General features: G+C 47.1%; 2 long non-coding RNA genes across 2 annotated transcripts; both read left to right on the forward strand.

The window, feature by feature from the left end:
- The first annotated feature begins 31343 nt into the window (after nucleotides 1-31343).
- LOC120997225 lies at nucleotides 31344-31770 on the forward strand. Its single transcript, XR_005778127.1, has 3 exons — nucleotides 31344-31429; nucleotides 31523-31591; nucleotides 31678-31770. It is a non-coding gene; the product is annotated as an uncharacterized LOC120997225 (long non-coding RNA).
- A 4889-nt stretch (nucleotides 31771-36659) lies between these two features.
- Nucleotides 36660-50269, forward strand: LOC120997224. Its single transcript, XR_005778126.1, has 3 exons — nucleotides 36660-36745; nucleotides 49548-49585; nucleotides 50204-50269. It is a non-coding gene; the product is annotated as an uncharacterized LOC120997224 (long non-coding RNA).
- Nucleotides 50270-72089: the final 21820 nt, after the last annotated feature.

Raw genomic sequence — 72089 nt, forward strand, 5'->3', positions numbered from 1 at the left:
CACAACGGTCAGGAGTAGTTCTTGACCATTCCTCTTTACAGAACTGTTTCAGTTCAGCAATATTCTTGGGATGTCTGGTGAGAATCGCTTTCTTGAGGTCATGCCACAGCATCTCAATCGGGTTGAGGTCCGGACTCTGACTGGGCCACTCCAGAAGGCGTATTTTCTTCTGTTTAAGCCATTCTGTTGTTGATTTACTTCTAAGCTTTCGGTCGTTGTCCCGTTGCAACATCCATCTTCTGTTGAGCTTCAGCTGGTGGACAGATGGCCTTAAGTTTTCCTGTAAAATGTCTTGATAAACTTGGGAATTCATTTTTCCTTCGATGATAGCAATCCGTCCAGGCCCTGACGCAGCAAAGCAGCCCCAAATCATGATGCTCCCACCACCATACTTCACAGTTGGGATGAGGTTTTGATGTTGGTGTGCTGTGCCTCTTTTTCTCCACACATAGTGTTGTGTGTTTCTTCCAAACAACTCAACTTTGGTTTCATCTGTCCACAGAATATTTTGCCAGTACTGCTGTGGAACATCCAGGTGCTCTTGTGCAAACTGTAAATTTGCAGCAATGTTTTTTTTGGACAGCAGTGGCTTCCTCTGTGGTATCCTCCCATGAAATCCATTCTTGTTTAGTGTTTTACGTATCGTAGATTCGCTTACAAGGATGTTAGCATATGCCAAAGACTTTTGTAAGTCTTTAGCTGACACTCTAGGATTCTTCTTCACCTCATTGAGCAGTCTGCGCTGTGCTCTTGCAGTCATCTTTACAGGACGGCCACTCCTAGGGAGAGTAGCAGCAGTGCTGAACTTTCTCCATTTATAGACAATTTGTCTTACCGTGGACTGATGAACAGTGAGGCTTTTGGAGATACTTTTATAACCCTTTCCAGCTTTATGCAAGTCAACTATTCTTAATTGCAGGTCTTCTGGGAGCTCTTTTGTGCGAGGCATCATTCACTTCAGGCAATGCTTCTTGTGAATAGCAAACCCAGAACTGGTGTGTGTTTTTATAGGGCAGGGCATCTGTAACCAACACCTCCAATCTCATCTCATTGATTAGACTCCAGTTGGATAACTAAGTATACTTAGGAGCTAAGTATTATCCTTTTTTTTGCATCTTTCTATTTTTATTTATTCCCTACGTTTATTATTACTTAATATTACCTCCTGATGAGCTGCTGTATGCAGCTGAAACGCATTGAGGTGTTTTTTGTTTATACAATATTATATCTGATTGTGATTCTTTTTTTTCTGGACTTATTGATTTCCGATCCAGCTTTTCAAGTAGGGCGTCACTAGGGCCACAGGTAGGCTTAGGTACAGGGGCAGGGTGTCTCCACCATCAGGAGACATCCCTGTGCTATAGGATACTAGATCCATAGGGTTATCTAGGGAAAGTATTTTTCCCATGGATTTACCTACCTACCCTTTACTTCCTAGTGAATTATAAATTTATTACCCATTCTATCTATAATAGGAGGTTTTCTTGTCATATCTAGGACATCACTTGAGCAAAACTGTGTTTTTTGTTCTTACCCATATAATAATTAAGGTATTGTTTTTATTCAAGCACGTTAATTTCGCTTTTTCTTCCTGATTAAATTTTGTACGTGTAGCCTATCTTCTATTACTTTTCTAAGGTTTTTTCACTACCATCGTATCTCAGAGACACTAAAGATACTGTCGTCAGATTGCAAGAGATTCAAGTAAATTCACAAACCTTCATAGCAAGTCTTGACGTGGAGGCTTTATACACTAGTATCCAACATCATTTGGGAATACAGGCAGTTCAATACTACCTGAACACTAAAGGGATACAATATCACGAGCACAACTGTGGAGTTATTACACTTCTAAAGTTTTTGTTTGAGCACAATTATTTTATGTTCAATGGCAAATATTATTTACAGACCACTGGCACCGCTATAGGCCGATTTGTGCCCCAAGTTTTGCTAATTTGTTTTTAGGGTGGTGGGAAGATCGTATAGTTTTCACAGACACCTTGGATAAGTACACACAGCACATTTTATTTTGGGGTCGTTACATCGACGACATGTTAATTTTTTGGGATGACACTGAAGCACAATTTCATGAATTTGTTTGTCAATTAAATGACAACCAAATTGGAATGAAATTTACAGCAGAAATACACAAGAGCACCCTCAATTTCTTGGACCTCAAATTGACATTGCTATCTGACGGCAGTATCCAAACAGAAATATACCGGAAACCAACGTCAACTAACAATCTGCTACACTGGAAAAGCTTCCATCCTGACCCCCTTAAAAAGGGAATCCCTGTGGGGCAATACCTAAGAGCTAGGCGGAATTGCTCCACAGAGGAGGCGTTCCAAAAAGAATGCAGTATACTCCATTCACGATTCTACGATAGAGGGTATTCTAAAAAATGCTTACATAGAGCATATAACAAAGCAAGAAAGGTAGGAAGACTTGATCTGCTGGCAGGCAGAACCCAAAAAGGAGGTGAAAAAACTATATGTTTCATAGGAACCTACGATACGGAACATAGTGTCATACAACAAATTCTGAGACGACACTGGCACATCTTGCCAGCTGATACTGACCTGCAGAAAGTGATACTGAGCTATCCAGCGATAACTTATAGAAGAGGACGTAATTTAAGAGAAATGTTAGTCCACAGTCACTATCAACCTTATAAAATAGCTAATAAAACCACCTGGCTGAACCATAAAGGATCATATACCTGTGGGGACTGTATATGCTGTGGCCGGATGAAGGTCACAAAAACATTTGCGAATCCAGCGGATGGGAAAAATTACGAAATAAGAAACTACATTAATTGTAAAACGAAAGGAGTTGTGTACGTTATCAAATGTGAATGTCCCAAACTGTACGTAAGAAAGACCACCCAGGAGCTAAGAAGAAGGATTTCAAGACACCTGAGCAGCATCAACACGGGAGAGGATACCAGCCTAGCCAGACACATGAGAGAAAAGCATAGAGGAAAAAGTACAGATTTCAAATTTTGGGGACTGATGAAAGTAAAATCGGCCCAAGGCCGCTGCACATACTGATTGCGGTCCAAAATAAGATAGGAGTCAACGAACAACTGTAAGACTCTATACCCAGGAGTGATACATGTATTATGAAGCCCTAGTATGGACCCTGAGAAGCTTACAGAGGGGAGAAAAAAGAACGGAACCGAGAGACATAAGCATGCCACCAGGGATGAATCTAAATATAAGATTAAAGCCATATGTAATACTAGCAAGTAATAGCTAGAAATTTGGGACCACAGTCAGTAAGTTATATGCATGGCCAGATATATCCATCACGCGGGTAGCGCACAGTGAGCACTACTTCCATATATGTACCGAATTTGTAGGAAAAAGTTCTGGAGATGCTATTAGAGCAAGGCAATTAGCCTGTCGAACCTATGTTCAGATGCCGATGACCTACTAAAATAACTAAGTACCGTGACATGCGAAACTGTAGGCCTTGACCACAGGGCAGACTATGTCTGATGACATGCGCCCTGGCGCCAACAACTCACATAGGCAGAAAAGTTCGGATACATGCGCAGAACCCGATGATGGAAGCGCCTGTGGTTAAGTGCGGATGGTAATTACACCCACAAGCTAACCTCGAAGTAATGACATCACAAACAAAGGTCTTATAATCCAGCCGGGAGGAGACACGCTCACACTCTGCCCTAACCCCTGAAGACACCGGTACTCGGCGAAACATGTCGGGGGGCAGCGTGAAGCTCTAGTTTTAATATAGCACATCTTTGCAGCCAACAATATAGGGACAATCGAAACACAGTGCCCACACTATACTGGCAGCGTGCAGCCAGAAAGGCAATAGTGTTTCACCCTGGATTAGCAATCCTAGTTAGGAGACTCCTAATAGGAAAATCAGACATACGTTAATGGCTGCGATGTACTGGAAATTTTACTCCACTGCAACTCGTGCTTTGCATTTAGATGCCTGGTCATGCAGGTGGTGCTCAGGTTTAGAACATTTATGCTTTGCTTCAGGCTCTGATTGCACAGCCTGCAAACCACTCGTTGTTTGTCATCGGCACATTGTCTGAAGAACATCCACACCAGGGAACTCCTTGGAGCTGGCTTTGGTGTGCTCAGTCCCTGGGTGAGGTAGGCAGTAGCAGGCGTACTGGCTAGGGGACGGCCACTCTGCTTTTGCACACTGCTCCCTCTTTTGCTGTGCGGCTGGTGCTGTGTGACCACCACCTCTTCCTTCGAACTGCACACGTCACTTGCATGACCATGATTCCATGTGGGATCTAGGATCTCATCATCCTCCACATCATCTTCCACCCACTCTTCACCTCTGCCCTCCTTGCCGGTCTGCACACTGCAGAAAGCCACAGCAGTTGGCACCTGTGTTTCGTCATCATCAGAGATGTGCTGCAGTGGTCCACCCATGTCCACATCCTGAAACATAAGTGGTTGGGCATCAGTGTACTCAATCTCTTCCACTTCTGGAGCAGGGCTATGTGGACGGCCCTCGGAAACCCTGCCAGCAGAGTCATGAAAAATGCATAAGAGACTGCTGCACGACTTGGGGCTCAGACTGCTTGCCTGATTTGCAAGGGGGTGAGGTGAAAGACAAATGCCCATGGGCTGCAGGTGCCATTTCTGCACTTTTAGCAGGGGACCGGGTGGGAGACAATGTGAAGGAACTGGAGGCACTGTCAGCCACCCAATCTACTACCGCTTCTACTTAGTCTGGCCTCACGATTCCTACATTGGTATTCGGGCCTACAAAATAACGCTGAACAATCTGTCACCTACGTGCACCTGAGGAAGGTGTTTCATTTGGGCGTGTAGCTGGCACATATCGACCATGTCCTCTCTCTGCAACAGGAGCTCCACCAACCCCAGCAGCACCACGACCAGGGCCACGTCCCTTATTTGATGCTCTCCTCATTCTTTGAGGTCACTCACTGAACTAACAGACAGATTAACTATATTATTTTCCCTACGTATGCAGTGCAGGTGTACTTCACGCAATAAATGAGAAGGAGAAAAATCCGGAGGTATTGGAAACCACTTGTTTCGGCGCTGTCAAGCACAAAGTTGTAGGCAAAACTTGTCTTTTTACACAAGGTTTATTTTGGTTTGTGAGTGGTACCCAGTATAATCTAACTGAAGGTCATGATAGTGTTAGTGCAGGGAATGGATCTATAGGTCGACACGCACTTGCATGCCCGGCCGACTTGCATCCATATGTTTACAGATAACGTGCATCCCCACTTCTTTAATAATTATGGTGGTATTAGTAGAGGGTATGTCTCTACCCTCTGGTGTTAGTAGAGGGTATGTATCTATAGTTGCACATGCATCCATTCATGTGCATCCATGTGTGCAGATATGTGCATTCCCACATCCTCAATAGTCATGGTGGAATTAGTAGGGGGTATATGTCTATAGTTGGACCCCTGTCCGCATGCATGGCTGACATGCATTCAACCATCCATGTCAGTCTATGTATGCAGGTACGTGCATTCATATATCCTCGTCTTCAGAGTATAAAGGGGATAGGTGGGACTCATTTCCCAGTGGGTGACATTCTGTATCATATATACAGTCAGGTCCATAAATTTTGGGACATTGACACAATTCTAACATTTTTGGCTCTATACACCACCACAATCGATTTGAAATGAAACGAACAAGATGTCCTTTAACTGCAGACCGTCAGCTTTAATTTGAGGGTATTACATCCAAATCAGGTGAATGGTGTAGGAATTACAACAGTTTGCATATGTGCCTCCCAGTTGTTAAGGGACCAAAAATAATGGGACATAATACTAATCATAAATCAAACTTTCACTTTTCAATACTTGGTTGCAAATCCTTTGCAGTCAATTACAGCCTGAAGTCTGGAACGCACAGACATCACAAGACGCTGGGTTTTATCCCTGGTGATGCTCTGCCAGGCCTCTACTGCAACTGTCTTCAGTTCCTGCTTGTTCTTGGGGCATTTTTCCTTCAGTTTTTTCTTCAGAAAGTGAAATGCATGCTCAATCGGATTCAGGTCAGGTGATTGACTTGGCCATTGCATAACATTTAACTTCTTTCCCTTAAAAAACTCTTTGGTTGCTTTTGCAGTATGCTTTGGGTCATTGTCCATCTGCACTGTGAAGCACCGTCCAATGACTTCTGAAGCATTTGGCTGAATATGAGCAGATAATATTGCCCGAAACACTTCAGAATTCATCCTGCTGCTTTTGCCAGCAGTCACATCATCAATAAATACAAGAGAACCAGTTCCATTGGCAGCCATACATGCCCACGCCATGACAATACCACCACCATGCTTCACTGATGAGGTGGTATGCTTAGGATCATGAGCAGTTCCTTTCCTTCTCCATACTCTTCTCTTCCCATCACTCTGGCACAAGTTGATCTTGGTCTCATCTGTCCATAGGATGTTTTTCCAGAACTGTGAAGGCTTTTTTAGATGTCGTTTGGCAAACTCTAATCTGGCCTTCCTGTTTTTGAGGCTCACCAATGGTTTCCATCTTGTGTTGAACCCTTTGTATTCACTCTGGTGAAGTCTTCTCTTGATTGTTGACTTTGACACACATACACCTACCTCCTGGAGAGGGTTCTTGATCTGGCCAACTGTTGTGAAGGGTGTTTTCTTCACCAGGGAAAGAATTCTTCGGTCATCCACCACAGTTGTTTTCTGTGGTCTTCCGTGTCTTTTGGTGTTGCTGAGCTCACCGGTGCGTTCCTTCTTTTTAAGAATGCTACAAACAGTTGTTTTGGCCACGGCTAATGTTTTTGCTATCTCTCTGATGGGTTTGTTTTGTTTTTTCAGCCTAATGATGGCTTGCTTCACTGATAATGACAGCTCTTTGGATCTCATCTTGAGAGTTGACAGCAACAGATTCCAAATGCCAATAGCACACTTGAAATGAACTCTGGACCTTTTATTTGCTCATTGTAATTGGGATAATGAGGGAATAACGCACACCTGGCCATGGAATAGCTAAGAAGCCAATTGTCCCATTACTTTTTGTCCCTTAACAATTGGGAGGCACATATGCAAACTGTTGTAATTCCTACACCGTTCACCTGATTTAGATGTAAATACCCTCAAATTAAAGCTAACAATCTGCAGTTAAAGCACATCTTATTCGTTTCATTTCAAATCCAATTTCATTTCAAAAACATTCAAAAATGTTAGAATTGTGTCAATGTCCCAATATTTATGGACCTGACTGTATGTAGATATTTTATATTGGCGATTATATAATTGTTTCATTCATCTCGTTTAAACCATGGAGCGTTAGAGTGTCGAGTGGATAAATCCAGAAGACTTCTCGTTTCTGTAGGTGATAAAGGTTTTCAGGTATATGCTCTAATTGGAGTAATCTTAAAGGGGTGTTTTTATTTCTCTATTGTAGTAGCGCAATGTCTAGAGAGGCTATGTTTCTGATAGTGGCGTTGAATATTGTACCTGTGCTGGTTCATGCGACAATGTAATGCTTGAGTGGTACGCCCCACGTATTGTAGGCCGCAGCCGCATTCTATCAGGTATATAACATACACAGATTGGCAAGACATGTGTTGTTTTATCTGAAAGGTCATGCCATTGTGTTTCGAAGTAACAGAGGTTTGTTCATGGGTAATAATTTTGCAGCATAGGTATCTGTTTGACTGGCATCTGAAACTTCCCAGTTTCTTCAGGGTGGTAGTATTGGACCTGTTTTCCTTAGGGCTGTTTCACACGAGCGAGTCCATTGCCGGAATCACACTCTGTGTGTGAGTGCGATCCTCCGCTCTGGACTTGCAGGAGCGCACGGCATTATCATGATTTATAATGCTATGTGTCTCTGCATGGCCTTTTTTCCCACAGAATCATAGTGACATAAAGTGGTCAGTATGATTTAGTAAAAATAAGATCAAGCAGAGGCACATAGTATTATAAATCATGATAATGCCATGCGCTCTTGTAAGTTCAGAGCGGAGGATCACACTCACACACGGAGCGTGATTCCCGGAATGGACTCACTCGTGTTAAACAGCCCTTAGTGTTGTGCTGATTTGGTTTATTAGGGGCTAGGATGCTCCTAATGGCTGGGGCTCATCTATATCTGATTTTTGGGGTGTTTGAGAGGTATTTTGCCAGGTGAAGATCCTGCAACAGTATATGCCATTGTTTTGCCAGTGTTTCTCTAATGTATTTATTTGAGGTGCTATACTGTGTGATGTAATTTACATAGTCTGGTCTCTCTTGTTTTTGTGTTGTTTTCATTAGATATTCCTCCTGTGATGATAGCAGACTCTTTTTTTATAGCATTTTTTATAATGCCGTGGGGTAGCTTTTATCTACTAGTCTTTTTTTGATCACCTGGCTTTGCTGTATGAAGTCACTTTTGTTGGTGCAATTTCATCTTATGCGTTTGCATTAGCTGTAGAGTATGTTCTGTAGCCATCTTTTATGGTGGAAGCTGGAATAATGGATATAGTATTTGTGTCAACAGGCTTGAAATAGATTTTTGTGGAAATGGTATTATTCTGGCTAGAGACAATGATGTCTAAAAATTCTATTTCTGTTCTACTGAAGTTGGGGCTAAACGTGATGTCCCAATCGGTGCAATTTAGGGACTGGCTGAAGGATTTGACGGATATTTTGTCTCCGTCCCATATGATGAATATATCATTGATATTAGAGTTGAGCGGACACCTGGAAGTTCGGGTTCGACGGGTTCGGCCAAACGTTGCAAAAAAGTTCGAGTTCGGGACCCGAACGAACTTGACCTGAACTTGTCCCCGAACTTCATTGAAGTCAATGGGGACCCGAACTTTGGAGCACGAAAATGGCTCTAAAAAAGTAATGGAAAGGGCTAGAGGGCTGCAAAAGGCAGCAAAATGTAGTTAAGAGCATGGCAAGTGCTCTGTAAACAAATGTGGATAGAGAAATGACTTAAAATAACATAAAATACGTAAAAGTAAAAAATTATAATTTTGATCTAGAAGGAGGAGGTCCATATGGAGTAGGAGGTTGAGGAGGCGGTGGATGTGGCGGTGTAGGTGGAAGCGGCGGTGGAGGAGGAGGAGGTAACCAACACTGGTTTTTGGTTTTGTTTTTTATTTTATTTTTTTGTTTGTTTAAATTTGGGTAGACGCCAAAACATTGGGAAATATAAAAAAAAAAACAAAGGGAAAGTGCGCTGGAGTACAACAATGGCTGGGTGGGGCCGGTATACATGTCTATTCTGCACAAGGTACGGACAAGTCCTGTGGGATCCCTGCCTGGTTCATTTTAATGAACGTGAGCTTGTCCACATTGGCTGTGGACAGGCGGCTGCGCTTGTCTGTGATAACCCCCTCCTGCCGTGCTAAACAAATGTTCAGACAATACACTGGCTGCAGGGCAGGCCAGCACCTCCAAGATGTAAAGGGCAAGCTCAGGCCATGTGCCCAATTTGGAGACCCAGACGTTGAAGGGAGCAGACCCATCAGTCAGTACGTGTAGGCGTGTGCACACAGATATTCCATATCAGCTGGCGTGCTGACAAAACTTTTCCACATTTCGGCCATGCTAACCCTGCCTTCTGAGGTGCTGGCGTTCCCCCAGCTGCGTTGGCGACCTCTTCCTCCTCCTCAGCCTTCGCCTTGTGCTTCCTTTGAGCCCCCGCTGTCAGGTTGGAATGCCATCAGCAGCGCATCTACCAGCATCTTCCGATCAGTAACAGACGATTTTTATAAATTTAGGTCCCTGTCACCTATGCAGAGCAGGGGTTTATTCACAGCAAAACTGGGTTCATGTCACCCACCAATGGAACAGACGATTTTACAAAATTTAGGTCCTTGTCACGTATGCAGAGCAGGGGTTTGTATACGGCAAAAATGGTAAAATGTCACCCGAGTATGTAACAGACGATCTTTTTAAATTTAGGTCCCTCTCACCTATGCAGAGCAGGGGTTTATTCACGGCAAAAATGGTAAAATGTCACCCAAGAATGTAATAGACGCTTTTGCACCCTGCTCCCTCTTTTGCTGTTCTGGTGCCTCCAGGTTTGCGACCACTGCCTCTTCCTCCAAATTTCACTCGAATGACCTTGATTCCATGTGGGGTCTAGTACCTCATCATCCTCCACATCATCTTATACCCACTTTTTACCAGACTGCAGAAAGCCCCAGCAGTTGGCACCTGTGTTTCGTCCTCATCAGAGATGTGCTGCGGTGGTCTTCCATTGTCCTCATCCTGAAACATAAGTGGTTGGGCATCAGTGCACTCCATCTCTTCCTTTTCTGGGTCAGGGCTATGTGGATGGCCCATGGAAACCCTGCCAGCAGAGTCATCAAAAAGCAGAAGAGACTGCTCCATGACTTGGGGCTCAGACTGCTTGCCTGATTTTCAAGGGGGTGAGTTAAAAGACAGATGGCCATGGGCTGTAGGTTCCAACTCTGAGCTTTCAGCAGGGGACTGGGAGGGAGAAAATGTGAACGAACTGGAGGCCACCCAATCTACTATCGTCTGTACTTGTTCTAGCCTCACTATTCGTAGAGCCGCATTCGGGCCTACCAAATAATGCTGAAGGTTCTGTCGCCCACTTGCACCTGAGGAAGGTCTTTTACTTGGGTGTGTAGCTTGCACAGATCGACCACGTCCTCTACTTGCAACAGGAGCTCCACCAACAGCACCACGACCAGGGCCACGTACCTTATTTGACGCTCTCCTCCTTTGCGTTCACCCACCAAATTGGGGGGTTATTTCTTCAACCAATAATGTAACATCAGTATTTAAGGGTTTTATTGGACTGTCATAAATGAAGCGTAGGCCGCAAATGTACAGTACTTTTTAGCAAAAAATTAAACTGCGGTATTTGGTGGTTTTATTGGACTGTCAGAAATGCAGCACAGGGCAAAAAGGTACTTTATTGCCCAAAAAAATTGTTTTTTTTAACCCTAAATGAAACAGATGGATTTAGCTGATTATATTTCACTCTCACAAATGAAGCACTGGGGTTTTTAACATAAAAAATTGTGGATATGTCACCTCTACAATGGAACAGATGTATTTGCTGAATTTATGTGCCTGCCTGTCACATGTGCAGGCCTCAGAGATACTTTACACCCAAAAATGGGAATTTGAAGCCCAAAAATGCAACAGCAGTATTTATTGGTTTTATTTGACTGACAGGAATGCAGCGTAGGCTGCAAATGTACTTTATAGCAACAAAAAATGGAATTTTTCAGCAACAAATGAAACTTCAGTATTTGGCGGTTTTATTGGACTGTCATAAATGCAGCACAGGGCAAAAAGGTACTTTATGGGCAAAAAAAAAGTTTTTTTTTTAGCCCTAAATGAAACAGATGGATTTAACTGTGATTGTCTTTCACTCTCACAAATGAAGCACAAGGGTTTTTAACATAAAAAATGGTGGAACAGATGCATTTGCTGAATTTATATGCCTGCCTGTCACATGCAGTGCCGGCCTCAGAGGTACTTTACAAAAAAAAAATGTAAATATGTCACCCCACAATGGAACAAATGGATTTAACTGATTATATTTCACTCTCAGAAATGCAGCACATGGGTACTTTACAGAAAAAAATGGGGATATGTCACTCCCTGTGTCCCTGAACTCACAGACTGTATTATTTTCCCTTCCCCTGGCACATATGCAGTGCAGGTGCACTTTAAAAATGTGTATATGTCAGCCACGGAACTACAAGAACAGGATTAAATGATTGTCCCTGGCACAAAATGGCTGCCGACGCCCACCTAACTAACAGATGGATTAAAACTTTTTTTTCAGTCTCACTGGCTCAGGGCAAGGTACAAAAATGTTACATTGTACCCCCAAAACAAAAAACGCTGTAGATCGCTGACTTCACACCAAGTGCAGATATCAGAGTCTTTCCTAATCTCTCCCTCACAGCAGCAGCATCCTATCCCTACACTAGTAAGAGCAGAGTGACGTGCAGCGCTCCGTGACTCCAGCTTATATAGAGGCTGGGTCACATGCTACACTGGCCAATCACAGCCATGCCATTAGTAGGCATGGCTGTGATGGCTTCTAAGGGCACACGAGTTAAACGCTTGTTGATTGGCAGCCTTTCAAAAAGGGCCATTAAATCGCCGAACACCAAACTCGAACCCGAACTTTTACGAAAATGTTCGGGTTCGGGTCTGGGTACAAAAAACCCTAAAGTTTGGTACGAACCCGAACTTTACAGTTCGGGTTCGCCCAACCCTAATCAATATATCTTTTAAAGTATACAATATGATCTTATAGATGGGATGGTTGGCAATGTTTGTTCTTTCAAATTCCCCCATAAATAGATTTGCGAATGACGGCGCCACTCTCGTCCCCATCGCGGTCCCTGAAGAAATGAGGCAAAATGCGCGTCGGGTTGGCATCCTTTCTCCCCCTCTGCTCCTGATCAGTATTTGTTTTCCTTGTGCTTAATTTGCACCACTAATTTTCTTGTTATTCAGGACATTAGTAATAATGCTACACATTGTAAGATCTTATTTGTATTTGGGAGTATGCCCTGTTGGAGACTCCATGTAACAACCAATGAGAATTACACTGGCAGCATATGAGCAGGTCAATATGTTATAGCATAAGATTAGTGTATGAGATGTATGAGGTATTTAATTTACATGTGTGTTACACAATAATTAGATTGAGACCCTGGTGCATTCTCCATGTATTTCAGATGGAACAAAGCCAATTGTAAGGCCCCTTTCACACGGGCGTTGCGGAAAAATGTCCGGGTGCGTTGCGGGAACACCCGCGATTTTTCCGCGCGAGTGCAAAACCTTGTAATGCGTTTTGCACTCGCGTGAGAAAAATCGCGCGTGTTTGGTACCCAAACCCGAACTTCTTCACAGAAGTTCGGGCTTGGGATCGGTGTTCTGTAAATAGTATTATTTTCCCTTATAACATGGTTATAAGGGAAAATAATAGCATTCTGAATACAGAATGCTAAGTAAAACAGGGCTGGAGGGGGTTAAAAAAAAAAAAAAATCATTTAACTCACCTTAATACACTTGCTCGCGATGCCGGGCATCTCCGTCTGACTCTTTTACTGTCTAGGACCTGTGGAGAGCATTAACTATAGTTTAAGGACCTGGGATGACGTCACTCTGGTCATCACATGGTACGTCACATGATCTTTTACCATGGTGAATCACCATGGTAAAAGATCATGTGACGTACCATGTGATGACCGGAGTGACGTCATACCAGGTCCTTAAACTATAGTTAATTCTCTCCACAGGTCCTAGACAGTAAAAGAGTCAGACGGAGATGCCGGCTACGCGAGCAAGTGGATAAAGGTGAGTTAAATGACTTTTTTTTTTTTTTTTAACCCCTCCAGCCCTGTTTTACTATGCATTCTGTATTCAGAATGCTATTATTTTCCCTTATAACTATGTTATAAGGGAAAATAATAAGGTTCGGGTCTCCATCCCGATCGTCTCCTAGCAACCGTGCGTGAAAATCGCACCGCATCCGCACTTGCTTGCGGATGCTTGCGATTTTCACGCAACCCCATTCATTTCTATGGGGCCTGCGTTACGTGAAAAACGCACAAAGAGGAGCATGCTGCGATTTTCACGCAACGCAAAAGTGATGCGTGAAAATCACCGCTCGTGTGCACAGCCCCATAGAAATGAATGGGTCAGTATTCAGTGCGGGTGCAATGCGTTCACCTCCCGCATCGCATCCGCGCGGAATATTCGCTCGTGTGAAAGGGGCCTAAGAGTTTTGTGGGGAGAGTGGATTTATACTTGTCGCAGTACTGTCCAGCACTGCTACCACTGTATGTATTTGGTTATATTATATATTGATCTTTTCTCTTTTTAAAATAATAAAGAATGAATTTATATTATATGTATGTGGAGTAATATTTTTGATGTACTATATCAATTTCCCTGTCACGTATGCAGTGCAGGTGTACTTTACGCAATAAATGGGTATATGATGTGCACCTAACAGATGGATTAACTATTATATTTGTGTGTCATGGGTACAAAGTACAATGTTGCATTGCACCCACAAAACAAATCACTGTAGGTCACCCACAGAATTAACAACCCTATTTATGATTTGCTTTCTGTGTCAGGGGTGCAAAGATGGTGTATTGCACCCACAAAAAAATCACACTAACACTGTCCCTCACTTCAGCTGCCTACTTTCTGACCTGCAGCCTTTCAACAAGCTTTATTAACCACCTCCCGACCTCCTAACGCAGGGATGCGTCCTGTGGGCGGCCGGGTTATTCCTCCTGGACGCATATACGCTTCATCTCACGAGATGACGTGCATATGCGGCCCGCACATGCGCAGTGCGGGTCGGCAAAAGGCGCACAAGGAGTTGGTCACCAGCCTGCCAGCCAACGATCAGCGCTGGCAGGTTGGTGACTTAAAATAACGAACCACCAGCCATATAACACATTATAGTGTATTTATAAATATAATGTGTTAAATGGCTTCTGTGCTCTCTGCTGGGTCCTTTTCGTCGGTTGGTCCCAGCAGAGAGCACAGATCACAGTGAGTACACCAAGCACTACATATTTAGCCCCAGATCACCCCCCCCATCACCCCAATTAACCCCTTGATCACTAGTGAAAGGGAAAAAAGTGATCAGGTTTAGGTTTAGGTTAGTTTAGGCCCCTTTGGTAGGTAGTTAGCTTCAGTTAGCGCCCAGCCCACCGCACCGCAGTCACTGATTCGCTGATTAGCGTATCGCTAATCAGCATTGGTACTTTATAGTATCTGTAAGTGATCAGAACTGATCACAGTCAGATCTATAATAGTATTAGTGTCACCTTAGCTCGCCCTCCACCCAAAACGCAGTGTTTGCCCGATCAGGCCTGATCGGTCGCCCACACGTGCGTTCACCCACGACCGCCCAGCCTCAGTGACAAAAAATATAATTTTTTTATCACTGCACAATCACTACACAAGTGCTGCAGCGATAAAAAAAAATCAGTTTTGATATTTTATCAATCGCAGCGGCTTCCCCCTCTTTTTTTTTGCACATTTTTTGGAAGAGATTTTTTCATCCACATTGATCGATGCGAATGAAGAAATCTGTGCCGTTCATTTTTTCTTTCAGCCCAGAGGCTGAACAAAAATAAATAAATCTCATTACCGTATGCTCAATATAAGGAGAATAGCAGAAACTCCTAATGCTGGCCATACAGAAATAGGGCAATGTGGTTTGGGGTGTATTTTTACATATACCCATGCTGGGTGAGAGAAATATCTTTGTATAATTTTTTTTTTAAAAAGTTGTCATTTATAGAGATATTTTTCACACACAGTATGGATATATGTAAAAATACACCCCAAAACACATTGCCCTACTTCTCCTGAGTACGGCGATACCACATGTGTGACACTTTTTTGCAGCCTAGGTGCACAAAGGGGCCCAAATTCCAATGAGTACTTTTAGGATTTCACAGGGCATTTTTACGCATTTGGATTCCAAACTACTTCTCACGCTTTAGGGCCCCTAAAATGCAAGGGCAGTATAAATACCCCACAAGTGACCCCATTTTAGAAAGAAGACACCCCAAGGTATTCCGTGAGGGGTATGGTGAGTTCATGTAAAATTGTATTTTTTGTCACAAGTTAGTGGAATATGAGACTTTGTAAGAAAAAAAATTCCGTTAACTTGTGACAAAAAATAAAAGCTTCCATGGACTCACTATGCCCATCAGCGAATACCTTAGGGTGTCTACTTTCCGAAATGGGGTCATTTGTGGGGTGTTTCTACTGTCTGGGCATTGTAGACATGACAGGTGCTCAGAAAGTCAAAGTGCGTAAATTAATTTTTTTGCACCATAGTTTGTAAACGCTATAACTTTTACCCAAACCAATAAATATACACTTATTGCATTTTTTTTTTAATCAAAGACATGTAGAACAATAAATTTAAAGAAAAATGTATATAGAAATGTAGTTTTATTTGAAAAACAGAAATTGAAAATAATATCAAAAAAAGTTAAAATGTCAGCAGCAATGAAATACCACCAAATGAAAGCTCTATTAGTGAGAAGAAAAGGAGGTAAAATTCATTTGGGTGGTAAGTTGTATGACCGAGCAATAAACCATGAAAGTAGTGTAGTGCAGAATTGTAAAAAGTGGTCTGGTCATTAAGGGGGTTTAAGCTAGGGGGGCTGAGGTGGTAAATTGCCCGAACACCGAACTCGATCCCGAACTTTTCCAGCAAAGTTCGGGTCCGGATACCAAAAATCGTAAAGTTCGGTACTGACCTGAACTTTACAGTTCGGGTTCGCTCAGCACTACTCTCTATGCTTTCTATGATAAAACACTGATTCACCTAATTAAATATGTTCCATTACTTTCCCTAAAATCTATGTGGCACACCTACATTACTAGATTGTATCGCCAAAACTTCGGATTAATTTAACAGCAGAATTTTTTAATTTTTTAAACAAAACAGCACAGGTTCCCTTGAGTAGGTTATTGGTTATTCTACGGGGGCCCCCACCCCTACTGTAGATTCCCTTAGTTCCCCTTTCCCCCAAAAGAAACACACAGCCACTGTTCTGATTAAATCGGCCACAGCAGCCATTTTATTAATAAATAAAATATATAACATAAATAACATTAATATTAACAATAAACCTGACGAGGGAGGTTGTAGAAGCCCAAAAAAATAAACCTCCATAAACAACCACCATGGCGATTCCATCTTGCCTCCAGTCGTGTAACACAAGCTCGGAGACACCAACTGATGGACGCCTCTCTGAACCAACCAGGTGCTCAACCTATGAGAGTCCAGCCCCTATTGAGGCCCTCCCATTCACCTAGACCATCCTGTATGACCAGCTTCTAGGACCTCCCACTGCCAACAACGCGCAGCTTGACCTTACCATCCTCAAGCTTGCGCGTTCCTCCACAACCTCAACGCCCTCTCAATACCTCCCTGTAAACCCAGTGACCATAAAGCAACACCAACTGCGTTAAGGTGTGCCCTATTCGTCCGCCAGAAACCACCGCTGCCAGCCTCCAATGTCGCACCGCCACTGCACCGTTTCTTGCACAGAACTGCCCTATCGCCCTATTTAACTTAATCCTGGCCTTATTCACCCGCTCAACCGATCTCGCCTTCCGCCATGACTTCCTCGGCACAATATCTGACCACACCATTATCAGGCCCGGGAAAAGGGACCACAAATGCAAAAGATCAAATTTAATGTCCCTGATCAGCTCTCTACAGGGCCTAACTCCCAAATCATTACCCCCAATGTGTAACACTAGGATGTCCGGAGCCTGATCCAAACGCGCATAACGATTCACCTCCCGCAACAAAGAACCCCACAACATACTTCTACACCTGAGCCACCTAATTACCGCAACGTCCCGCTCAAACCCCAATTGCCGCCCGTTCGGCCGCACATCAGCTCTCAGCGCCCCCAAAACACAAATGAAAAAAAACTAAGTGTAGCAGCACAATGGAAAAACTATAAATACTGTCTCTTAATGTGGTGGTGCCAGCCGTGTTGGGAGTCAGTCCTGAACTCCCCCAGATATACAGGGTGGGCCATTTATATGGATACACCTTAATAAAATGGGAATGGTTGGTGATATTAACTTCCTGTTTGTGGCACATTAGTATATGTGAGGGGTGAAACTTTTCAAGATGGGTGGTGACCATGGCGGCCCTTTTGAAGTCGGCCATTTTGAATCCAACTTTTGTTTTTTCAATAGGAAGAGGCTCATGTGACACATCCAACTTATTGGGAATTTCACAAGAGAAACAATGGTGTGCTTGGTTTTAACGTAACTTTATTCTTTCATGAGTTATTTACAAGTTTCTGACCACTTATAAAATGTGTTCAATGTGCTGCCCATTGTGTTGGATTGTCAATGCAACCCTCTTTTCCCACTCTTCACACACTGATAGCAACACCGCAGGAGAAATGCTAGCACAGGCTTCCAGTATCCGTAGTTTCAGGTGCTGCACATCTCGTATCTTCACAGCATAGACAATTGCCTTCAGATGACCCCAAAGATAAAAAAGTCTAAGGGGGTCAGATCGGGAGACCTTGGGGGCCATTCAACTGGCCCACGACGACCAATCCACTTTCCAGGAAACTGTTCATCTAGGAATGCTCTGACCTGACACCCATAATGTGGTGGTGCACCATCTTGCTGGAAAAACTCAGGGAACGTGCCAGCTTCAGTGCATAAAGAGGGAAACACATCATCATGTAGCAATTTCGCATATCCAGTGACCCCCTTAGACTTTTATCTTTGGGTTCATCTGAAGGCAATTGTCTATGCTGTGAAGATACGAGATGTGCAGCACCTGAAACTACGGATACTGGAAGCCTGTGCTAGCATTTCTCCTGCGGTGTTGCTATCAGTGTGTGAAGAGTGGGAGAAGAGGGTTGCATTGACAATCCAACACAATGGGCAGCACATTGAACAGTTTTTATAAGTGGTCAGAAACTTGTAAATAACTCATGAAAGAATAGAATAAAGTTACGTTAAAACCAAGCACACCATTGTTTTTCTTGTGAAATTCCCAATAAGTTTGATGTGTCACATGACCCTCTTCTTATTGGAAAAACAAGTTGGATTCAAAATGGCTGACTTCAAAATGGCCGCCATGGTCACCACCCATCTTGAAAAGTTTCCCCCCCCTCACATATACTAATGTGCCACAAACAGGAAGTTAATATCACCAACCATTCCCATTTTATTAAGGTGTATCCATATAAATGGCCCACCCTGTAAATGCACTTGTAAAGAAAACTGCAGCACTCTCCAGCCTTGAATTTCCAAAGGTTTATTCACCAGCAAAAATGCGAAGTTTCGACCTGTGTGGTCTTTTTCAAGCTTGAAAAAGACCACACAGGTCGAAACGTCGCATTTTTGCTGGTGAATAAACCTTTGGAAATTCAAGGCTGGAGAGTGCTGCGGTTTTCTTTACAAGTGCACCCCAAAACACAAAGGAATGGCCTAAAATCCAAACAAGCAACGCCGCGGTTCCTGAAACACAAAAAAGCAAACACCCATATTAATTACAAAACCCCAAACCCTCACATAACACCCAACCTCACATATGACCTAAAACAGGCTGATTCCCACCTACCAATCTTTTTAATCACCTCGTCACTCATGCCTAATCTAGCCGCCTCCGTGGCCGCACCGATACGAAAGGAATGACCCGTAAAATCTCCAGAGTCCATTCCCAAAGCTCTCAAGCACTTCTTGAACACCACTACAAACTGGAATCGTGACAAGAATGACCCATCCTCATGTCTAAGAAGGGGGCCTCCCACAAAACTCGAGCCCAACCTGTACTGCCGCAAGCACTTAACCGGACATAACAAACACCCAGGAACCTCAAACAATGTGACAAAACAACCCCTACCCTCCCTGTCAGTTTTGGAAAAACGAATACGAACCACCGCCCTGTCTCCGTACAGATCAACATCATCCCCATATAACCCACCCTCACACCGCACACTCTTACAAATTAATTCTCCCAAATAAAATGCCCCGAAAAAGGCCAGTGAAAATGCCAATCTAAACAACCGACCCTCGCTAGGTGATCTACATACCAAACCCACTTGAACACCTAAGCGTAACAGTAACGCAAAAGACACTGGCCGCCTAGAATCCACCGTCCGCCTACCCCACCTGCACCCCTTTAAAACTTGCCTGACCAAAAATACCTTAGTAACATCCTGCAAACCCCACAAAAGCAAAACGCCAAAACACCAAAAGCCAAACCCGCCATGCAACTATTTATCTGAGATACAGACCAACCCTTTTCTTCAACACTCCCAATGAATAACAGCAAAGGTATCTCCCGGAATCCACTCCCACTTCCAACTCCCCACACCACTGTTCGCAACTACGCCACGCCCTATCGTAAGCCCGCCAAGTCCCCTCGCTCAAAGAGTTCCTCAAAAGTCCCACTACCTCCAAGAGCTCCCACAGGGACTCCGGACACACCAATCCTTTTGCATTTGCTTCTGGGGCCATCTGGCGAAAACGCTCCCACTCTAAATGAGAAAGAGCATCAGCAATGCCATTGGAAATCCCCGGCATATGAACAGCCACAATCCAAGCGTTAAGCGACAGACAACACAAAACTAAACGCTGCAATAAACGAACTACCGGAGGCGAAGATGCCGTCAAACCATTAATAGCCTACACCACCCCCAGATTGTCACAATGAAAACAAACTTTTTTATTTCTGAACTCATTTCCCCAAAGCATCGTTGCCAACTTTGGGGAAATTTAATAGCCTCCTTCTTGGGGAAACCCGTAAATTTGCTAACGGCAGCTCTCCGAAAAAGGCACATCCATCCTCCCCAACGCCACCTTTTTCGCCAACTTATCTGTCACCACCTCCGGGTGCTCCAATGCAGAACGCATATTTTTTCTCACCTCTCCCACTGGCAAAGGGTTAGATGGAATACGAAACCCCTCCGAAAAACCCATTTCCAAAAACACAGCCGCTTCCCGTTTCAGATATCTATTTAGATACCCCAACATCTTTTCCACCTGGACTGGGCTCCACCACTTTTGCAACATTTTCCCCTCTCTGCCTGCCACCCCTAAAGCACCGGCTAGCCCCATGACCTCCCCCACATGATGAACACTCATGTTTGAACTTACACTTCTCTACACTTGCAGCTCCCCTCGTTGAACAGGAAGCACAATCCCTTGGCCGACGATGCCGCAAAACGAATGCCCTGCTCCCCCTGATTCCCCCCAAAAGGACTGCCCCGGCCTTCCCGGCGCAGTCACCCTCATACACAACCCGATGTCCTTGTGATCCCACCGCATGGTCGGGCGGACCGCCTTCCGTTGATGAAATTGTTCATAATACCTAAGCCATCCTGAACCCCCATACACCCTATAAGCCTCGCCTATAGCATCCAAGTAACAGAAAAGAGCCGAACAGCAGTCCGGCAACTTTTCCCCAATCACGCTCGCTAAAATCGCAAACGCCTGCAGCCAATTCCCAAATGTGAGCGGAATCAGCCGATGCCGACGTTTGTCTTCCTCCTCCTTCTTTTCCCCATCCCTCTTAACCGTATCCAGGTTAAAACGCTCTAAGGGGAGAAGAGAAAAAATTTCAACATACTCTCCCTGCCAAATCCTCTAACGTACCTCCTGCCTCAAATGTTCCCCAAGGGGGCCCTCGAAACACACATACACCTTCCCTTTCACTGCATCAGCCACCCTAGGCCTATCCTCCTCGCCACCCGCCTGCACCGACACTGACCCACCTGAACTGACACCAGAACCACTCGCCCTCCCATTAACACCAGCCCCTACACCCCAAGCCTGAAGAGGTTCCGCCCATGACGCCCCTAACCCTGAACCCACACCCGCCAAATCGCATAACTGTCCTAACCCCCCGATTAAATTGTGTCGGAGCCCACCAGAACCACCCGCCCCCAAACCCTGAACCAGTGCTAAAAACGACCCCAATGCTGCCTCACCTGGTTGCCCGGGCGCTGTGGACCTGCCAGCCGATGGTCCGGATTCCTGACGATCTTCCACAGGCATCAACAGAACGATCCTCCCCACCGCCATTCCAACGCCGATACTCTGCTCCTCACCACTTCAGCTTCATCTTCCTCCTCTCCGTGGGTGGGACCAACCGCAGGCTGTCCGTCACACTGGAAAGGCCTGTGCAGGTGTCATGGCTGAGGATTGGGGAAACCCTCAGCCGTGCGATGTAAAAGGAAAATGAAGCTGCTAGGCCAGAACAACTGAATTAGGGAGCAGGTCACCTCCTACAGCGTCCCTAACTCTGACCCTGACTCCTAGCTGTATGAGCCAACCCTGATGGTAGGAGGGCTCATACTCCGGAAACTGGGGTCCCTATTAGCCCTCAGGGTGGCCCTGAACTAGGAGCAGGGTAAGACGACCTGTTCCTCCTAGATACGGACAAACAGGAGTCTCACAGGCCGAGCTGCAAGGAATGGGGAACAGATACAGCATATAGATATGGCAGGTGAGTGAAACTACTTCCACACCTACCTGCCACAGACACACTGACTGGATCCCGTGCTCACAAGCTGATGTCCACACCAAACATAAATGGACACAGCACACACACAAACACACAGGAACCCAGATCCATAGCTGCAGTAAGAATAACACCAACATAAAGCATAACATAACCACGACATTCTTTATGACCGCCATGGTAGCCCTCACTGGAGAGATGGCATAAGGCTACCAGGAGGATGACTCCAGCAACATGCCTGGAGTAACCCTCAGACCTCTGGCTTCCAGCAGGAACTAAATAGGCCAAGCAGCCACACCCACACACACTAGGAAAGGAGTTAACCCTTCCATCACCAAACAGGGTAGTGAAGCCATTTAAAGGGGAAGTGCAGACACACATAAACCCTGTGCACACCTAACAGGAAAAGTGCACACATATAAACACAAATTGCCATAGGAAACCGCATGCATAGACAGTGAGAAGCCCAGCAACAAGCTCAGGCTGCTACACTGCCAAGAACACCATGTTGCCAGCGGCAACCGCACGTGAGGCAAAACACTCACAGCTGCGGTGAACAACCAAACGACCACTGACAACTGCATGCAGACACTAAGGCCTCTTTCACACTGGCGTTGCGGGAAAATGTGCAGGTGCGTTGCGGGAAGACCCGCGATTTTTCCACGCGAGTGCAAAACATTGTAATGCATTTTGCACTCGCGTGAGAAAAATCACGCATGTTTGGTACCCAAACCCGAACTTCTTCACAGAAGTTCGGGCTTGGGTTAGGTGTTGTGTAGATGTTATTATTTTCCCTTATAACATGGTTATAAGGGAAAATAATAGCATTCTGAATACAGAATGCTTAGTAGGTGATCAATTGAGGGTTAAAAAAAATAAATAAAATTAACTCACCTTCTCCTCTTGTTGGCGTAGTTCCCGGTCTCTTCTTTACTTCTTTAATGATAAGCTGTGGGCTAAAGGACCTTTGGTGACGTCAGATCACATGCTCCAATCACATGGTCCATCACCGTGGTGATGGACCATGTGATTGGAGCATGTGATCTGACGTCACCACAGGTCCTAGCCGATATTTCATCTTTTAAGAAGTAAAGAAGAGACCGGGAACTACGCGAACAAGCGGAAAAGGTGAGTTAATTTTTTTATTTTTTTTAACCCTCAATTGATCACCTACTAAGCATTCTGTATTCAGAATGCTATTATTTTCCCTTATAACCATGTTATAAGGGAAAATAATACAGTGAATAGACTGTCACCTAGCAACCATGCGTGAAAATCGCACCGCATCCGCACTTGCTTGCGGATGCTTGCGATTTTCACTTCTATGGGGCCTGCGTTGCGTGAAAAAGGCAGAATATAGAGCATGCTGCGATTTTCACGCAACGCACAAGTGATGTGTGAAAATCACCGCTCATGTGAACAGCCCCATAGAAATGAATAGGTCGGTATTCAGTGCGGATGCAATGCGTTCACCTCACGCATCGCATCTGCGTGGAAAACTCACCCGTGTGAAAGGGGCCTAAGAGTCACGACCATAAACATAGTCGTGACAGCAGGCTCCTGGCTCCACCCTGCACAGCCCCGTGACCACCACTACTGCCTCTCCCTCACCGAGAGGGCCTCCCCCCACCCCCAGTACAGGGGGGACCGCTGCACCTGCTCTGGAATCCCTGCTGCTAGCCGCTGGGGACGGGGGACTGTCCCCCCATCCAGAACTGGGTCCTGCCGACATAATGGATTCCTCCCACACCAGGAGGCACTAGAAACAGCAGGCCTGCCGTTGTGGAAGGTCCCCTGAGGGGCTCCTGACCCGGCGCCGCACCTGGGGGGTCTCTGAAAGGCTCAGGCACGCCGGCGCCGTACCCGCCATGGCTGTCTCATTCAATTGGCCACCAATTAATGTACAGTAATACAGGGGAGGGGGGGAGGGGGGGGGGCCGCACTGGCCACCAATGAATGTAATACAGGGGAGGGAGGGAGGGGGGGCACACTGGCCACCAATGAATTTAAAACTGGGGAGGGAGGGCGGTGTGCCCCCTCCTGCCTGGCAGCACCTGATCTCTTACAGGGGGCTATGATAGGCACAATAAACCCCTCAGGTGCGGCACCTGAGGGGTTAATTGTGCGGATCACAGCCCCCTGTAAGAGATCGGGTGCTGCCAGGCAGCAGGGGGCAGTCATGTACACAGTTCGTAGTATATTCTAACTTCAAGCGTCCCCATTACTATGGGAATGCCTCTGTGTTAGAATATACTGTCGGATATGAGTTTTCACGATCTAACTCAAATCCGATGGTATATTCTAACATAGAGGCGTTCCCATGGTGATGGGGACGCTTCAAGTTAAAATATACCATCGGATTGGAGAAAACTCTGATCCGATGGTATAATAGGGACTCCTGACTTTACATGGAAAGTCAATGGGGGACGGATCAGTTTGCAATTGCACCATATTGTGTCAATGTCAAACGGATCCGTCCCCATTGACTTGCATTGTAAGTCAGGACGGATCTGTTTGGCTCCGCACGGCCAGGCGGACACCAAAACGACTTTTTCTTCATGTCCGTGGTTCCTCCAAAAATCAAGGAAGACCCACGGAAGAAAAAACGGACACAGATCACGGACCTACGGACCCCGTTTTTAAGGAACCTTAAAAAAAACGGTTGTGTTCATGAGGCCTTACTTTACATTTGGTAAGACATTCAGTAGTTATTAGGAAAATTCCCAACTTATTACAGAGATTGAACCTAAATCCAGACATTTACCACAAGTAGCAGCACATTCCCCTATTGCATTTCACAGTCCTTTAAAATTAGGCTGTTGCCTGTGAAAAATCCTAAAATGTTCTATCCATATGTCCCTGCGGTCCTGTCCAAATTCCCTTACACAGACACTGTGTTTAAAACATGATAATTGTATTGGCATACAGTTTGAAAAACACACTTGGAATGGTTTTCTTTCATAACCAATGACTGGGTTGCCAAATCTCTTGGCATCAAACAAAGTCATAAAAAACTGTGAATAGAGTGAATGAATAAATTATAAAAAATTCCAACGAGCACCTAATAAAGTGTTATAGTGTACTGCTTATACATATGTTCTTTTAATGCTGTAGAGATGCAAAATTGCTACATTAGGAATTCCACTGACACTGTGAAATGTGAAATGCACCTTTAGGCTTTCTTCACCTGGAATTTTTATTGGTGTTTTTTGGCTTGTAAAACCAGCCATGATTTTTTTTGGTGTGGCTTATTAAAATTAAACATTATTTACATTTATTTTTCTTGCATAGAAAAATGCACCACTTCTAGAGGGTGATCCATTTTGAGAAAATGCAACTAGACCAAAAGAAAAAAACTAAGGAGAAGAAAAATGCCACAAACAATTACACATCTTGGTGCATCATTTGTTCACAGCCAAAAGCCCAGAGTAGAATACCCCCTTCAGTGGCACTTACAGCAGTCCTGGCCTCTGAATTGTAGGGGCAAGGAAGTAACATCTGCTGCACTAAGAAAAAGAGCAAAGTGGGCCTTGGCACTCTGTTATTCAGCCCTGCAGATGTGATGATAGCACTGGCAGTTGAATGATGAAGCAGGGATCGCACTGCAGGGCAACCACCAAACTTCAGGACTGTCCTGCCGGATCTGGGATGGTTGGGAGGTATGGATAGTACCTGCAGTCCTTTATAACACCACAGATAACACAGTAAGAACTCTCTGAGTGCAGATAATGTAGTAACTAGTGTTGATCGAGCATGCTCGGCCGAACACCAGTTTGGCTCGAGCATCTCGATGCTCGGCACATGGCGGTATTCGGTCGAATACCGCATGTGCTCGAGCGCGATGTTCGAGTCTCCTCCCCGCACGTTTGTTGGCTGCTATGCAGCCAATAAACATGCAGATAAGTACTGCCCTTCACTAATGCCGTAGTCATGTTGGTTACTGGCATTACAGTAATTGGCTGGCCGGAACGCGTCATCGGGTGCTATATAGCACCCGATGACTCATGTTCGGCTCAGTGTTAGTCAGGGAGAGCTGTGCTGAAGAAGGGAAGTGAAGTGTAGGGAGTGAAAACAAAAATTTAAGTTGAAAAACTTGTCAGAGACCCAAAAGTCCTTTTAAGGACTATTGTTGTGTGTGGCAGCAGCAATATTTTTAGCGCAACCTGTGCTAAATTGCTAAAACTTTACAAACCTGAAAGTCCTTTTAAGGACTATTGTTGTGTGTGAAAGCAGCAATATATATTTTTAGAGCAACCTGGGTTAAATTGCTAAAACTTTACAGATCCAAAGTCCTTTTAAGGACTATTGGGTGTGGCAGCAATATCTATTTTTAGCGCATCCTGCGCTAAATAGCGTGCAATAGTTAGGCCGCTGCAGACAGCAACATTATCTGCGCTACACCTCCTGTGTAACGTGTGCGCATCCCAAAAATATCTGTGACATCCAGTGTACGTTTTCCGTAGACGGTGTCCGCTGCGGACAGTGACATTATCTGGGGTACATCTCCTGTGTAACGTTTCCACATCCAAAATACCTGTGACATTCCCTGTAATTTTTTATTAGCCACTGCTGACATCAGCGACATTATCTGCAGTATATCTCCTGTGTGACGTTTACACATCCCAAATACAATTTTTTATTTTTTTGCGCATACACTTACAAATACTATGCTACTGTACTGTGTATTGTGACATACTTTCATGTATATAACATTTAATATGAAGAAGGCGAGCAGTAAGGGACAGGGAAGTAGCCTTGATACCGATGGTGCACGGGGAAGTTGTGGCCCTGGGCGCGTTGAAACTGTGCCTGCTGCCAGAGCACAAGAAAAGCATTCATCCACTATACCTAGCTTCATGTCCCAGTTTGCAGGGCGGTGCAGGACAATGCTCTCGAAGTCAGACCAGTGCGATCAGGTGGTCAGTTGGATTGTAGCAGATAATGCTTCCAGTCGGTTAAGCACCACCCTGTCCAGTCTCAGTAATCAAGAGTCTGGTCAACACAATCCTCACCCTGATCCTCCTTCCTCCCACCATGGAGAGTCTTGCCAAACAAGTGATCCCACAATCGGATATTCCGAGGTGCTCTTTTCAGTGCCATTCCTTAATTTGGGCCTGCTTGAAGAGGGACATTAGATCTTGTGCCCTGATTCCCAAACTCTTGAGCATCCACAGTCACAAGAAGATGACAGTGGAGAATGGCAATTAGTGTTTCACGAGGTGGATGATGATGATGAGACACAATTGCCAAAAAGTCAATGGCAATTAGTGTCTCAAGAGGTTGATGATGAGACACAGTTGTCAATAACTGAAGTTGTTGTTAGGTCAACAAGTCAGGAGGATGAGCAGAGTGAGGAAGTGGAAGAGGAGGTGGTGGACGAAGAAGTCACTGGCCAAACCTGGGAAAGTAGCAAGCCGAGCAAGGACAGCAGTACAGAGGGAGAGGGGTCCGCAGCACTGCAACAGACTGGAAGAAGCAGTGGGGTGGAAAAAGGGAGAAGGTGGGCAACACCAAACAGCCCCGCAACTGTTCCCCAGAGCACACCCCTGCGGAAATCTCCCTTGCCAAGGGGTAGGTGTTCCGCAGTCTGGCGCTTTTTTGAGGAAAGTGCGGACGACAAAAGAATTGTAATTTGCAACCTGTGCCATACAAAAATGAGCAGGGGCGTGAACACTAGCAACCTCACCACCACCAGCATTATCCGCCACATGGCATGAAAGCACCGTAATAGGTGGGCTTAATGCCTGGGTCCACAATCTGTGACTGTGGTTCACACCACTGCCTCCTCTTCCCCTGTGCTACGTGCTGGCAAATCCCCTGTCGAATGCACAGGCCGGAATGACTACCGCCCTGCAACTGGACCTTGCACCACCAGCAACCACATCCACTTCCGTGTCCCAGCGCAGCGTACAAATGTCCTTACCCCAGGCATTTGAACGCAAGAGCAAATACCCACCCACCCACAGGCCATAGCACTAAATGCTCAACTTTACAAATTACTGGCCTTTGAAATGTTGCCATTTAGGCTTGTGGACACTGAGGCTTTCTGCAGCCTGATGTCGGCAGCCGTCCCTCTTTACACAGTCTCCAGCGGCCACTATTTTTCACGGTGTGCCGTGCCCGCTTTACACCAGCATGTGTCCTGTAACATCACCCGTGCCCTGACCACGCAGTTACTGGGAAGGTCCACTTAACCACGGACACATGGACAAGTGATTTCGGCCAGGGACGCTACATTTCCCTGACAGCACACTGGGTGAATGTTATGGAGGCCGGGAGTGAGTCGTACCCTGGATGGCACAGGTGCTACCAAAGCCAAGTCTTGCGGGCAGGGGCGTAGCTATAGGGGGTGCAGTCGCTACCGGGCCCATGAGTCTGAGGGGGCCCAAAGACCCTTGTGCTGCAGTAGAAGACACCGGTATTATAGAAAGTGCATGCTGGTCAAGTTACACCTCTGGCTGGAGGGAAGGGATTAGGTCAAAATGGAGGGGAGGGGGGATGCTGTTTAAATTTTTGCCTCAGGCAATATGAAGGCTATGTGCTTCTCTGCCCCTGGCCACAAAGCACTGAGGGAACGGGGGCCCAAGCTGAGCTCTTGCACCAGGGCCCATGACCCTTTAGCTACGCCCCTGCTTGCGGGCCCTAATTCCATCAGGGTTTCCGCCACCACCTGCGTTAGTGGCTCCAACCCCCACTTCTCCTCCTCCACCTCCACTTCCACCTCAGAATTATCCTCTTGCAGCACCAGTCAGCCATCAGTCGGTAGCTGGAAGCAGTGTAGCACTGCAGTGTGGAAGCGTCAACAGACCGCGCTTAAGCTGATCTGCTTAGGTGACAAACAGCACACCGCCGCAGAGCTGTGGCAGGGTATGAGAGACCAGACTGAGTCACTCAACCTAGAACCAGGCATGGTTGTGTCTGATAATGGCCGTAACTTGGTGGCAGCTTTGGAGCTTGGCAAGCTCACACACATCCCATACCTAGCCCACGTCTTAAACTTAGTGGTTCAGTGGTTTCTCAAAACCTACCTCAATTTGCCTGAGCTACTGGTGAAGGTGGGGCGCGTGTTTACCCATTTCCGCAAGTCATCGACAGCTTCCGCCGGTCTGTCAACGCTGCAGCAGCGCTTATAATTGCCAGCTCATGGACTGTTGTGCGACTGTTGGCCAGGCTTTGTGAGCAGCAGAGGGCAGTAATTGAATACCAGCTGCAACATGGTCATCGCCTTTCCAGTCAGCTTCCGCTCTTCACAAGCGAGGAGTGGGCATGGATGTCTGACCTCTGTGAGGTTTTAAGAAACTTTGAGGAATCAACACAGATGGTGAGCAGCGATAAAGCTATTATCAGCGTCACCATCCTTCTGTGTCTACTCAAACGCTTGCTACTCACAATTAAAGGGGTTGTACGAGTTATAAAAAAAAATGATTTAGAACTGTGAATCTGATGGGCAGCAATATATAACTGAGCAAAGCAAGTTTTAGATAAAAAAAATTATATTTCCTAATTTCCCTGGTTCTCTTCTGGCCCTTTGTTTACCTGCAATAACAACAATCTCTGCCCCTCCCCCTGCTCTGCAAAGGGAGTGAATATAAGTGCTGCCCTGAGTGACATGTCTGCCTGCTGGGACACTCAGCAAGCACGTTGTATGTGTAGGACTACAAGTCCCAGTCGTACAATGACACTGCTGATACACACAGGATCGTGTCAGTGCCCTCAATGATCCCTCAGTGCCTTACAACTACTGGGTGTCCGTACAAGCTTATACGACAAGGGCTGACCTGACTACTCAAATGGTATCTGTACTGAACTAAAATCTGGTGATGTATATATGTACTGCACATGGTTCTGGTGCTATATTAATGTAATGAACTTGGTTCTGGTGCTTTATTTGACTTATAGGTTTGGTTCTGGTGCTGTATTTATGTTGTTGATTCTGTTGCTGTATTTGACTTTGGGCTTGGTTCTGCTGCTGTATTTGACTTACTGGGCCATCTTAAAGATGGACCCTGACCTTTCTGAAGTGGTGTCTGATCGCCCTTCTGTCTCTTATAGACGGGGCAAAAGTCTTAGGGATCGGCTGGTGGCTAGTCATTTCATATCATCCGTTAAAGAGGGTACATGGTTGGACCGACGTCCGGTAGGTGTTAATAGATGCGGTGGGTGCAAAGCATGCAAATTTTTAAATACAGCTAAGATTATCACTGGATCAACAACGGGTCAAACCTTCCTGATACGTGACTTCGTTAATTGCAGATCTAAGGGCCTAGTATACTTGTGTCAATGTAGTTGTCCTCTGGACTATGTCCGCAAGACAGTCAGAGAATTTAGAAGGTGAATTCTTGAACATGTAAATGACGTAAAGAAAAAGGAGGTGACCCCGATTGCGACACATGTGAATGAGGTCCATGATGGAGATCCGAGGTCCCTCCGCTTTACTGTTCTTGATGTAGTTCGTCCATCTCCCCGTGGGGGCGATTGGGACAGGAGGATTCTACAAAAAGAAAGCGAATGGATTCATAGGCTCCGGTCCCAATCCCCCCACGGGCTCAATGAAAGAATCACATTCTCTTGTTTTTTGTGACCAGTTTTGCTTTCTGGCCCTTTGGCATATCCCTGATATATTCTCTTGTCTCCCTCTTCCCTTACCCCTATCCCCTCCCTTTATTCCCTTGTAACCTATGGGTTCGGCTGATCGTTCTGTCCCTATATACTTTGCCCGGTGCGCGAAGCACCGATATGTTACTATCATGGACAGTGAATTATTATATATTTTTTCACTTATCTTGTTATCTTATATATATCTATTATCGTATTAATACTGCAAATTTATAGTTGTCCTATGTTATACCCTCGGTTCAGCCACTCCCCATAAGCTATTTCTTACACCTCTCACTCATAAGGCATTATAATCTGGTTAATAACTCCTCATTGAGAGATACCTGATCTCCTCTCTATCACTAGGGGTTGGTTTTGGTGCCATATTTATTATATTATGGTATCTATGCCTTAAGTATATTCCAGCTGCACCTTTTTCAACGGTCCGGCCGACGTGCGTTCCACTGTGGAACGCATGTCCACGGGTTATGACGTCTAAATCGGACGCCACACACAGTCTCCACTATCTCAGTGCTGAGTTGCGCTTCACTCTGAAGCGCAGGCTCCCAGACGTCATATCCGGGGGCCGCAACCGGAAGTCTCTTGTACGGCGTGCGTTCCACTGTGGAACGCACATTATCATTACCAGCTGACGAGAGACGGATGCCGGTCTAGCCTAGCTGTCACATGGGGTCATTCATTACCCTTGATTGGGAGGTATCCAGTATAAGAGGGGGTGGCTATCCATGGCAAATTGTTGGACCCTGGGAGAAGTTATCATCAATCATGGGAGGATAAGCGTTTTTGGTGGCACTAACAGTGAGTAACCCCAGCTACTACATGGCTATGTGTGGAGCAGACTTCGATGTTGTTATGGGAACAAACGCCTGATCATATGCTTTTGTTATATAGGGGATGCAGGATTGATAGCATCTTTATCCAAGGTTGTCTGTCTGATTTGATTCATTACGCTTTTGTAAGGTATGCTTTTTTGCCTTGTTTAGGCTATACTATGAAGGTCTTATTAGCTTATCTCTCCATTTATTGGTCACCTCAATTTGTTTCAGTTTACCGTTGTCTGCTATTTCCAAATACACCTGAATTTGTGAACACCACCTGGCTTTAGTTTATCAGTGAGGCCAACCTAGGCCTTGTCTGTGAGCGGGGTTGTATATATCTGTATACATGGAATATCTCCTATGGACACAGTGAGTGACCCTCTTGAATGAGGCCCCTCGTTTTGGTGATGGTCCCTCACGTTTTTTATTATGGTGTTTGGCTACAGGTAGATGTGTATACATACAATTGTATGCTTTTCTCTTTTTCCTACAGGTACCCATCCTGGTTCCAAAACACCAATATTACGTGCCCTAAAATACCATGACTGCTGCTGTTTGCTTTTTCCTCCCTTGGTTTCTCCCAGTAAGGTCATCTGGTCCAATTTTTTAAACTTTACCTTTGACTATCATTTGACACCCTTGTCTGTCCTACGGGCGTATCGTGGTTGTCCCAACTGGGCCTCCCTCCGTTGGACATTTATCATTGTAATCATTTAATATTAATCCATTTACCCCCTGATGATCCCACACAGTGGGGGAAACGCGTTGGGGTTGAACACAGATACGTCTGTGTCACTATCAGTTATCTTTTTAGGTGTCGTTTTTGTGTTAGTCAGCTGCACTGTGTACCTTTTGGTATAATTTACCAATAGGGTTGTATACACCGTGCATCTTCATATATATCCTTTTTGTCCGTGCCTAAACCTAGTCCACCACTAGATTTATCATTAGCCCATACATTGCAGGGTTAACTAGGAGCTGCTAGTAAGGTTCGAGGACGGGGGGTCTCCACCATCAGGAGTCGCCCCTGGGCACAGGGCCTAGCTTTAGGAATCATTATTAGGGTCATTTATTCCCCACTCCCATATTTTGATGGATGCCTTTATGCATGGACATTTTAGGACATAGTTTTTTGTATGAGTACTATTAAAATTATTTAGGGTTATGCCTTTGCTGGACCGTCTATTCCTTACCTTTAACCCATTACAATTAACTGTATCTAATTAGGCTGGAGTTTGATTTTTTAATTTAGATTATGGCTAGTTTCCTTTCAGGGACTTTATTCACCGAAGCCCTAGCCATTGAAGCAAGGGATATATTCTCAGACAAGGATGTACCGGGTTTAGGCCAACAGGTCACTAGTAAACAGGTCTTTAACGATCTCTACAATTGCTATAAGGAAAACATAAAGTCGTGGTGGGAGATTAAATCTTTGGAGAGTTAAATTGGACATAAAATTGTCCCCCGGGGGCTACGCCTTCGAGTTAAACCGGCTGATAGAATATCATCACCATCTCTTCTACTTAAATGGGAGGAGATACTCACTCTTAGCTCACTTAATTTGATGAATTTACTACTTGAAGAAGAAAGACAAGTCTTTGAGTTGACCTCCAAAAAATTACATGAGCAAATCGAGAGTGCTCTGAAATTAAAAGAGGACCCTGATTTCTCCAGACGTGAAACTTCCCTTCAGACCTCGGTTGAACGTTTTCAAGGCTTGATTAAAGAACGCAAGCACAGACAATTTGTGAGGGACTTAAGTGAATTTAGGGAGAATCGAGCATATATCATAACACCGGGACCGGCAGGGGGTTTTGAACCTTCCTCCTCGGAGTTCGACTCCTCGGACACTGAGTCGTATTCTAAACCGTCTGGTGGCTCTTTTAACCCGGGCCGTCAGGGCACGAGACGACGTGGTGGTCAAGGATGGCAGAGGGGCGGAGGTTACAGAGGCAGAGGACGGGGGACACGGAGACCAGGTTACCAAAATGCCTCCTCCTCCTCGCCTCCCTCTGGCTATGCCAATACTCAAACTCAACCACAACCGTCATCGTCTTTTTTAGAGAAGAGCGTGATGCCCTATCAGCTATGCGACCGGGGCCGACAGGAAAGGGGTCAGTAACTGATCTTCAAATTGTTAACTTGTCCACTAGGGGTCTTACTGCGGTGGAGGTGGAGGTCCTTAAGAAGGGCTTGTCCTTTGTGCCCACTACCAACTTTAGTCTATTTTCATGGACTAAGGACCTTCACCTCTTCTGCAGAAGACTGAAGTGGCACAAGTTCTTCAGAACCTCTAATAGAGACACATGCACTAGAATGGGCCTTGATGAGGGTGATTTCGACGATCTTCAAACCCTCATCGATTTAAATAGGGACCATACTCGTATTAGTGGATTAGGCCCGTTTACAACATTAAGACTCAAAAGCAAGAAAATGCCCCCCCCCAGCCAACTACAAGTATGTGGATATATTTCTGCAGATGGTCACGAATGACCTTGAACAGCTGGCTCGAGTAGGCCCAAGATCTTTTAATCTCTCCCGCACAGAGATGCAGGCATTACAGTCTCTCGAGAAAGACCGCAATATTGTAGTAAAACCTTCTGATAAAGGCGGTAACTTGGTTATCCTCGAGAATGATGCCTACATTCAGATGTGCCTTGACCTCCTCAAGGATAGGGAAGGTTACAGAATTTTACCTTCCAACCCTACTCAGAAATTCTTGGCTGATCTTAAACAGATTTTGTTGACTGGCCTAGAGATGAAAGTGATAGGGACATCTGAATTCGAGTTTATGTTACCCACCAAACCCCTAATAGCGACCTTCTATGGGCTCCCCAATATTCATAAAGGGGTTAGCCCACTTAGGGGCCGCCCTATAGTATCTGGAGTTAACTCACTCACCCAGAACTGTGGGGTATACCTTGACAAGGTGTTGAGGGAGTTCGTTGTGTCCCTCCCAGCATATACGAGGGACACAATGGACTTCCTCAACAAGATTGATGCTCTTGTCCTTGATCCGGACTGTATCCTATGTAGCATCGATGTTGAGGCTTTGTACAGTTCTATTCCACATCAACATGGCCTCAAAGCCATCGAATATTTTTTATGCGCTAGGGGTATACAATACAACTTGCATAATAGCTTTATTATCAGGCTACTTGAATATACCCTAACGCATAATTTCTTTCTTTTCAACTCAAGATTTTACCACCAGCTCAGGGGGACGGCGATGGGAAACCCGTGTGCCCCCACATACGCCAACCTCTTCCTGGGCTGGTGGGAAGATACACACGTCTTCCCAGACCATGATGTCTGGTGGTCCAGAAATATATAATTCTGGACCCGGTATATCGACGACGTGTTCGTTGTCTGGAAGGGCGATTCGATGGAACTCAAACACTTTGTCTCTGATCTCAATATCAATGAAATTGGACTTCATTTTACCTATGAACATGATCCGTCCAGTATAACATTTCTGGACGTAAAGGTAACAATAACAGGGGATCGCTTATCCACCAATTTGCTCAGGAAGACAACAGCCACAAATTCTCTCCTTCATTGGGGCAGTCACCACCCCACCTCCCTTAAACAGGGTATTCCTAGAGGACAATACCTCCGGGCTCGGAGGAACTGCTCCAGTGATGAAGCCTTTTATAGGGAAGCGAGGGGCCTCCAGGACAGATTCGCTGCTAGAGGCTACGCACAAGCAGTACTTAACGATGCCTTTAAACACGCACGGTCCAAGGTACGCAGTGATCTACTTACCCCTAAAATGAAAATAGACAGCCCCCAGCCGTTGAGAATTATTTCTAACTTCGACACTGCTAATCAGGATGTGAAGAAAATTTTAAATAAATACTGGGCCATCTTAAAGATGGACCCTGACCTTTCTGAAGTCGTGTCTGATCGCCCTTCCGTCTCTTATAGACGGGGCAAAAGTCTTAGGGATCGGCTGGTGGCTAGTCATTTCATATCATCCGTTAAAGAGGGTACATGGTTGGACCGACGTCCGGTAGGTGTTTATAGATGCGGTGGGTGCAAAGCATGCAAATTTTTAAATACAGCTAAGATTATCACTGGATCAACAACGGGTCAGACCTTCCTGATACGTGACTTCGTTAATTGCAGATCTAAGGGCCTAGTATACTTGTGTCAATGTAGTTGTCCTCTGGACTATGTCCGCAAGACAGTCAGAGAATTTAGAAGGCGAATTCTTGAACATGTAAATGACGTGAAGAAAAAGGAGGCGACCCCGATTGCGACACATGTGAATGAGGTCCATGATGGAGATCCGAGGTCCCTCCGCTTTACTGTTCTTGATGTAGTTCGTCCATCTCCCCGTGGGGGCGATTGGGACAGGAGGATTCTACAAAAAGAAAGCGAATGGATTCATAGGCTCCGGTCCCAATCCCCCCACGGGCTCAATGAAAGACTCACATTCTCTTGTTTTTTGTGACCAGTTTTGCTTTCTGGCCCTTTGGCATATCCCTGATATATTCTCTTGTCTCCCTCTTCCCTTACCCCTATCCCCTCCCTTTATTCCCTTGTAACCTATGGGTTCGGCTGATCGTTCTGTCCCTATATACTTTGCGCGAAGCACCGATATGTTACTATCATGGACAGTGAATTATTATATATTTTTTCACTTATCTTGTTATCTTATATATATATATATATATATATCTATTATCGTATTAATACTGCAAATTTATAGTTGTCCTATGTTATACCCTCGGTTCAGCCACTCCCCATAAGCTATTTTTTACACCTCTCACTCATAAGGCATTATAATCTGGTTAATAACTCCTCATTGAGAGATACCTGATCTCCTCTCTATCACTAGGGGTTGGTTTTGGTGCCATATTTATTATATTATGGTATCTATGCCTTAAGTATATTCCAGCTGCACCTTTTTCAACGGTCCGGCCGACGTGCGTTCCACTGTGGAACGCATGTCCACGGGTTATGACGTCTAAATCGGACGCCACACACAGTCTCCACTATCTCAGAGCTGAGTTGCGCTTCACTCTGAAGCGCAGGCTCCCAGACGTCATATCCGGGGGCCGCAACCGGAAGTCTCTTGTACAGCGTGCGTTCCACTGTGGAACGCACATTATCATTACCAGCTGACGAGAGACGGATGCCGGTCTAGCCTAGCTGTCACATGGGGTCATTCATTACCCTTGATTGGGAGGTATCCAGTATAAGAGGGGGTGGCTCTCTATGGCAAATTGTTGGACCCTGGGAGAAGTTATCATCAATCATGGGAGGATAAGCGTTTTTGGTGGCACTAACAGTGAGTAACCCCAGCTACTACATGGCTATGTGTGGAGCAGACTTTGATGTTGTTATGGGAACAAACGCCTGATCATATGCTTTTGTTATATAGGGGATGCAGGATTGATAGCATCTTTATCCAAGGTGTCTGTCTGATTTGAATCATTACGCTTTTGTAAGGTATGCTTTTTTGCCTTGTTTAGGCTATACTATGAAGGTCTTATTAGCTTATCTCTCCATTTATTGGTCACCTCAATTTGTTTCAGTTTACCGTTGTCTGCTATTTCCAAATACACCTGTATTTGTGAACACCACCTGGCTTTAGTTTATCAGTGAGGCCAACCTAGGCCTTGTCTGTGAGCGGGGTTGTATATATCTGTATACATGGAATATCTCCTATGGACACAGTGAGTGACCCTCTTGAATGAGGCCCCTCGTTTTGTTGATGGTCCCTCACGTTTTTTATTATGGTGTTTGGCTACAGGTAGATGTGTATACATACAATTGTATGCTTTTCTCTTTTTCCTACAGGTACCCATCCTGGTTCCAAAACACCAATATTACGTGCCCTAAAATACCATGACTGCTGCTGTTTGCTTTTTCCTCCCTTGGTTTCTCCCAGTAAGGTCATCTGGTCCAATTTTTTAAACTTTACCTTTGACTATCATTTGACACCCTTGTCTGTCCTACGGGCGTATCGTGGTTGTCCCAACTGGGCCTCCCTCCGTTGGACATTTATCATTGTAATCATTTAATATTAATCCATTTACCCCCTGATGATCCCACACAGTGGGGGAAACGCGTTGGGGTTGAACACAGATACGTCTGTGTCACTATCAGTTATCTTTTTAGGTGTCGTTTTTGTGTTAGTTAGTCAGCTGCACTGTGTACCTTTTGGTATAATTTACCAATAGGGTTGTATACACCGTGCATCTTCATATATCCTTTTTGTCCGTGCCTAAACCTAGTCCACCACTAGATTTATCATTAGCCCATACATTGCAGGGTTAACTAGGAGCTGCTAGTAAGGTTCGAGGACGGGGGGTCTCCACCATCAGGAGTCGCCCCTGGGCACAGGGCCTAGCTTTAGGAATCATTATTAGGGTCATTTATTCCCCACTCCCATATTTTGATGGACACCTTTATGCATGGACATTTTAGGACATATTGTTTTTTGTATGAGTACTATTAAAATTATTTATTATTTAGGGTTATGCCTTTGCTGGACCGTGTATTTGACTTATAGGTTTAGTTCTGGTGCTATATTTATTGAATTTGTTGCTGTATTTGACTTGGAGGCTTGGTTCTAGTGCTGTATTAATGCAGTGAACTTGGTTCTGTTTCTGTATTTGACCAATATGCTTGGTTCTGGTGCTGTTTTCATGCGGTGAACTTGGTTCTGGTGGTGTGTTTGACGTATATGTTTGGTTATGGTGCTGTATGTATGTAGTGGTCTTAGTTCTGCTGCTGTATTTGAATTATAGGCTTGGTTCTGGTGCTGTATGTATTGTGGAGATTCTCTCTGGTAGACAGGACAAGCGGACGCAATATAGAGGCGAAGACCAGTTTGTAACTCAAACACGTCAGTGTTTTATTCACACTTATGGCAACTAAACAGTACAACAGTCCATTTGCAGTTTTTGTGTTCGTTCACACCTAGACAGTTCATACAACAATAGAGTCACCTGTTATCCTAGGTGTCAGTTCACACCCGATCAGCATTGCTCAGGACAGAGCAGACCTTCCAAACTCAGGCCTCTACCCTAGCACATGGCTCAGATCCCAATCCAGCGTTTGCCAGAGCTCCTCTGTCAGAGAGAGAGGTAATTACCACCAGCTGACAATGCTGGCTGGGTTTTTTATATAGGCCAGTCAAGACCCGGCCTGGAACATGGGGAGTAGTCACCCACCCAGCACTTTTACTACTCCCAGTAAGAGCCGTCCCAGATCAGCTATTACAGCTATAATAAATAGCAAGGTGTCAAACAGCAACTGCTGCTGACACATGAAAACTGGCTCTTACTACACCGAGGCCAGGAACGTTGGTGACACATACCTCCCGTCAACGACGGTCTCTTGTGCCTTCCTACATACTTCCCCATTTTGTTCAATCCTGAAGGGATGAACACTTGCCAGATAGTGTTGAGCGCGAATATTCGAATAACAAATTTTTCTTTAGAATATCGGGACTTCGCTAATTCGAGAATATTTAGAATATATTGATATATATTTGATAAAACGAATATTCATTTTATTTTTATTTTTCCACCTGAGACTATTAGTGTCATTGTGGGCAATGTGATAAGGCTAAAATATCTCTGTCAGTACTGAATTACAATATTCTTTATATTAAATATACTGTAGTTTATCTTATTCGAAAAATCGTCAATTAAATATTCGAGTTAATCGAATCGAGTAAGGGCGTGAAGCAACTTTCCTATTGGGTTGGCTTGGTAGAATTGTCGAATATGTCGAATATAGTGCTATATTCGTCAATTACGAATATAGCGCTATATTCTACATATTCAACAATTCTATCAAGCCAACCCAAATGAATGATATGTAGTGATTGATGAGCGCGGCAGGGGCTATATTCTATATATTTCAATAACATATTGGCGAATATTCATCAAATATTCTTGAAATAGTATTCGCTATATTCATTCATGTTATAGTAACGCGATAATCCGAAAGTAAAAATTGCTAAAGTGCGCATGTTCGAGTGAGAAAGAGGTGTGGTGCAGTTTTCGAACTACCAGAAGTTTGATGCAATTGTAGAAAATGTGTACCATTAATACTAACAGCACCAAAGAGACAGAACACCTGATAACCGTAAGTCATGTTACATTCCAGGATTGTATTTTACTGATCAGCAACCAATAATTATTTCCCTTTCCATGTATCAACTACCCAATATCAAAATAATTGGAACCAATACTAAATAATAAGGCTGGCACTCAATTTATGTGGGTCATATACAAAAGATCACAATTCATTAATATATATTTTTCGACAATGAAATTGTAATAAAATTGGATATTATAAAAACTGACCTCCAGGCCGCTCCATAATATCAGGGATAGGCTCCTTAACAGCCAACCTTTCTAGATATGTAGATACCTGGCTACAACCCCTAGTAAAAACTACATTATCTTACTTGAGAGACACTACCCAAGTTATCGACATATTGGAAGGACTAAAGGCAAAGCCTGACTAGATAATGACAACCCTGGATATCCAATCGCTCTATACTGTGATAGACCATAAACAGGGTATAGAAGCCATAAACGCACAATTACAGAAAAATAAGATGATGAGATCAGAACAGATTGATTTTATTCTAGAAGGAATAAGACACATTTTACAACATAACTATTTATATTTTGAGGACAGCTTCTAGCTTCAGGTGAGAGGGACTGCCATGGGCACCAGGTTCGCCCCCATTTATGCCAACTTGTTCCTGGCTCAGTGGGAGCAGGTTGTCATTGAACCATATCGGGGGGGCGACCTGGTGCTCTGGCTCCGATATATAGACAATGTTATTTTGATTTGGAAGGGAAAAGAAGAAGCCTTACGAACTTTTATATCCAGATTGAATATTAATGATCTTAACCTAGTTTTTACTGCCAATATTAATTTAGTGGAAACAGAGTTCCTAGATCTGTCAATTATGAAAAAGGAAAATAGGTATATATGCAAAACCTATCAAAAATCGACAGCCAGGAATTCTTTCATCCTACATTCAAGCTGCCATCTGCCGAATTGGCTGCTAAACGTCCCATTTGGACAGTTCCGTCGATTAAAACGTAACTGTACCGAAGACTCCTAGTTTAAAGCAGAGGCCTTGATTTTGAAAAACAAGTTTGTGATGAAACAATATCCTAGTCCAGTGTTAGAGGGAGCGTTAGAGAATGTGAGAAGCCTATCTAGGAGCTCTTTGCTTACAGTAAAATCAGTTCAGAAAACCCAGGTGGAATCCCAATTTAGAATGATCCTCCCATATACCACACAATATAGGGGGGGTGGAAGAAATAGTGAAGCGACACTGGCACCACCTGTTACAAGAAAAAATTATAGGCACATTAATGCCAGTGAGACCGCAGATCACGTACACGAAAGCACCTAATTTGGGTATGAAAATTGCTCCATCAATTAAACCAAAATCTAACAAGACTCCGGGAATAACAAACTGGATAAAACTCAAAGGCTTTTACAGATGTGGCCAATGTGCAGGTTGTAAAATTACCAAAGCCCCAAGAAGCATAAAAAAGGTACAATCAACTCAAAATTCATTTTTATGGGAGATCAACCACTTCCTTACCTGCAATTCGACCAGTGTTGTCTATCTTATCCAATGCCCGTGCTCCAAACAGTACATTGGTAGAACAAAAAGAACTTTGAAGGTGAGGATATCCGAACATCTATCCAATATTAAGAAAGGATATTTAAAACACTCACTTTCGAAGCACTTTAATGAAGTCCATAACCAGGACCCTAAGGGACTGACTTTTATGGCATTGGAGAAGATAGACAAACACTGGAGAGGAGGAAAACACATTGAGAGAATGTCCAGAGCTGAATCGAGACAAATTTACGACTTTGGCAGTATGATCCCAGCGGGATTGAATGCTGAGTTAGAAATTTTCGGCTTTCTCGAAATACAGGGTTGTGTGCCTCTCATCCAATGAGTGATCACATGTCTGGCCGTGTTATCGGCACTGTGATCCCTCCTTGGTAGGGATGAGCGAACCCGAACTCTATAGAATTTTGGGGTGTTCGTGACACGGACCCGAACCGGAACATGTACGTAAAAATTCAGGTTCGGGTTCGTTGTTCAGCGATTTCTATGGCGCATTTTGAAAGCCTGCAAAGCAGCCAATCAACAAGCAACATACTACTTGCCACAAGAGGCCATCACAGCCATGCCTACTATTGGCATGGCTGTGATTGGCCAGTTCAGCATGTGACCCAGTCTCTATTTAAGTTGGAGTCACGTAGCGCCGCACGTCACTCTGCTCTGATTAGTGTAGGGAGAGGATGCAGCTGCTGTTAGGGCGAGATTAGGCAGGGATTAACTCAGCAAAAACACTTAATGAAGTGATTCATCTACAGCTGTGAATCATTCAACTTCTGCTAGTTAATTGCTCACTGTTTTTAGGCTGCCCAGAGCGTTTTTCTGTCACTTTTTTCTGGGGTGATCGGAGGCCATTTTGTGTCTTGTGGTGCGCCAGCACAAGCTGCCACCAAGTCCATTTAACCATCAATAGTAGGATTTTTTTTTTGCTATATCCTACATCAGGGGCTTGGCTGTGCACCCCTAGAAACTCAGGATAGAATTTTCTATATTTTATTGAGGGGTGAAATTCACTTGCAAAAATAGCAATCCCCTAAATCTGGTGTTCCAGCTGTGGCTAGCCAAGTGTAATACTGTCTGCTGTCTGGCAAAGGATATATTTTTTTCTGGGGTGAAATTCAATTGCCCAAATAGCAATACCCTAAATCAGTGGTTTCTGCTGTTGCAGGCAAAGTGTAAATCTGTCCGTAAAAGGGTATATTACACTCAGCGTGCATCTCCAAGTGTATTTTGTTCCGTAAAAGGGTATATTACACAAAGTGTTAAATTACAATTTCTGAAAGCATAAGCCTTTAAATTTGCATGCACTATTGTGCATCTCATAGTGTATTTCTGTCCGTAAAAGGGTATATTACATTCAAGGTGCAAATTCAAGTGCTGATAGGGTCATCCTCAATAACTTCACACGCTACCGTGCATCTCCAAGTGTAATTCTGTCCGTAAAAGGATACCTTTCATCCAGGGCCTAAATACTAGGCCTACATTTGATATTCCCCTAAATCTGTGGTTACTGCTGTGCCTGTATTAGTGTAGTACGGTACATAAATAGATAGCCAGATAGTGTTAGGTGCCTGTAAAAAAAGGCCTGAATTTGAATTCAATACATTGGGCCAAATAATTTTTTTCTTATTGTGGTGAACGGTAACAATGAGGAAAACATCTAGTAAGGGATGCGGACATGGTCGTGGTGGTGTTAGTGGACCCTTTGGTGTTGGGAGAGGACATGGCCGTTCTGCCACAGACACACGTCCTAGTGAACCAACTACCTCAGGTCCCAGTACCCACCAGAATTTACAGCGATATTTGGTGGGGCCCAATACCATTCTAAGGATGGTAAGGCCTGAGCAGGTACAGGCATTAGTCAATTGGGTGTCCGACAGTGGATCCAGCACGTTCACATTATCTCCCACCCAGTCTTCTTCAGAAAGCGCACAGATGGCGCCTGAAAACCAAGCCATCAGTCTGTCACATCACCCCCATGCATATCAGGGAAACTGTCTGAGCCTCAAGGTCTGCAGCAGTCTCTTATGCTGTTTGAAGACTCTGCTGGCAGGGTTTCCCAAGGGCATCCACCTAGCCCTTCCCCAGCGGTGGAAGACATAGAATGCACTGACGCACAACCACTTATGTTTCCTGATGATGAGGACATGGGAATACCACCTCAGCACGTCTATGATGATGACGAAACACAGGTGCCAACTGCTGCGTCTTTCTGCAGTGTGCAGACTGAACAGGAGGTCAGGGAGGAAGACTGGGTGGAAGACGATGCAGGGGACGATGAGGTCATAGACCCCACATGGAATGAAGGTCGTGCCACTGACTTTCAGAGTTTAGAGGAAGAGGCAGTGGTGAGACCGAGCCAACAGCGTAGCAAAAAATGGAGCAGTGGGCAAAAGCAGAACACCCACCGCCAAGAGAGTTCGCCTGCTACTGGCCACCGCCACCTGGGACCGAGCACCCCAAAGGCAGCTTCAAGGAGTTCCCTGGCGTGGCAGTTCTTCAAACAATGTGCTGACGACAAGACCCGAGTGGTTTGCACGCTGTGCCATCAGAGCCTGAAGCGAGGCATTAACGTTCTGAACCTGCATGACCAGGCATCTGCATGCAAAGCATGAACTGCAGTGGAGTAAACACCTTAAAAACAAGGAACTCACTCAGGCTCCCCCTGCTATCTCTTCTGCTGCTGCCTCGGCCACATCCTCCACCTCGGGAGGAACGTTGGCACCTGCCGCCCAGCAAACAGAGGATGTACCACCAACACCACCACCTCCGTCACCAAGCATCTCCACCATGTCACACGGCAGCGTTCAGCTCTCCATCTCACAAACATTTGAGAGAAAGCGTGAATTCCCACCTAGCCACCCTCGATCCCTGGCCCTGAATGCAGGCATTTCTAAACTACTGGCCTATGAAATGCTGTCATTCAGGCTGGTGGACACAGACAGCTTCAAACAGCTCATTTCGCTTGCTGTCCCACAGTATGTTGTTTCCACTACTTCTCCAAGAGAGCTGTGCCTTCCCTGCACAACCAAGTATCCGATAAAATCAAGTGTGCACTGCGCAACGCCATCTGTGGCAAGGTCCACCTAACCACAGATACGTGGACCAGTAAGCACGGCCAGGGACGCTATATCTCCCTAACTGCACACTGGGTAAATGTAGTGGCGGCTGGGCCCCAGGCGAAGAGTTCTTTGGCGCACGTCCTTCCGCCGCCAAGGATCGCAGGATTTTTTGCCTCCTGTAGCCTCCTCCTCCTACTCGACTTCCTCCTCCTCTTCTTCCACCTGCTCATCCAGTCAGCCACACGCCTTCACCACCAACTTCAGCACAGCCCGGGGTAAACGTCAGCAGGCCATTCTGAAACTCATATGTTTGGGGGACAGGCCCCACACCGCGCAGGAGTTGTGGCGGGGTATAGAACAACAGACAGACGAGTGGTTCCTGCCGGTGAGCCTCAAGCTCGGCCTGGTAGTGTGCGATAATGGGCGAAATCTCGTCGCAGCTCTGGGACTAGCCGGTTTGACGCACATCCCTTGCCTGGCGCATGTGCTGAATTTGGTGGTGCAGAAGTTCATTCACAACTACCCCGACATGTCAGAGCTGCTGCATAAAGTGCGGGCCGTCTGTGCGCACTTCCGGCGTTCACATCCTGCCGCTGCTCGCCTGTCTGCGCTACAGCGTAACTTCGGCCTTCCCGCTCACCGCCTCATATGCGACGTGCCCACCAGGTGGAACTCCACTTTGCACATGCTGGACAGACTGTGCGAGCAGCAGCAGGCCATAGTGGAGTTTCAGCTGCAGCACGCACGGGTCAGTCACACTGCGGAACAGCACCACTTCACCACCAATGACTGGGCCTCCATGCGAGACCTGTGTGCCCTGTTGCGCTGTTTCGCGTACTCCACCAACATGGCCAGTGGCGATGACGCCGTTATCAGCGTTACAAAATCACTTCTATGTCTCCTTGAGAAAACACTAAGGGGGATGATGGAAGAGGAGGTGGCTCAGAAGGAGAAGGAGGAAGAGGGGTCATTTTTAGCACTTTCAGGCGAGTCTCTTAGAAATGACTCAGAGGGAGGTTTTTTGCAACAGCAGAGGCCAGGTACAAATGTGGCCAGCCAGGGCCCACTACTGGAGGACGAGAAGGATGAGGAGGAGGTGGAGGAGGATGAGGATGAAGCATGTTCACAGCGGGGTGGCACCCAACGCAGCTCGGGCCCATCACTGGTGCGTGGCTGGGGGGAAACGGAGGACGATGACGATACGCCTCCCACAGAGGACAGCTTGTCCTTACCTCTGGGCAGCCTGGCACACATGAGCGACTACATGCTGCAGTGCCTGCGCAACGACAGCAGAGTTGCCCACATTTTAACGTGTGCGGACTACTAGGTTGCCACCCTGCTGGATCCCCGGTACAAAGACAATGTGCCCACCTTACTTCCTGCACTGGAGCGTGATAGGAAGATGCGCGAGTACAAGCGCACATTGGTAGACGCCCTACTGAGAGCATTCCCAAATGTCACAGGGGAACAAGTGGAAGCCCAAGGAGAAGGCAGAGGAGGAGCAAGAGGTCACCAATGCAGCTGTGTCACGGTTAGCTCCTCTGAGGGCAGGGTTAGCATGGCAGAGATGTGGAAAAGTTTTGTCACCACGCCACAGCTAACTGCACCACCACCTGATACGGAACGTGTTAGCAGGAGGCAGCATTTCACTAACATGGTAGAACAGTACGTGTGCACACCCCACCATGTACTGACTGATGGTTCGGCCCCATTCAACTTCTGGGTCTCCAAATTGTCCACGTGGCCAGAGCTAGCCTTTTATGCCTTGGAGGTGCTGGCCTGCCCGGCGGCCAGCGTTTTGTCTGAACGTGTATTCAGTACGGCAGGGGTCGTCATTACAGACAAACGCAGCCGCCTGTCCACAGCCAATGTGGACAAGCTGACGTTCTAAAAATTAACCAGGCATAAATCCCACAGAACCTGTCCATCCCTTGTGCAGATTAGACATTTATAACTATCTCCCCTTAACCAAATTTTCTTGTACTCCAGGGCACTTGTTCATTCAATCCTCTTTTTTTTTATTTTACCATTATATTGCGGGGCAACCCAAAGTTGAATGAGCCTCTCCTCCGTCTGGGTGCCAGGGGCCTAAATATCGCAAACTGGCCTGTTCCAATGGTGTGAAGCCTGATTCTCTGCTATGGGACCTCTCTCCTCTGTCTGGGTGCCGAGGCCTAAATATCTGACAGTGGCCTGTTCCAGTAGTGGGTGACATGAAGCCTGATTCTCTGCTATGGGAACTCTCTCCTCTGTCTGTGTCCCGGGCATAAATATCTCACAGTGGCCTGTTCCAGTGGTGGGTGACATGAAGCCTGATTCTCTGCTATGGGACCTCTCTCCTCTGTCTGGGTGCCGGGGCCTAAATATTTCACAGTGGCCTGTTCCAGTGGTGGGTGACATGAAGCTTGATTCTCTGCTATGACATGAAGCCTGATTCTCTGTAATGGGACCTCTCTCCTCTGTCTGGGTGCCGGGGCCTAAATATCTCACAGTGGCCTGTTCCAGTGGTGGGTGACATGAAGCCTGATTCTCTGCTATGGGACCTCTCTCCTCTGTCTCGGTGCCGGGGCCTAAATATCTCACAGTGGCCTGTTCCACTGGTGGGTGACATGAAGCCTGATTCTCTGCTATGGGACCTCTCTCCTCTGTCTGGGTGCCGGGGCCTAAATATCTCACAGTGGCCTGTTCCAGTGGTGGGTGACATGAAGCCTGATTCTCTGCTATGACATGAAGCCTGATTCTCTGCTATGGGACCTCTCTCCTCTGTCTGGGTGCCGGGGCCTAAATATCTCACAGTGGCCTGTTCCAGTGGTAGGTGACATGAAGCCTGATTCTCTGCTATGGGACCTCTCTCCTCTGTCTGGGTGTCGGGGCCTAAATATCTCACAGTGGCCTGTTCCAGTGGTGGGTGACATGAAGCCTGATTCTCTGCTATTTTTTAAAGAAATTGAGAACCGCACTCTATTTGTTCCGATTAGGTGCCAATCAAGGGCTATAGATAGCCAATAAATATATAAGTAAATTTGAGGCACACAATATTTTGAGTTGCAAAAATGGGGCATTTATTCATTAGCATATAATGCTGTCATCCATAGGCCCAATCTTTTTCAAATTGTACACATATTTGGCAGAAACCGTACGTTTCGGTCGCGCAGGACCTTCATCTGCGGTTTTATCTATAATACAATAATGGACATGAGCTGGATAGTCGCAAATATAGCAGTAGAATTCAACACATATAATAATATTTTTATAAAAAAGATCATGGAAAAAATCATAGTGTCATAGAAAAATCAAACAAAAAGGGTTGACTTTAGAAAAGTATCATACATTGCATAAGGGGTATGTGGAGCACACTATGCACATCAAATACATCTAGTACCAGCTACATAGATAAATAGCAATATGGATAAATAGCATGTCATAGCCTTATATTAGCTAAGTGGACCATGTCATAGTGAAAGCCAGATAAGGGTGGAGCTCTTGTCGTTATGGACAAAAGAGACTACATGATGGAGATCATGAGACAGCTGGCAGATAGCGAGACATATGAGATACTACCAAGAGACCCCACTATGCAAATACAAACACTAATTACCAACATCATAGAGTCAAATTCCAAAACAGGGATCATAGACAATAAAACAGCAAGTTTTTTAGTCGAATACAACCCCATCACACCAGTATTTTATATACTACCCAAGATACATAAAAGCCTCATTAACCCTCCAGGACGTCCAATAGTCGCTTCAACTAACTCAGTATTCTCTCCCCTGGCCATTTATCTGGAAAAAATTTTGACACCACTCACTAAAACATCAAGATCCTTCATACTGGATACATCTGATTTCATTAAAAAGCTGAAGGGCGTTACACTCACACCAGATAGTACCTTATTAACTTTAGATGTAAACAGCCTCTACACGTCTATAGTACACGATAAAGGCATAAAAGCCACAGCTAGACTTCTAGAAAAAAACTCCAGTTTAACTATTCAACAACAGGAATTCTGTTTAACACTACTGGAGATCATACTTAAAAAGATTTTTTTTCTGTTTGGCGACACCTACTACGGTCAGAAGAGGGGGACCGCTATGGGGTCCAATGTGGCCCCCCCCCTATGCCAACGCCTTTATGGCAGCGTTTGAAGAAGATTTTGTATACACAAATCCCCTCTTCTGCCAATTTGCAGACGTATGGTTTCGTTTTATAGACGATGTTTTCTGTATCTGGAGAGGACCAATATCCACCATAAATAATTTTGTGGAGAACCTGAACCAGATATACAGTGAGCTAGGCTTCACTTCTCATACCAGCAAAGAGGAAATTACTTGTCCAAATAGACCCGGCAGGAACACTAACCATAGATCTCTATAGTAAAGCAACCGACCGTAACAGTTTGTTACACTATGATAGTTGTCACCCACGAGCTACAAAAGACTCCCTACCACGATCTCAATACACAAGAGTCAACCGAATTGTCACTAAAGAAGCAATTAAGGTTAAATGTTTTGAGACCATGACCAAAAAATTTCACAACAGGGGTTACCCTGATACCATTCTAAAGAAAGCGCTCAACAACCTTGGCGAGACTCGCAAACCACGCCCCACAAATCAAAAGAGGATAGCGTGTATAACCACATACCATCCACTCATGCCAAAAATTCAGCAGGCTTTCAAACAAAATTGGTCCGTATTAGCTAAATCCTATCCAAAAATAGAGGAATTTCAACAACCCCTTTTGACCTGCTACAAGAGACCCCCCAATATTCGGGATAAATTAGTCAGAGCAGACATAGGGAGCCTTACCAGACCATCAACTCAGACTTACCTACGGAGTAAGCGCAATGGCACATATCCTTGCTTGCACTGTGCACAGTGTTCCAATGTGACCAAAGGAGAATATGTTACACATCCACGTACTGGACAGACATTTGCCATTCAGGGGTTTTACACTTGCGAATCCAGTTACGTGGTGTATTTAATAAAATGTCCATGTGGTCTCGCATATGTTGGGGAGACTACCCAACATGTGCGAGATAGGATTAGTAAACATAAGTCAACCATCAGACTCCAACAGAAAATTCTGCCAATTCCCCATCATTTTCTCGAGAAAAAACATCAAATATCGCAACTTCGGTTCCAAATTTTGGAACAAGTGGACCGACCCAGGAGGGGTGGCAATCGGACCATCCTCCTTAAGCAAAAGGAGGCCTTTTGGATCCATAAACTAGGAACACTTTCACCAAATGGCTTGAATCGGGAATGTGACTTTTTTATTAATACTTAAGACAATATTTAATTGGTCCTCATGTCCTCTCATCAATATCTGATGACCATATCGTATCTATTATCTGTCGTTATTATATTTGGAGATGTTCTAAATATTTTTCTTCTTTCCACAGACTCGCTGAAAATTGTTTTTTGTCTACAACGGGTGTGGGTGAGACTGACCTTCCCCTCCCTCCCTCCCCCTTCCCCCCCCCCTTTTTTTTTTTTTTTCTCCCTGCCCCCCCTCTTTCCCCATCACCTCTTACCTACCACCTACCCTTGATTATAGTCTTAGCTCCTTATATTTATGATTTTATTTAATATATCTAACACGCCTTGACTTTGTACCACATTATAGTCTCCGCCATAAATTAGACTATAGAAGCAACATAGTATTACCAAGTTGCTATAATTTCACATAACTCTATATTCATTAATGTTCCCCATTTATGACTAGCCATTTAAAATTGTAATGGAATGCAGCATTTGCGTTTAAAACCAGCTAGAAGGCATACACATCTTCCATAGCGATCATGTGACCAGTGGTCACATGACCGGAACTTCCAGCAACCTCCCAGTGGAACGCATACAACAGTGTGAAACGCATAGGCCCGCCCCTATGATCACATGACATCCGCTCACATGACCGGAACCTCCAGGCAGCCCATACATATTTAAGAACGGCCGCTCAGCACACAAACTATGCATCCAGCGCCCCACTTACACACATCCGTCTGAGCAGGTACAGTCTGTGGTGTATATAACTCTAACAAGATGTCTTTCTTTTCAGCTTTTTCCTCTTCTATTTGTTTATATATTGGCCCGTTATACAAGACCTTAGTACAAGCGATTATACCGGCATGTCCTTCTGCAAGATCCAGACGACTATCTACAAAGTTATTATACTCAATGTGCCAGGTTATATGCTATATATTATGAGGGGCTATGACTATATGTGATTATCCTTTGGTCCAGGTGGTGACCTTATGTGTGCTATATTACTGCAGGGCATGGGTGAATGGAGCACAGTGTTACACATCAATACTTCAAGCTGATACTGGCTTTCACTATGACATGGTCCACTTAGCTAATATAAGGCTATGACATGCTATTTATCCATATTGCTATTTATCTATGTAGCTGGTACTAGATGTATTTGATGTGCATAGTGTGCTCCACATACCCCTTATGCAATGTATGATACTTTTCTAAAGTCAACCCTTTTTGTTTGATTTTTCTATGACACTATGATTTTTTCCATGATCTTTTTTATAAAAATATTATTATATGTGTTGAATTCTACTGCTATATTTGCGACTATCCAGCTCATGTCCATTATTGTATTATAGATAAAACCGCAGATGAAGGTCCTGCGCGACCGAAACGTACGGTTTCTGCCAAATATGTGTACAATTTGAAAAAGATTGGGCCTATGGATGACAGCATTATATGCTAATGAATAAATGCCCCATTTTTGCAACTCAAAATATTGTGTGCCTCAAATTTACTTATATATGATTCTCTGCTATGACATGAAGCCTGATTCTCTGCTATGGGACCTCTCTCCTCTGTCTGGGTGACGGGGCCTAAATGTCTCACAGTGGCCTGTTCCAGTGGTGGGTGACATGAAGCCTGATTCTCTGCTATGGGACCTCTCTCCTCTGTCTGGTTGCCGGGGCCTAAATATCTCACAGTGGCCTGTTCCAGTGGTGGGTGACATGAAGCTTGATTCTCTGCTATGGGACCTCTCTCCTCTGTCTGGGTGTCAGGGCCTAAATATCTCACAGTGGCCTGTTCCAGTGGTGGGTGACATGAAGCCTGATTCTCTGCTATGGACCTCTCTCCTCTGTCTGGTTGCTGGGGCCTAAATATCTCACAGTGGCCTGTTCTAGTGGTGGGTGACATAAAGCCTGATTCTCTGCTATGGGACCTTTCTCCTCTGTCTGGGTGCCGGGGCCTAAATATCTGACAGTGGCCTGTTCAAGTGGTGGGTGACATGAAGCCTGATTCTCTGCTATGGGAACTCTCTCCTCTGTTTGGGTGCCGGGGCCTAAATATCTCACAGTGGCCTGTTCCAATAGTGGGTGACATGAAGCCTGATTCTCTGCTATGGGAACTCCTTTTTATTATAAAATTACAAAACGTTACATGAATAATTACAAGTACAGACAAACAAAACTTAAACATAGACAGCATTCCAGCTGCCCCAGCCACATTCACACACACATTCATACCTACACATAAAACTACAAACCTACAATCTACAATAAATAACCTAAAATAAATAAAACTTACCCAGCCGGTTCGGCCGAAATAACCTAACCCAAAGAAATTGAAATAAAACACAGGATAAAAATCAAACTCAAATAAAACAAAAATATGGCTACTTCGCCATAACTTAACTCCAGGCAACTTGCCCCAAAGCAAAAAAAATCTATATTTTTTTTATACATAAATTATTATTTTTATTTTATTTTATTTAATTTTTTTTTATTTTTATATATAAACAACACTACAAACTTACCCTAACCTAACCTGTCCCTAGCCATTCCCTATCCTAAACTAAAACTAAGACCCCCAGGACTGACCTCCGCCTAATGCCCTCTGCATGTCCGCATAGTCCGAGGCCAGCCCTACCTCCACCACCCACATCCAGCCCTCGCCCCATGTCCTCCGATGTCCACGTATTCCAGGACTGGATGTAGGCCTCCCCACACTTTGTAAATGTCCCCCCCCTCACGCTAACCCACCCAACCTAACTATCTAACCCCCGCTTACCCTATCCTTCAACATAATATACACAATATATACAATATACCATACAATAAACATACAATAAACATTACTACAACCACACATAACCACTCCCGAAGGACCAAGTTTAGCCTTTGCAAGCCTTTCAAAACCATACACTTTATCCAAAACAAAAATCTAGGGTGAGAGTATCAGCCCACCACCAGGAAGAGTACTACCAGGCTATGGTACACTAAAAGCAAAACCTCTCCAGAGGAGAGAGGCCCTGCTGGTACCCAGTCTTTCATACTCAAGAGAACGTACCTTCACCAGGTCACCCAGAATGTTTCTAAACACCTCATCCACTGGGAGGACTTTCTGCCTTGTTGAAACTAAACACCGTGCGTTCCACGTGTAGTACCTAACCACTATGCTAACTAAAAAACATTTGCACAGGTCCTTTCTGCCCAGGTCTCTGAGCACTCCATAGGCCCACTCCGCATATGAGAGGCTGGCTAGCCTAGGCCAGCCAATGGAAGCTCCCACCCGTTTGTACACCTCTGTATTAAAGGGACACTGAAGCAGGAAGTGCTCCATACTTTCCAGTATAGAGCCGCACTCCTCCCGGGGACAACCCCTTTCATCAGAGTTCCTGTACTTCAGATTGTCCCTTACATACAGCCTCCCGTGAAAGCAGCACCAAGTCAAGTCCCAAAACTTCAAGGGGATTTTTGCAGAATTTAGCAACTGTAACCCCTTGTCTAGATCCCGGCTTGGGCAATCCTTGAGGGCCAGGGGCTTCTGGAAGTGGGACAACAAGACCCTCTCGTCAAGGGACCTCCTTGACAGAGTCCTGATCTCCCCTACCTCCAAACCCCACCGGCGGATTACCTTCAGAATCTTGGTGACGTAAGCCGGAAGATATCCGTGAGACGTACCCAAGTCCTTCACTTGTCCTCCTGTCTCCCATTCCTGGAAGAAAGGCCGAAACCACCCCCGGCAGGAGACTACCCACGGAGAAGCCCTCTCCATACAGAGGTTTGCCAGATTGACCTTAACAAATGTGTTCACAAGAAACACCACGGTGTTGACCATAGATAACCCCCCTAGTCTCCTCGTGCGGTAAGTCACCTCCTTCTTGATCATGTTCAGTCTATTTCCCCATAAGAGCTGGAAAAACAGACTGTAAACCCAAGTCCAGAGAGGCTCTGGCAAGATACACACACTGCCCAAATAGATCAGCAAAGGGAGCAGAAAAGCTTTGATCAGGTGCACCCTTTCCCTGAGGGTCAAAGACCAGCCCTTCCACTGGTCGACCTTCTGAGCGGCGATCTTAAGCCTGTCGTCCCAATTTTGGGTGGGATAATCCCCATGGGCGAAATGGATGCCTAGGACTTTGGCTGACGACTGGGGCTCTGGGAGGGTGTCCGGGAGATCGAAAGCTGGATCGCCCCATCCCAGCCAGAGACTCTCACACTTATCCCGGTTAATCATGGACCCGGATGCCTCCGAGTAGCGGTCCACCTCAGACATCACGTATTCCGCCTCCCCTTTCGAAGACACGAAAATGGTGACATCGTCGGCGTACTCTACTGTCCTCAGAGTGGCTTCCGGCGCCGCCGGATCCATCCCGACTCCCGCCAACTGTCCACGATTGACCCTCTTAAGAAAGGGATCAATCGCGAACACGTATAAAAGCGGGCTCAAAGGACAACCCTGGCGAACGCCGGACCCAACCTCAAAAGGGCAGCCAGACCAACCGTTCACAAGCGGGAAACTCTCTGCCCCCGCATACAAGATCTTTAACCAATCGACAAACCCCCCTGGCAGGCCATACTTCAGAAGGACCGACCAGAGGTACTCATGGTTCTCCTGATCAAATGCCTTTGCTTGATCTAAGGACAGCATGTACCCCCTCCAGTGGCCTGCTCTACTCTGTTCCACTGCCTCTCGGACACCGAGCACAGCACTAAAAGTGCTGCGGCCTGGAACCGAGCAATGCTGAGCCACCGAAAGGAGTTGAGGTGCAAATTTCACTAGCCTGTTAAACAGTATCTTGGCCAGAATCTTTCTGTCCGTATTGAGAAGTGCTATGGGACGCCAGTTCTCAATACGGCTCGGATCTTTACCCTTTGATAGGAGGATCAGGGCTGACCTCCTCATTGACTGAGGCAGAGTGCCCGAGGATAGACACTCATTGAATACCTCAGTCAAGAGGGGACATAAAGAGTCCTTAAAGGTCTTATAAAACTCGGATGTTAAGCCATCCAGGCCTGGCGACTTCTTCAGAGCTAACCCTTCCACCGCCAGGAAAACTTCCTCCTTCCTGATCTCTTCTACCAAAACGTCAAAAGAGAGGTGAGCTTCTGACTCAGGGGTGATTTCAGCCAGGAAAGCCGACATCTTGTCCCGATCCAGATCCCCCTTTCCCAAGAGGCACGAGTAAAAGGATCTGACGACTTCCAGGATCCCTGATCTGGACCTGTTCAGAGATCCCGTACTATCAACCAGTCCTGTTATTAACTTACTCTTCACCGACATCTTACAGTTTCTGTAGGGGTCGGGCGAGCGGTACTTCCCGAAGTCCCTCTCAAAAACTAAAGATGTGTGCCTATCATACTGGCACCTCTTGAGCAAAGATTTCACCCTGGAGATACCCTCGCGGCTACCTCCAGTCAAGACCAGATCTTCGAGTTTCCTCCTCAGACCCTGATACAGGCGGTACCTGTCCAGAGACCTGAGACTCGAGAGCTGGCGGAAGAACTTTGCGGCCCGGTCTTTGAATACCTCCCACCACTCTGACTTAGTGTCACAGAGATCCAGCAAAGCTACCTGACTCTGAAGAAAGTCCTCAAAGGATTGTCTCACCTCTGCTTCCTCCAGGACTCCCGCATTCAGCTTCCAGTAACCTCTTCCCATTTGGGGGGATTCTGAAATATTCAGAGAGAACATAATCAGACAGTGGTCGGAGAATTCTACCTCTACAACCCTTAAGGGCGAGAAAGTAGCCTCCTCCTTCAAAAAAAACCTGTCTATTCTAGACCTAATCCTATCTCCTCTATAGTAAGTGAAACCCCCGTTGTCTGGGGTGTGCCTAATGTCAGGGCCGTCTTTAATATTGATTGGACCCTGGGCAAGAATTCACTTGGGCCCCCTGGATCCCGCCTTCCCACACCTTAAAAAAAAGCGAAAATCTTATACTCACCTGTTTCCTTTCACTGCCGCTCACTAGCTGCTGGTACGGCGAGGGATGGTGCAACGTGACGCGCACACCTCACCGCGTCCTGGCACAGGCGGGTGTGATGACATCATCACGCCTGCCTGCGCTGGGATTTCACTACCAAATAGACCTCAGGCCTGTAGCCTATGACAAGTCTTGTCGCCATCTGCAAATTTTAAGGCGCATTGGCGACCATTTTGGTCGCCATCTGGAGCGCTGTATTGCATCAGTGACATGAACACTCTCCACATATAATGTTATATTACATCAGTGACATCACCGCTGTCCACATATAGGCGATATATTACTTCAGTGACCACCGCTACCCACATATATGTGATGAGCGGTGATGTCACTGATGTAATATATTACTTACCGGTATATGTGGACAGCAGTCAGGGCCGTCTTTAATATTGATTGGACCCTGGGCAAGAATTTACTTGGGCCCCCTGGATCCCGCCTTCCCACACCTTAAAAAAAAGCGAAAATCTTATACTCACCTGTTTCCTTTCACTGGCGCTCACTAGCTGCTGGTACGGCGAGGGATGGTGCAACGCAGACGCGCAGACCTCACCGCGTCCTGGCACAGGCGGGTGTGATGACATCATCACGCCTGCCTGCGCTGGGATTTCACTACCAAATAGACCTCAGGCCTGTAGCCTATGACAAGTCTTGTCGCCATCTGCAAATTTTAAGGCTCATTGGCGACCATTTTGGTCGCCATCTGGAGCGCTGTATTGCATCAGTGACATGAACACTCTCCACATATAATGTTATATTACATCAGTGACATCACCGCTGTCCACATATAGGCGATATATTACATCAGTGACATCACCGCTACCCACATATATGTGATAAGCGGTGATGTCACTGATGTAATATATTACTTACCGGTATATGTGGACAGCAGTGATGTCACTGATGTAATATATTACTTATGTGTGGAGAGTGGTGATGTCACTGATGTAATATATCACTTATAAGTAATATATTACATCAGTGACATCACCGCTGTCCATATATAGGTGATATATTACATCTGTGATATCACCGCTCTCCACATATAAGAGGCATATTACATCAGTGACGTCATCCCTTGGCGCTGGGGTGCGCAGCCAGGGCCGGCCTTAGGTGTTCAGGCGCCCTGTGTGAGCTAACCTTGTGGTAGTGTTACCTGCAGTCCTATGTAAAACCACAGATAACACTAGTGCTAAATAATGTAGTAGTGTTACCTGCAGTCCTATGTAAAACCACAGATAACACTAGTGTAGATCATGTGGAAGTGTTACCTTCGTCCTTAGTGTGCCTCCCTGTGTCTATCGCACGGACTCCATGCTGGCGCTGCCTCCTCTTCCATCTTCTTCCTCTTGCCCCGCACAGAACGTTCTGAAGCAGCTGCGTCAAGACATAGGAACACTGTAGGCATGATGATACACACAGGGAGAGACACACACACACACACACACACACAGGGACGGGGACACACACACAGGGACGGACACACACAGGGACGGACACACACACAGGGACGGACACACACACAGGGACGGACACACACAAAGGGACGGACAGACACAGACACACACACAGGGATGGACACACACACACACACAGGGACGGACACACACAAAGGGACAGACACACACACACACACACACACAAAGGGACAGACACACACACACACACAAAGGGACAGACACACACAAAGGGACAGACACACACACACACAAAGGGACAGACACACACACACAGGGACGGACACACACAAAGGGACAGACACACACACACACACACACACAAAGGGACAGACACACACACACACACACACACAAAGGGACAGACACACACAAAGGGACAGACACACACACACACACAAAGGGACAGACACACACACACACACAAAGTGACAGACACACACAAAGGGACGGACACACACACAAAGGGACGGACACACACACAAAGGGACGGACACACACACAAAGGGACGGACACACACACAAAGGGACAGACACACACACAAAGGGACAGACACACACACAAAGGGACAGACACACACACAAAGGGACAGACACACACACAAAGGGACAGACACACACAAAGGGACAGACACACACAAAGGGACGGACACACACAAAGGGACGGACACACACAAAGGGACGGACACACACACACACAGGGACGGACACACACACAAAGGGACAGACACACACACAAAGGGACAGACACACACAAAGGGACAGACACACACAAAGGGACAGACACACACAAAGGGACGGACACACACACAAAGGGACAGACACACACACAAAGGGACAGACACACACAAAGGGACAGACACACACAAAGGGACAGACACACACAAAGGGACGGACACACACAAAGGGACGGACACACACACACAGGGACGGACACACACACACAGGGACGGACACACACACAAAGGGACAGACACACACACACAAAGGGACAGACACACACACAAAGGGACAGACACACACACACACACACAGGGACAGACACACACAAAGGGACAGACACACACAAAGGGACGGACACACACACACACACACAAAGGGACAGACACACACACACAAAGGGACAGACACACACACACAAAGGGACAGACACACACACACACACACACAAAGGGACAGACACAGACACACACAAAGGGACAGACACAGACACACACAAAGGGACAGACACAGACACACACAAAGGGACAGACACACACACACACAAAGGGACACACACAAAGGGACAGGCACACACAAAGGGACAGACACACACAAAGGGACAGACACACACAAAGGGACAGACACACACAAAGGGACAGACACACACAAAGGGACGGACGGACACACACAAAGGGACGGACACACACAAAGGGACAGACACACACAAAGGGACAGACACACACAAAGGGACAGACCCCCCCCCCCCCCATGGCTACCAAATACCTGTAAGTTCTGTTAGTTGCTTGGCTGGCTTAGGCTGTGTCTGTTGTGGCTGCTGGCTGGGGCTCGCTCCGCCTCCTTCTTCTCTCTGCCTGTGCGGCAGCTCAGCTGCGTCACGCTCCAGCAGCCACTGGTCTGCTCTGTTAAAGAGACAGGCAGGCCAGGCAGCAGAGCGGAGTGCAGAGCGGCCGCGGGCCCCGCCCCCTCCTCACTCAGTCTCTTTCTATAGTCCGGACCGTGACTTTGTGATGTTACATGGCCGGCGGGCGGCGGCAACAGAATATAGGGGGCCCAAGTAAAATCCAAGTAAAATGCTACTTGGGATCCCCAGGAGCAACTGGGCCCGGGGCAGCTGCCCCTTTTGCCCTGCGGTAAAGACGGCCCTGCCTAATGTGGACATCCACCAGACGAGCCTCACTAGCTATGCTATTTAAAGCTATACTATCATAAGCCAGCCTGTCTCTGGTGCCTCCCCTATCTTGGGACCTTATAACGGTGTTAAAGTCCCCACCAAAGACCACTTGCCGGCTCGTAAAAAGGAAAGGCTTGATCCTCATAAAGAGACATTTCCTGCCCCACTTGGACTGGGGCCCATAGAAATTGATCAGGCGCAGTTCCTGTCCCTTCATGAGGATATCTAAGATCAAACACCTCCCCATTTCCAGCTCAACCACCCGTCGGCATTCTACCGCTACGGTGAAAAGAACCGCCACTCCGCTATACGGCTCAGCCGCAAGAGATCAGAAGGAGGGCCCAGATCTCCACTCCCTCTTTGCCTTGTGGACTTCTGCCAAGTTTGACAGTCTGGTCTCCTGCAAAAACAAAACATCAGCTTCAACTCGGCTGAAAAAAATCAAAGGCTGTGTAACGAGCCGCATCAGATTTAATGCTAGCGACATTAATGGTCGCCAGTGTCAGCTGAGTGGGTACCGCTATACTTGGTGTTTAAGCTGAATGTCCTCCTTCCTTCCCAACCTTCTTACCCCTCCCAGGGCTATCCTCTAAGGCGGCACGTCCTCTTTTGAGAGAGACGGTGGTGTCCATTCCATCTGTCACCACCGCTCCCTCTTGCGGCCCCTGTCTTTCTCAGTTCCAGGAATCAGTTTTGCCTCCTCTTCTGGGGACCTTACATCCACACCAGAGAGGGGCACGGGGCCTCTTGGAAGCCCTCCCACCTTCGCCCCCGGTACCCCACTTCTTACCTCCTCTCCAGATGAAGAGGAGGCGGAGGTCTCATCCAAAGTGAGATACCGGTTGGAGAGCTCAAGAGGGGAGCCAGTTACGCCTTCCCTGGCTACTTTGGTCGGGCTCTTTTTTTTTGAGAACCGTTTCCGGCTGTTGTAAGAATCAGTCTCACTAACCTCTGCTGCACTTTCGTAGTGCGAAGACTGGGTCTCATCGGCCCGGTCTAGTCTCCTGATCTCCACACTTAGCTCCCTGTCCCCTAGGGTCTCCGAACTAGGGGAGCCCGCCACTTGGGGAGGGGCAGACATCACCCCATTTTGGTGGGGCTCCTTCTGCTCTCTCTCCGCCTGGCGCCTCTCCCTCCGCCACTGCCGGGACGGACCGCTCTTGGTCTTCACTGACCCCTTAACTCGACTGTCTCCGCCAGCACCCGCCTCAGCCAAAGAGACCTCCCGGCCCACTCCTGCGTGAGCTTGGGCCGCATTGACCTCTGAGAGGGGACAGCGACTAAATGGGTGTCCGAGCACACCACACAAGTTGAACCTAATCTCCACACAAGATGCGGCAAGGTGACCTGTCCCTTCACACAACGCGCACTTCTGCACTTGGCAGCTGGCACTGAAGTGTGAAGGGCTGCCACACTTGTGACAGAGCTTAGGCTGCCCCCTGTAGAAAACGAGGATCCTATCCTGGCCGATGAAGGCAGAGGATGGAATGTGGGAAACCGTGCTTCCTAGACATTTCAACTTCACATTGAAAGTCCAGGCTCCCGACCAAATGCCAAATTCGTCCAGGTTTCGGCCACGTCAGAATATAAACGCAAGAAAGTGATTTGTTACGGGTTAAAACGGTCACCTTCTTGATGTTGTTCTGCCGGGTTATCGCCTGAGCGAAAAAACCCTTCCAATCCGGTAAGTTCTTCACCAGCTCATACCCAGACCAGAAAAGCTCTAGGCCCTCCGGCCGGGCAAAGCTGATGTCGAACTCCCTGGAACCATAAGGATGTATCAGGGCGAAGATGTCAGCCACCCTGAAACCCATCTCAAGCAGGAGCTCCACCACCCTCTTTCTCGTAGGGCTGGCATCATTGCTTCTCCACTTGAGACAGACTACATTCCGTCTGGTCCCAGGGCCGGTTGTGGGCAGGGACCAGGTGGTCTCGCCCCCCCTTTCCTCTCGGAAAGCTCGCAGGCCATGCCTGTTTATCCATAAGGATAGGTCCACCTTCTCACCCTGTATGGTCATTTAGTTCTCCCCCTTTTTGAGGGCCTCCAGGAGCCGCCGCTGCAAGTCACCAACCACGACTCCTGGGAATGAGGAAGCCAACAAGGATAGCCCCTCCCCCCCACGGCCACAGCCACACTGGCATAATTTCTGCCAGGTGTTACGGCCGCAGGAGGGGCAACAGAACCGCCCCCCCCCACTACACTAGTACCAGATGCCACGCCGGACCCCTCCGGAGGGCGGACACCAGGAGCCGCAGCCGCCGCTTTCTCAGCGACGGTCCGCTGTCTCCCAGCATCCACCCCACCTTTGGGACCCGATGCGGCACCCCCACCAACACCCCTACCAGCACCCTGCTTACACACACCCTGTCTCCCTGCTGGGACAGCTGGTGCAACTGGTGTTGCCATATCACTTCTAGAATCATTAACTTTATTAGCCCTATTATTATTTACACTATTGTTATTTACATTGCCACTGCCACTGGCCAAGCCACTCCCCTCCCCTGCTGCCCTTAGGATTTGGGCATGAGCAACCGCACTCCTCCCCTCCCCAGCACTTAATTCAGCGCTGGAGGAGGAGGCAGAGACAGGGGGGGCATGCCCAGTGGCAATGTACATGGCCATATACTCTGGCGCAATGTACCCCTCTTTCACTTTCCTTACAGAGGACCGGAGCGCTGCAGGCTGATCTTTTCCGGCAGCTCCGGCCCCTGGTTCCTCAATGCGCAGGCGCTTGTTTACCGCGCCTGCGCAATCACTCACAGCTCTGGGAGCGCATCCGGAAGCACGGTCGGGCACCCCCCCAGCCACGCCCACATGTGCGCCGATAGGAGGACGCCCGGACACACCTCCGGCCGCGCCTCCAGCCGCGCTCTCCGCTGCTTCCCCTGATCCCCGCCGCACTTTTGCAGGTGCAGGCGGAGACTCAGGGCTATTACCACTTTGAGTGGGAGGGACGGCGATCCCGTCACACCGCCCCAGCACCACCCCGCATACCGGAACGGCAGGCAGAGCAGTAGCCAGAGCGGTGGGAGGGGCCACCTCTTTCACGGGAGCTAACTCCGGCGCCGGACCACCCCCCTCCCACTGGGGAGTGGCCATCAGTACCGGAGGCTCCCACTTGAGCTAAGATTTTGCCGCTTCCTCCATCACCCATGTCGGCGTTCGGCGCCATCTTGGAATGGATGTTACTTGCTACAGACAGTGAATTGGGGACACTAACCTGCGGAGCACCTGGCACAGACTTCTCAGCCTGCACCAAGCGCTCCGCAGGAACATAGATGAAATGTGTCTCCACTGCCTGCTGTTTTTCCTTCTTCTTGTTTTTCTTCTTTTTTTTTTTCTTGCCAGTTTCTTCCAACAGCTCATCGCCGAAAACAAAGTTCTGCAACTGGACAGGGGATTCCAGCCGACGAATCTCCTCCATCAGCCCTCCTCCTCCGCCCTCCTCTTCACTGAAGGCCTCTGCGGCCGACGATGATTCTCCCCCGGACGAGGGCAACCCTGCTTGTTGTGCTGGGATACTGCAATCACCTGGCACAGACCACTGTGAGTCAGGAGGAGCTGGCGCGGGCTCCCCCCGGACCGACCGGGGAGTGACAGACGCGGACACCACGCCAGGTATGCGGCTATCCTCGTCCTCCCTGTCGCTGTTTGCGCTCCGCTCTCTCCTTTTCTCCGCCAACTCCAGGAATCTTTCCTCATTTAGGAGTTTTTCCCTAAAAGGTCCACTTTCATTCAGAAGCCTTTCCCTTCTTTCCTGTGCCTCTTTTACCTCCTTCTTGAGCACCTTAATTTTCTCAGAAATAGGAGCCCTTTTCTTACTATTCGTGACAATAGCCTTTGCCCTAAGCATTTTCAGCTCCTGGCTCAGGCTCTTGAGGTGCCGCCCCAGCTCCTTGAATTCATGGAGGTGGTACGCCACGCGGGAGCTGTAGGTTTGGGTAGCCTCTTTCTCCCTCCGGGACCCCCAACCTACCTGGGACGACACCTCCTGATCCTCTGCTTGCGACTTCAAGTCTTCAGGGGGGACTCGGCTGCCACTACCGCATCCTGATGTAGTTGCCCCCTCACTGCCATCACTCCTGGCCGGTCTCTGTAGCTCCTTACTCCCCTCCAATCCAAGCCGGGGAGCAGGAGTGTCCCTCTGGGAAGCCATGGCCTCAGGACCCCACCAGCTCCCAAGGGAGAGGCAGGGCCTGGGCTGGGGAGAGATGGAAAAACTCCCCGCAAGTCTGGATCCGATCACAGGGGAAGCAGATGGAAAAATCACCCTGGAAGTCTCTGGAAGTTCAGGAGCTGTCTCAGCACACGTCTGATCACCTCAGCTGCAAGCAGCAGACACGCCCAAGCCTGAATCTCTGCTATGGGAACTCTTTTTTATTATAAAATTACAAAACGTTACATAAATAATTACAAGTACAGACATACAAAACTTAAACATAGACAGCATTCCAGCTGCCCCAGCCACATTCACACACACATTCATACCTACACATAAAACTACAAACCTACAATCTACAATAAATAACCTACAATAAATAACCTAAAATAAATAAAACTTAACTTGCCGGTTCGGCCGAAATAACCTAACCCAAAGAAATTGAAATAAAACACAGAATAAAATCAAACTCAAACGAAAATATGGCTACTTCGCCGTAAGTCAACTCCAGGCAACTTGCCCCTAAGCAAAAAAAATATTTTTTTTATTATTATTATTATATATATTTTTTTTTTATTATTATTATTATTATTATTATTATTATTTATTATTTTTTTTTTTTTTTTTATATATATATAAACAACACTACAAACTACAAACTTACCCTAACCTAACCTGTCCCTAGCCATTCCCTATCCTAAACTAAAACTAAAACCCCCAGGACTGACCTCCGCCTCATGTCCTCTGCATGTCCGCATAGTCCGAGGCCAGCCCTACCTCCACCACCCACACCCAGCCCTCGCCCCATGTCCTCCCATGTCCGCGTAGTCCAGGACTGGATGTAGGCCTCCCCACACTTTGTAAGTGTCCCCCCCCTCACCCTAACCCACCCAACCTAACTAACTAACCCCCGCTTACCCTATCCTTCAATATAATATACACAATATATACAATATACCATACAATAAACATTACTACAACTTTTTCACACATAACCACTCCCGAAGGACCAAGTTCAGCCTTTGCAAGCCTTTCAAAAACCATACACTTTATCCAAAACAAAAATCTAGGGTGAGAGTATCAGCCCACCACCAGGAAGAGTACTACTAGGCTATGGTACACTAAAAGCAAAACCTCTCCAGAGGAGAGAGGCCCTGCTGGTACCCAGTCTTTCGTACTCGAGAGAACGTACCTTCACCAGGTCTCCCAGAATGTTCCTACACACCTCATCCACTGGGAGGACTTTCTGCCTTGTTGAAACTAAACACCGTGCGTTCCACGTGTAGTACCTAACCACTATGCTAACTAAAAAACATGTGCACAGGTCACTTCTGCCCAGGTCTCTGAGCACTCCATAGGCCCACTCCGCATAGGAGAGGCTGGCTAGCCTAGGCCAGCCAATGGAAGCTCCCACCCGTTTGTACACCTCTGTATTAAAGGGACACTGGAGCAGGAAGTGCTCCATACTTTCCAGTATGGAGCCGCACTCCTCCCGGGGACAACCCCTTTCATCAGAGTTCCTGTACTTCAGATTGTCCCTTACATACAGCCTCCCGTGAAAGCAGCGCCAAGCCAAGTCCCAAAACTTCAAGGGGATCCTTGCAGAATTTAGCAACTGTAACCCCTTGTCTAGATCCCGGCTTGGGCAATCCTTGAGGGCCAGGGGCTTCTGGAAGTGGGACAACAAGACCCTCTCGTCAAGGGACCTCCTTGACAGAGTCCTGATTTCCCCTACCTCCAAACCCCACCGGCGGATTACCTTCAGAATCGGGGTGACGTAAGCCGGAAGATATCCGTGAGGCGTACGCAAGTCCTTCACTTGCCCTCCTGTCTCCCATTCCTGGAAGAAAGGCCGAAACCACCCCCGGCAGGAGACTACCCACGGAGAAGCCCTCTCCATCCAGAGGTTCGCCAGATTTACTTTAACAAATGTGTTTACAAGAAACACCACGGGGTTGACCATAGATAACCCCCCTAATCTCCTCGTGCGGTAAGTCACCTCCCTCTTGATCAGGTTCAGTCTATTCCCCCAAAAGAGCTGGAAGAACAGACTGTATACCCGAGTCCAGAGAGGCTCTGGCAAGATACACACACTGCCCAAATAGATAAGCAGAGGGAGCAGGAAAGCCTTGATCAGGTGCACCCTTTCCCTGAGGGTCAAAGACCAGCCCTTCCACTGGTCGACCTTCTGAGCGGCGATCTTAAGCCTGTCGTCCCAATTTTGAGTGGGATAATCCCCATGACCGAAATGGATGCCTAGGACTTTGGCTGACGACTGGGGCTCTGGGAGGGTGTCCGGGAGATCAAAAGCTGGATCACCCCCTCCCAGCCAGAGACTCTCACACTTATCCCGGTTGATCATGGACCCGGATGCTTCCGAGTAGAGATCCACCTCAGACATCACATATTCCGCCTCCCCTTTCGAGGACACGAAAATGGTGACATCGTCGGCGTACGCTACTGACCTCAGAGTGGCTTCTGGCGCCGCCGGATCCATCCCGACTCCCGCCAATGGTCCACGATTGACCCTCTTAAGAAAGGGATCAATCGCGAACACATATAAAAGCGGGCTCAAAGGACAACCCTGGCGAACGCCAGACCCAACCTCAAAAGGGCAGCCAGACCAACTGTTCACAAGCGGGAAACTCTCCGCCCCCGCATACAAGATCTTTAACCAATCGACAAACCCCCCCGGCAGGCCATACTTCAGAAGGACCGACCAGAGGTACTCATGGTTCACCCGATCAAATGCCTTTGCTTGATCTAAGGACAGCATGTACCCCCTCCAGTGGCCTGCTCTACTCTGTTCCACTGCCTCTCGGACACCGAGCACAGCACTAAAAGTGCTGCGGCCTGGAACCGAGCAATGCTGAGCCACCGAAAGGAGTTGAGGCGCAAATTTCACCAGCCTGTTAAACAGTATCTTGGCCAGAATCTTTCTGTCCGTATTGAGAAGTGCTATGGGACGCCAGTTCTCAATACGGCTCGGATCTTTACCCTTTGATAGGAGGATCAGGGCTGACCTCCTCATTGACTGAGGCAGAGTGCCCGAGGATAGACACTCATTGAATACCTCAGTCAAGAGGGGACATAAAGAGTCCTTAAAGGTCTTATAAAACTCGGATGTTAAGCCATCCGGGCCTGGCGACTTCTTCAGAGCTAACCCTTCCACCGCCAGGATAACTTCCTCCTTCCTGATCTCTTCTACCAAAACGCCAAAAGAGAGGTGAGCTTCTGACTCAGGGGTGATTTCAGCCAGGAAAGCCGACATCTTGTCCCGATCCAGATCCCTCTTTCCCAAGAGGCACGAGTAAAAGGATCTGACGACTTCCAGGATCCCTGATCTGGACCTGTTCAGAGATCCCGTACTATCAACCAGTCCTGTTATTAACTTACTCTTCACCGACATCTTACAGTTTCTGTAGGGGTCGGGCGAGCGGTACTTCCCGAAGTCCCTCTCAAAAACTAAAGATGTGTGCCTATCATACTGGCACCTCTTAAGCAAAGATTTCACCCTGGAGATATCCTCGCGGCTACCTCCAGTCGAGACCAGATCTTCGAGTTTCCTCCTCAGACCCTGATACAGGCGGTACCTGTCCAGGGACCTGAGGCTCGAGAGCTGGCGGAAGAACTTTGCGGCCCGGTCTTTGAATACCTCCCACCACTCTGACTTAGTGTCACAGAGATCCAGCAAAGCTACCTGACTCTGAAGAAAGTCCTCAAAGGATTGTCTTACCTCTGCTTCCTCCAGTACTCCCGCATTCAGCTTCCAGTAACCTCTTCCCATTTGGGGGGATTCTGAAATATTCAGAGAGAACATAATCAGACAGTGGTCAGAGAATTCTACCTCCACAACCCTTAAGGGCGAGAAAGTAGCCTCCTCCTTCAAAAAAAACCTGTCTATTCTAGACCTAATCCTATCTCCTCTATAGAAAGTGAAACCCCCGTGGTCTGGGGTGTGCCTAATGTGGACATCCACCAGACAAGCCTCACTAGCTATGCTATTTAAAGCTATACTATCATAAGCCAGCGGGTTTCTGGTGCCTCCCCTATCTTGGGACCTTATGATGGTGTTAAAGTCCCCACCAAAGACCACTTGCCGGCTTGTAAAAAGGAAAGGCTTGATCCTCATAAAGAGACATTTCCTGTCCCACCTGGACTGGGGCCCATAGATATTGATCAGGCGCAGTTCCTGTCCCCTCATGAGGATATCTAAGATCAAACACCTCCCCATTTCCAGCTCAACCACCCGTCGGCATTCTACCGGTACGGTGAAAAGAACCGCCACTCTGCTATACGACTCAGCCGCAAGAGACCAGAAGGAGGGCCCAGATCTCCACTCCCTCTTCGCCTTGTGGACTTCTGCCAAGTTTGACAGTCTGGTCTCCTGCAAAAATAAAAAATCAGCTTCAACTCGGCTGAAAAAATCAAAGGCTGTGTAGCGAGCCGCATCAGATTTAACGCTGGCGACATTAATGGTCGCCAGTGTCAGCTGAGTGGGTACCGCCATACTTGGTGTTTAAGCTGAATGTCCTCCTTCCTTCCCGACCCTCTTACCCCTCCCGGGGCTATCCTCTAAGGCGGCGCGTCCTCTTTTGAGAGAGACGGTGGTGTCCATTCCATCTGTCACCACCGCTCCCTCTTGCGTACCGCCCCTGTCTTTCTCAGTTCCAGGAATCAGATTTGCCTCTTCTTCTGGGGACCTTACATCCACACCAGAGAGGGGCACGGGGCCTCCTGGAAGCCCTCCCACCTTCGCCCCCGGTACCCCACTTCTTACCTCCTCCCCAGATGAAGAGGAGGCGGAGGTCTCATCCAAAGTGAGATACCGGTTGGAGAGCTCAAGAGGGGAGCCAGTTAAGCCTTCCCTGGCTACTTTGGTCGGGCTCTTTTTTTTTGAGAACCGTTTCCGTCTATTGATATTAGACCCAGTCTCACTACCCTCTGCACTTTCGTAGTGTGAAGACTGGGTCTCATCGGCCCGGTCTAGTCTCCTGATCTCCGCACTTAGCTCCCTGTCCTCTAGGGTCTCCGAACTACGGGAGCCCGCCACTTGGGGAGGGGCAGACATCACCCCATTTTGGTGGGGCTCCTTCTGTTCCCTCTCCGCCTGGCGCCTCTCCCTCCGCCTCTGCCAGGACGGACCGCTCTTGGTCTTCACCGACCCCTTAACTCGACTGTCTCCGCCAGCACCCGCCTCAGCCGAAGAGACCTCCCGGCCCACTCCTGCGTGAGCTCGGGCCGCATTGACCTCTGAGAGGGGACAGCGACTAAATGGGTGTCCGAGCACACCACACAAGTTGCACCTAATCTCCACACAAGATGCGGCAAGGTGACCTGTCCCTCCACACAACGCGCACTTCTGCACTTGGCAGCTGGCGCTGAAGTGTGAAGGGCTGCCACACTTGTGACAGAGCTTAGGCTGCCCCCTGTAGAAAATGAGGATCCTATCCCGGCCGATGAAGGCAGAGGATGGAATGTGGGAAACCGTGCTTCCTAGACATTTCAACTTCACATTGAAAGTCCAGGCTCCCGACCAAATGCCAAATTCGTCCAGGTTTTTGGATGGTACACCCTGGACGTCCCCATACCTACTTAGCCACGTCAGAATATCAACGCAAGAAAGTGATTCGTTACGGGTTAAAACGGTCACCTTCTTGACGTTGTTCTGCCGGGTTATCGCCTGAGTGAAAAAACCCTTCCAATCCGGTAAGTTCTTCACCAGCTCATATCCAGACCAGAAAAGCTCTAGGCCCTCCGGCCGGGCAAAGCTGATGTCGAACTCCCTGGAACCATAGGGATGTATCAGGGCGAAGATGTCAGCCACCCTGAAACTTATCTCAAGCAGGAGCTCCACCACCCTTTTTCTCGTAGGGCAGGCATCATTGCTTCTCCACTTGAGACAGACTACATTCCGTCTGGTCCCAGGGCCGGTTGTGGGCAGGGACCAGGTGGTCTCGCCCCCCCTTTCCTCTCGGAAAGCTCGCAGGCCATGCCTGTTTATCCATAAGGATAGGTCCACCTTCTCACCCTCTACTGTCATTGAGCTCTCCCCCTTTTTGAGGGCCTCCAGGAGCCGCCGCTGTAAGTCACCAACCGCGACTCCTGGGAATGAGGAAGCCAACGAGGATAGCCCCTCCCCCCCCACGGCCGCAGCCACACTGGCATAACTTCTGCCAGGTGTTACGGCCGCAGGAGGGGCAACCGAACCGGCCCCCCCCACTACACTAGTACCAGATGCCACGCCGGACCCCTCCGGAGGGCGGACACCAGGAGCCGCAGCCGCCGCTTTCTCAGCGACGGTCCGCTGTCTCCCAGCATCCACCCCACCTTTGGGACCCGATGCGGCACCCCCACCAACACCCCTACCAGCACCCTGCTTACACACACCCTGTCTCCCTGCTGGGACAGCTGGTGCAACTGGTGTCGCCATATCACTTCTAGAATCATTAACTTTATTAGCCCTATTATTATTTACACTGCCACTGCCACTGGCCAAGCCACTCCCCTCCCCTGCTGCCCTTAGGATCTGGGCATGAGCAACCGCACTCCTCCCCTCCCCAGCACTTAATTCAGCGCTGGAGGAGGAGGCAGAGACAGGGGGGGCATGCCCAGTGGCAATGTACATGGCCATATACTCTGGCGCAATGTACCCCTCTTTCACTTTCCTTACAGAGGACCGGAGCGCTGCAGGCTGATCCTTTCCAGCAGCTCCGGCCCCTGGTTCCTCAATGCGCAGGCGCTTGTTTACTGCGCCTGCGCAATTACTCACAGCTCCGGGCGTGCATCCGGAAGCCCGGCCGGGCACCCCCCCAGCCACGCCCACATGCGCGCCGATAGGAGGACGCCCAGACACACCCCCGGTCACGCCTCCAGCCGCGCTCTCCGCTGCATCCCCTGATCCCCGCCGCACTTTTGCAGGTGCAGGCGGAGACTCAGGGCTATTACCACTTTGAGTGGGAGGGACGGCGATCCCGTCACACTGCCCCAGCACCACCCCACATACCGGAACGGCAGGCAGAGCAGTAGCCAGAGCGGTGGGCGGGGCCACCTCTTTCACAGGAGCTGACTCCGGCGCCGGACCACCCCCCCTCCCACTGGGGAGTGGCCATCAGTACCGGAGGCTCCCACTTGAGCTAAGATTTTGCCGCTTCCTCCATCACCCATGTCAGCAATCGGCGCCATCTTGGAATGGATGTTACTTGCTACAGGCAGTGAATTGGGGACACTAACCTGCGGAGCACCTGGCACAGACTTTTCAGCCTGCACCAAGCGCTCCGCAGGAACATAGATGAAATGTGTCTCCACTGCCTGCTGTTTTTCCTTCTTCTTGTTTTTCTTCTTTTTTTTTTTTTTTCTTGCCGGTTTCTTCCAACAGCTCATCGCCGAAAACAAAGTTCTGCAACTGGACAGGGGATTCCAGCCGACGAATCTCCTCCATCAGCCCTCCTCCTCCGCCCTCCTCTTCACTGAAGGCCTCTGCGGCCGACGATAATTCTCCCTCGGACGAGGGCAACCCTGCTTGTTGCGCCGGGATACTGCAATCACCTGGCACAGACCACTGCGAGTCAGGAGGGGCTGGCGCGGGCTCCGGCCGGACCGACCGACGAGTGACAGACTCGGACACCACGCCAGGTATGCGGCTATCCTTGTCTTCACTGTCGCTGTTTGCGCTCTGCTCTCTCCTTTTCTCCTCCATCTCCAGGAATCTCTCCTCATTTAGGAGTTTTTCCCTAAAAGGTCCACTTTCATTCAGAAGCCTTTCCCTTCTTTCCTGTGCCTCTTTTACCTCCTTCTTGAGCACCTTAATTTTTTCAGAAATAGGAGCCCTTTTCTTACTATTCGTGACATTAGCCTTTGCCCTAAGCATTTTCAGCTCCTGGCTCAGGCTCTTGAGGTGCCGCCCCAGCTCCTTGAATTCATGGAGGTGGTACGCCACGCGGAAGCTGTAGGTTTGGGTAGCCTCTTTCTCCCTCCGGGACCCCCAACCTACCTGGGACGACACCTCCTGATCCTCTGCTTGTGACTTCAGGTCTTCAGGGGGGACTCGGCTGCCACTACCGCGTCCTGATGTGGTTGCCCCCTCGCTGCCATCACTCCTGGCCGGTCTCTGTAGCTCCTTACTCCACTCCGACCCAAGCCGGGGAGCAGGAGTGTTCCTCTGGGAAGCCATGGCCTCAGGACCCCACCAGCTCTCTAGGGAGAGGCAGGGCCTGGGCTGGGGAGAGATGTTGAGGAACTCCCCGCAAGCCTGGAACTCCTCCTGGGGAGCAGATGGTAGGAAACTCCCCGGAGAGGCCTGTGCTGTGGAGGTTCAGGAGCTGCAGCAGACACACCCTTTCACCTCAGCTGCAGACACCAGACACACCCAAGCCTGAATCTCTGCTATGGGACCTCTCTCCTCTGTCTGGGTGCCGGGGCCTAAATATCTCACAGTGGCCTGTTCCAGTGGTGGGTGACATGAAGCCTGATTCTCTGCTATGGGAACTCTTTTTTTTATTAGAAAAATACAAAACTTTACAAACAAGAAAACAAACAGAACAGCTTCTCAGCTGGCCCAGCCTCACTCATATTCACATTCATACCAATACCCTATAAAAACTATATACAAACTATATACAAATGCTAAAAGAGAAATTAAACTTACTTAGCCAGTTCAGCTGCAAAACCCAAAAAGAAAAACTTGACTACTTGTCAATAAAATGAAAACACAAATAAGACTACTTGCTTATAAAACAATAACAATAATAATAATAATGATAATAATACAAAACAAACAAAAAAAATATATATATTTTTAAATTATTTTACTTTTTACTAATATATCATTAATATATCACATAAAGCAAAACAAACCTTTTTACCTCCCTAATCTAGCCCTAACCCCCACTACCTACTCCTTCACCCTTCACCCATCACCCAAGGCTGACCTCCGCCTCAAGTCTCTTTCGTGTCCGCATAGTCCGAGGCCAGCCCTACCTCCACCACCCACATCTAGCCCCTCGCCCCATGTCCTCCCATGTCCGCATAGTCCAGGGCTAGATGCAGGCCTCCCCACTTCAAAACACACATAAAACACATAGAAGCACAAATAAAAGACCCCTTCCCTCACCCACCCAACCTAGCTAGCTCCAACTCATTCTATCCTAATAAACAACATAAACAACATAACTATTTAACACACACTGCAA

This window comes from Bufo bufo, chromosome 4 (assembly GCF_905171765.1).
Source record: "Bufo bufo chromosome 4, aBufBuf1.1, whole genome shotgun sequence".
NCBI lineage: Eukaryota > Metazoa > Chordata > Amphibia > Anura > Bufonidae > Bufo > Bufo bufo.